Raw genomic sequence first — 72089 nt, 5'->3', positions numbered from 1 at the left:
AGACGGAGCTAGCTCCCGCCCTCTGTCTATTTATACCTGCATTTCCTGCTCCTCCTTTGCCTGTGATTCTTTTCTGTTTCCTGGCTCTGCTGCTCCTGCTATCATTCTTGACCTTGCTTCATTTTTGACCCTGGCTTTACTGACTACGCTCCTGCTCTGCGTTTGGTACCTCGTACACTCCTGGTTTGACTCGGCTCGTTCACTACTCTTGTTGCTCACTGTGTTGCCGTGGGCAACTGCCCCATTTCCCTTAGCTTCTGTGTACCCTTGTCTGTTTGTCTGTCGTGCACTTATTGAGCGTAGGGACCGTCGCCCAGTTGTACGCCGTCGCCTAGGACGGGCAGTTGCAAGTAGGCAGGGACTGAGTGGCGGGTAGATTAGGGCTCACCTGTCTGTCTCCCTATCCCATCATTACAATTAGTTAAGAGATAGGGAATTAATAAACTAGTGACACATCCTCCTTAACAATAAACGCTACTGTATTTGACACATTTACACATCTTTTTTTTTTTGAGTGTCCTGCAAGCATGCCCTAAGGGAATTATATTTCATTGACCTCTAGTTTCTATTGCGGCGCAGGGGTGAAGATACAAGTCTGCTGTAGGTGAGTATAATTTGTATGTTTGGGGCGGTCGCAGGCTGATATTATGAGGCTGGGAGTGGCCAAAAAACATGTCCCATCCCACCCAGGTAACGCTAGGCTGCGGCTGCTTTATTGTGTCTGGCTAGTTGTGAAAATGGGGGGGACCACAGGTCCTTTTCTTCAATTATTTATTGATTTAAAAAAATAAAAAATAAAAAACAACGTGGGGTCCCTGCCATTTTCATAACCATTTCACTTGAATGGGAGAAGGTTGTAATACTGAGAACCTGTGCTACAAACATAATGGCGATTCACAGTAGGAGCAGGGAATGAAGGGGAAGCAGCATCGTACGAGCGCCACTGTTCCTTCAAAACAGCTGATCTGCGGGGGTGCTGGGATTTGGGACCCCCACCGATCAGATATTGAAGGCCTATTCTGAGGATAGGCCATCAATTTCTTATGAATGGAGAGTTCAATGTGACCAAGGTTACTAGAAGTCACATTGAAAGTATGTTACTGACCTGCTTTCAATGTGACCACTAGTAACCCCGGTCACATTTAATTGTTAGGCAGCAGTGGGGCCATGCTCTTCTTCATTCACAGCAGGCGGGTCCCGGCAATTTATTTGAATTAGCGGCAGCTCCTGCAGTAACTGCAGGGGCTGCCGCTCTTCCATAAAATGGTGCTTCTTTCCTCTTGAATCAAGGCTCACTGTGTACTGCGCATGCCACAGAGCATGCGCAGCTCACAGTTAGAAGGGCACCAGCATCGGAGATAGGGTCGGCTCATGCCCCTAGTCTCCTGTGCTCTGGGTATACCGTATAGTACCTGTGTAGGTGTCATGCAAAGACAGATACACAGATGCTAATAAAGATGGCTGCCCCCACAAAAGAAACACACAAATAAATAAAGTTACATTAGGGAACACATTAAAATAATAATAAAAAAATAGGTCAATAACTTAATACATTAAATAAATTTTTTTTTAAAATGTGACACCTTTCCTTTAGAGAAGCAATCCAGATTTTTTTTTTGCTTCCACCCACAATTGCAAATGTAATGTGGTGCAATGTAGACGTGTATTGACGGAGTACTGTCCCATGAAATACAGAACCAGGTAAGTCAATACACATGACTACATTACATTTGCAATGGGGGGTGGGGCCTAAAAAAAATCCTGTGCTTCTTTAACAGAGAATGTGTCCATCATTTTTTTTCTCATAATCTGATTTTAGCAATATAAAATCTTGCTACACTGCAGGTAGATAAAACAAAAACCAAAAACACTTATTCTGGTTACATACAAGTCGATATTGAGCCAAGATTTTAATTTTACGGTTCTGCTGTTATTACGCAGCCATCACTTTATATATTACCAAAGACTGCCCTCTACTGGCGAAACATATGTTAAAGAAAGATTCCTGTCATGATAGCGTTGATCAAAACTTAATAGCTACTTGATAACTAACTTACTACGTGTAATACATGTCGTGAAATGACAATCACTATCTGCTATATTGTAGAAACCACAAAAATGTTAGAATGTACAGTTAGCGGGCATACCTGATTTTGGAATAGCTATTTTTGTTAAGTAGGGGTATTTCCAACTTGAACATTAACCCCTTAATGACCGGGCCTGAAAAGATCTTAATGACCAAGCCAGATTTGTTAAATCTGGTATGTCTGACTTTATCAGAGAATAACTCTGAGAAAGTTTTGAATATCCAAGTAATTCTGACATTGTTTTTTCGTCACATGTTGTACTTTATTTTAGTGGTAAAAGTAGACTGATACCATTTGCGGAAATTAATGAAAAAATAGAAAAATTGAAGAAATTTTGTAAAAATTATCATTTTTCCCTATTTTTAACTGCAATATGTCACATATGTACATACATACTGTACAATTTTTTTTATTAAATATATATTTACATCTCTTTACCCTATTTTGGCAGCACTTTTGAAAAAATAAAATAAATTTTCAGCAATTTAGAGGATTTACAAATTGAATAATAATTTTAGAAATTTTGAAGTACATTTTGTTTTCCTGCACCAAGCCAGGTTTTCAGAGGCTCATAGGTCTCAGAGTGATGGAAACCCCCACAAGTGACACCATTTTGAAAACTACACCCCTTAAGGTATTTATTAAGGGGTGTTGTAAGTATTTTGACCCCACAGTTTTTTTGTAAGAATTCATGAAAAGCAAGCGTAAAAAAATATAATTTCACTTTTTTCATAAAAGTATCACTTTGAAGACCGATTTCTTTGTAAAGCGACCATCAGAATGAAGAAACACACCCCAAAATCTATCACCCTGTTTCTCCTGTTTTCAAAAATGCCCACATTGTGACCCTAATGCGTTGCCTGGACACACGGCAGGGCCCGAAAGGAAGGGAGCAACCGGAGGCATTCAGGTCTCATTTTTGCTTGAAAATGTTTTAGGCCCCACTGTACATTTGGAGAGGTTTTGAACTACCAGAACGATAGAAACTCCCCATAAACGACCCCATTTAGAAAACTAGACACCTCAAGGTATTTATCTAGGGGTGTAGTGAGTATTTTGACCCCACAGTTTTTTGCTAAATTTAATGTATAGCAGGTGAAATAAATAAAAAAAACACTTTTTATATAAAAGTATCACTTTGAAGACCGATTTCTTTGTAAAGCGACCATAAGAATGAAGAAACACACCCCAAAATCTATCACCCTGTTTCTCCTGTTTTCAAAAATGCCCACATTGTGACCCTAATGCGTTGCCTGGACACACGGCAGGGCCCGAAAGGAAGGGAACAACCGGAGGCATTCAGGTCTCATATTTTGCTTGAAAATGTTTTAGGTCCCATTACACATTTATAGAGGCACTGAGCTGCCAAAAAGATAGAAACTCCCCATAAATGACCCCATTTTGAAAACTAGACCGCTTAAGGTATTCATCTAGGGGTGAACTAAGTATTTTGACCCCACAGTTTTCGCAGGAATTAATGCAAAGCAGGTGGAAAGAAAATTTTATTTCACTTTTTTTCACAAATGTGTCATTTTAAGGTCAGATTTCTTGTACAGAGGACATGAGAATAAGGAAATGCACCAGAAAATGTATCACCCTGTTTCTCCTGTGTTCAAAAATATCCCCATTGTGGCCCTAATGTGTTTCCTGGACACACGGCAGGACCCAAAAGGAAGGGAGCACCCGGAGGCTTTCAGGACACACATTTTGCTTTGAAAATGGGAGGATTCTACTTTTCTAGATTGAGAAATAGATGTCCCTAACAGTTTCTACACCCTATGACTATGTCGTGCTAAGAAAGCAGCTGTCCTGAAATCATGTGAGTCCATAGACATTATGTATATCAACCCGCTCTGATATATAGTAAGTTAGAGTGGGAAAATGTATTAAACTGTTGGCGGAAAAAGGCAATATATCCAAAAAAAAGGAGGAAGAATGTATCCAGCTATGTGGAAAACTAGAGCATGTTCACAGGATGAAAGAAAATTTGTAGGGCTGTAATGACTTTATTATTCAAAGTGACTGGTCATACAACGTCTCTTTAGCTCCATCAATCCCTATATAAGGGACGAATGTGCCATGTGACGCGGTACACCATAACAAGCCCCTGCCCGGCAAGGTAGGAACCGCCATGTGCACAAAACAACCAATCACCTGTAGAATATATAAAGGGGCAGTGTCCCACACCGTATGTATAGATACAGTAAAGGACCACTACTCCCCAAATTAATGTCGCTATTTCTAGAAGTATTGTCGGGTGTAAGAGGTCCACCAAAAACCCGAACAAAACTGTAATAAAGCCCATAGTGTATTGATAAGGACAAAACAGGGACTTATGCATAGACCGGGGTTGGAAGGACAAGCGGAACAATAATATCGTGACTCACTTCGCTGTCCTCGTTTGCTGCAGACCCGACACCGTTTTTTGGGTATTTTTGGTTAGATGTTGAAGGGATGGGGTGTTAAAAATGTTTTTCAACAAGTCGGTGTACATCCTCTGACTCATGGACTACTCTCTGGTCTGCAGATTGAAATAGGAGATCTTCAATCACTTTCTCCTGAAATTCAAAGAATGTCGCCCTGCCCGCTGATTTTTTGTACAGGACAAATGCGTTCTGCATCGCAACCTGAATTTGTTATAGCCGATGACACACACAGGCTTTTGTCTATCTGCAGAGGCCCCACGTTCTCTAATAGTTGCTGTTGCACTTGAATGGACAGTGCTGATCATGTAGACGTCCTTGCGGTCACGAAATTTTAAAGCCAGCATCTTCTCAATTTGAAAAGTGCATGACTCCCCCTTTCGTAGTTTTTTATCCACAAGTTGACGTGGGAAACCTTTGCGATTCCTGCGTATTGTGCCACAGGCTCCGGTGTTGGCACAATGAAGGGCGCTAAACAATGGCACACTGGTATAAAAACTGTCCGTGTATACATGATACCCCTTGTGTAGGAAAGGGCCAATTAAATCCCACACAATCTTACCAGTGGTACCAATATTTGGAGGGCACCCTGGTGGATTAAATTTACTGTCTTTACCCTCGTAGATCTTAAATGCACATGTGTAGCCAGTAGTGCTTTCACATAATTTGTAGATCTTTACCCCGTATTTTGCACTTTTTGAGGGTATGAATTGACGGAATGAGAGACGCCCTTTGAAATTTGTGGGATTCCACAACCTGGCATTAGGTGACGAAGGCTTATTGGCAATGTACTGCCTGGCATACAAATTTGTTTCCTGCACAAAATGTTCCAAAACTTGGTCCGTAATAAAAATATAAAAATAATTTAGTGGTGAAAAATTACTGACATTGGGACTTATGCCAGGAGTAGCAATAAAGTCATTTATGGTGGGAGAAAATAAACTCGTGGGTTCCCACACTAAATCGGTTTGGTGGGGTTGTGCAATTTCAGGGGCTGCACTTTGAACGAACGTTGTGGCAACTACGCCGTCTCCCATATCACTGGTGCTGGGTCTCATATCCATAGAATCCCTTGAAGCGACACTTTCGCTGTCGCTTTCAAGTAAGGCTGGGTTCACACGACCGATTTTCAGACGTAAACGAGGCGTATTATGCCTCGTCTTACGTCTGAAAATAAGGCTACAATACGTCGGCAAACATCTGCCCATTCATTTGAATGGGTTTGCCGACGTACTGTGCAACCTGTCATTTACGCGTCGTCGTTTGACAGCTGTCAAACGACGACGCGTAAAAATACAGCCTGGTCAAAAGAAGTGCAGGACACTTCTTTGGACGTTTTTGGAGCCGTTTTCTCATAGACTCCAATGAAAACAGCTCCAAAAACGGACGTAAAAAACGCAGCGAAAACGCAGCAAAAACCGTGAGTTGCTAAAAAAACGTCTGAAAATCAGGGTCTGTTTTCCCTTGAAAACAGCTCCGTATTTTCAGACGTTTTTGGTCACTACGTGTGCACATACCCTAAAAGCTCAACTTCAGATGCAGAATCCGTATCTGAGCATAGCATCTGATAGGCTTCCTCAACGCTGTATCTTCTGGCAGCCATAATGAATATACAGTCTAAACCGCAAATAATAAATGGATCTAGCGGTTTCAATTTTTTTTTTTATTAACTAAGGCCTCATGCACACGACCGTAAAAACACCCGTTATTGCGGGTCGTAATTACGACCCGCAATAACGGGTTCATAGACTTCTGTTACCCACGGGTACCTTCCCGTTTTCTCACGGGAAGGTGCCCGTGCCGTTAAAAAAATAGAACATGTTCTATTTTTCTATTTTACGGGCCGTGCTGCTATACTTTATAATGACAGCACGGCTCGCAAAAGCGGCCGGCTGCCCGCGGCCGGCCGTGCCCGGCCGTGCTCGTAATTACGAGTCGTAATTACGAGCACGGTCGTGTGCATGAAGCCTAATCAACTAAGAACACTAAAAGAATGAAACTTTTTTTTTTTTTTTTTTATTGTTTTTTTTTAAGTTTTTTTTTTTTTTTTCAAACCTAAACCTAAACCCTACGCCTAACACAAACCGTAAACCCAAGCCCAGAACAGCACCCTACGCCGTCTAAGGCCCCATGCACACTAACGTTTTTTGCGGCCGCAATTCCCCCGAAAATCCACGGGAGAATTGCGGCCCCATTCTTTTCTATGGGGCCATGCACACGACCGTAGTTTTTGCGGTCCTTGCACGGCCCGGGAGCCCGGACCGCAGAAAGAACGGGCATGTCTTATTACGGCCCTGTTCATTGAAAACAATGGTGGCGGCCATGTGCATGTCCCGCGATTTGCGGGCGGCCTGTGGCTGACAGTCCGCAGCCGGCCGACCCGAAAATCACGCCCGTGCACACGGCTACGGTCGTGTGCATGAGGCCTAACAGCGTACACGCCGTCTAACAGCGTACCCTAAAAAGAAAGTAGTTTATAGTACGATTCTTAGTATATACAGTAAATATATTTATATTTATATATATATGTATATACTATATACTATAAAATATTGAAAAAAATGTGTTTTTTTTTAATAAACTGTGTAAGGGACAAGTGATTTTGTGTGGGGACACTGACACACTTGTATCTGTTTCTCTCCACAGCTAGAACAGTGAGGAGAAACAGATACATGTTTTTACTTTTATTTTACAGTAGTGATCACTATGATTGGATCTCATAGTGATCACAAAAGATCAGGAACCAATACTATTGGCTCCTGATCACTGCTCTAAGAACAGAGCTGCTAGCAACAGCTCGTTCTTAGAGCAGGAGCTGTCATTTAGACACTCTCGACGGCTCTGTACGCAGTAACAGCATGTGACCGCTGTGATTGGCTGTCACAGCAGTCACGTGCTCTTACGACGAAATCGGCAGGTCCTGATGGCTGCACTAAGAACCGGACCTGTTACTTACAGCCGGTTTTTAGTGCAGACTTGACCAGGCTGCCGTTAAACCCACTCTACTACAGCGACGCCAAAAGGCGTCGCTGTAGACTGAGTACCTGCACCGCCTGACGTCAAAAGACGGTGGGCGGTCGTTAAGGGGTTAAAGAGGCTCTGTCACCAGATTATAAATGCCCTATCTCCTACATAATGTGATCGGCGCTGTAATGTAGATAACAACAGTGGTTTTTATTTTGAAAAACAATCATTTTTTAGCAAGTTATGAGCAATTTTAGATTTATGCTAATTAGTTTCTTAACCCCTTCCCTCTTTAGCCACTTTTGACCTTCCTGACAGAGTCTAATTTTTCAAATCCGACATGTGTCACTTTATGTGGTAATAACTCCGGAATGCTTTCACCTATCCAAGCGATTCTGAGATTGTTTTCTCGTGACACATTGCACTTTAAGTTACTGCAAAAATTTCGATATGTTCAGTATTTAATTGTGAAAAACACCAAAAATTAGCGAAAAATTGCACAGGCAGGCAGTTATATCACACAAAATTGTTGCTAATTAACATCACCCATATGTCTACTTTAGATTGGCATCATTTTTTGAACATCCTTTTATTTTTCTATGACCTCACAAGGCTTAGAACTTTAGCAGCAATTTCTCACATTTTCAAGAAAATTTCAAAATGCTATTTTTACAGGGGCAAGTTCAGTTGTGAAGTGGTTTTGAGGGCCTTATATATTAGAAACCCCCAAAAAGTCACCCCATTTTAAAAACTTCACCCCTCAAAGTATTCAAAACAGCATTTAGAAAATGTCTTAACCCTTTACACATTTCACAGGAATTAAAGCAAAGTAGAGGTGAAATTTACAAATGTCATATTTTTTTGCAGAAATACATTTTGATACAATTTTTTTTTATAACACAGAAGGTTTTACCAGAGAAATGCACTCAATATTTGTTGCCCAGTTTCTGCAGTTTTAGGAAATATCCCACATGTGGCCGTAGCGTGCTACTGGACTGAAGCACCGGCCTCAGAAGCAAAGGAACACCTAGGGGATTTTGGGGCCTTATTTTTGTTAGAATATATTTTAGGCACCATGTCAGGTTTGAAGGGCTCTTGCAGTGCCAAAACAGTAAAAATCCCCCAAAAGTGACCCCATCTGGGAAACTAGACACCTCAAGGAAATTATCTAGGGGTGTAGTGAGCATTTTGACCGCACAGGTTTTTTACAGAAATTATTGGAAGTAGGCCGTGAAAATTAAAATCTACATTTCTTCAAAGAAAATGTAGGTTTAGCGATTTTTTTTCTCATTTCCACAAGGACTAAAGGAGAAAAAGCAGCGCAAAATTTATAAAGCAATTTCTCCCGAGTAAAACAATACCCCACATGTGGTGATAAATGGATATTTGGACACACGGCAGGGCTTAGAAGGGAAAGAGCGCCATTTGGCTTTTGGAGCTCAAATTTAGCAGGAATGGTTTGAGAGGCCATGTCACATTTACAAAGCCCCTGAGGGGACAAAACAGTGGAAACCCCCCACAAGTGACCGCATTTTGGAAACTACACCCATTGAGGAAATGATCTAGGGGTATAGTGAGTGTTTTGACTCCACAGGTTTTTTGCAATAATTATTGGAAGTAGGCCATGAAAATGACAATCAAAATTTTTTCAAAGAAAATGTAGGTTTAGCTAATTTTTTCTCATTTCCACAAGGACTGAATCAGAAAAAGCACCGTAAAATTTGTAAAGCAATTTCTCCTGAGTAAAACAATGCCCCACATGTGGTAATAAACGGATGTTTGGACACACGGCAGGGCTTAGAAGGGATGGAGTGCCATTTGGCTTTTGGAGTCCACATTTAGCAGGAATGGTTTGCGGAGGCCATGTCACATTTACGAAGCCCCTGAGGGGACAAAACAGTGGAAACCCCCCCACAAGTGACCCCATTTTGGAGACTACACCCATTGAGGAAATTATCTAGGGGTATAGTGAGCGATTTGATCCCACAGTTTTTTTGCAGAAATTATTGGAAGTAGGCCCTGAAAATAAAAATCTACATTTTTTCAAAGAAAATGTAGGTTTAGCTAATTTTTTCTCATTTCCAGAAGGACTGAAGGAGAAAAAGCACCACAAAATTTGTAAAGCAATTTCTCCCGAGTAAAACAATACCCCATATATGGTAATAAACGGCTGTTTGGACACACGGCAGGGCTTAGAAGGGAAAGAGCACTATTTGGCTTTTTGAGATCACATTTAGCAGGAATGGTTTGCGGAGGCCAGGTCACATTTGGAAAGCCCCTGAGGGGACAAAACAATGAAAACGCCCAAAAAGGGACTCCATTTAGGAAACTACACCTCTTGAGGAATTCATCTAGGGGTGTAGTAAGCATTTTGACCCCACAGATGTTTCATAGAATTTATTAGAATTAGGCAGTGAAAATAAAAACAGTCCTTTTTCTTCAATAAGACGTAGCTTTAGCGCAAATTTTTTCATTTTCTCAACAAATAAAGGAAAAAACGAACCCAACATTTGTAAAGCAATTTCTCCCGAGTACGGCAATACCCCATATGTGGTCATAAACTGCTGTTTGGGCAAACGGCAGGGCTCAGAAGGGAAGGACCGCCATTTGGAGTGCAGATGTTGCTGGATTGGTTTCTCGGTGCCTGTGGGCCCAAAACAGTGGAAACCCCCCAGAAGTGACCCAATTTTGGAAACTACACCCTCTCAATGCATTTTCCTAGGGGTGTAGTAAGCATTTTAACCCTGCAGGTGTTTTGTAGAAATTAGTGTGAACTCGATGTTGCAGAGTGAAAATGGGATTTTTTTCCATAGATATGCCAATATGTGGTGCCTGGCTTGTGCCACCATAACAAGACAGCTCTCCAATTATTATGCTGGGTTTCCTGGTTTTAGAAACACCCTACATGTGACCCTAATCTTTTGCCTGGACATTCGACCAGGCTCAGGAGTGAAAGAGCACCATGTAAAATTGAGGCCTAATTTGGCGATTTACAAAGTATTGGTTCACAACTGCAGAGGCTCAGATGTGAAATAATAAAAAGAAACCCCTGAGAAGTGACCCCATTTCGAAGCTACACCCCTCAAGGCATTTGTTAAGGGGTGTAGTGAGTATTTCACTCCACAGTTTTTTTCCATAAATGAATGCACTGCGGATGGTGCAAATTAAAAATTTATATTTTTCCCTAGATATGCCATTTCAGTGGCAAATATGTCATGCCCAGCTTATGACGCTGAAGACACACATCACAAAAATTGGTAAAAGAGTTCTCCCGGGTATGGCGGTGCCATATATGTGGAAGGAAACTGCTGTTTGGGCACGCTGTAGGGTTCAGATGGGATGGAGCGCCATTTGGCTTTTGGAGAGTGGATTTTGCTTGGTAGTAGATTTGTTTGAGTATTGCTGGTGTTTCCGTTTATAATGTGGGGGTACATGTAAGCCGGGCAGAGTACCTGAGGGACATAGTCAGGTGGGATGATAATGGGGTAAAAAAACAATAAAATGATCCATATATGTGTGTTACGCTGTGAAGCAATCCTTTCTGCACAGGCAGGTGTTGCACTGATAAATGGCGTCCTTTCTTATCCCCCTTTTGGTCCACACTCCGCACCTTTGCAGTTTGGGGAATTTTGCTGGGAAAGTGTTGTCCTGGTATGATACGGGCACCCTCGCTTCCAGCGGATATGTTTGGGCCCTCCCTTTCCTGGTTCTCTAATTTTAGGTCCTTGATAAATCGCCTCTTGAAACAGAAGAAATGTTCCCCTCGGGCAGCACAACTGCATATTTTTTATTTTCTGACTTATTGGAGCCATAACTAATTTAATTTTTTCATAGACGTAGTGGTATGAGGGCTTTTTTTTGCGGGACGAGCTGTAGTTATTATTGATACCGTTTTGGGGTACATGCGACTTTATGATCACCTTTTATCCTATTTTTTGGGAGGCCAGGTAAACAAAAAACCGCAATTCTGGCATAGTTTTATTTAGGTTTTTTTATACAGCGTTCACCATGCATTATAAATTACATGTTACCTTTATTCTGCGGGTCAGTACGATTCCGGCGATACCTATTTTATATGACTTTTTTATGTTTTACAACTTTTTGCACAATAAAACTACTTTTGTAAAAATAATGTATTTTTTCTGTCGCCAAGTTGTGAGAACCATAACTTTTTCATTATTTTTGTCGACGGAGCTGTATGAGGGCTTGTTTTTTGCGAAAAACGGGGCCACTTTGGAAAATGTAAGTATATTACAAATGTATTTACATTTATAAATTACATGCATTAAAGGGGTTTTTGAAAATATGATGGTATCTCGGACAACCCCTTTAAGTATGCCCTAACAACAGGAAATATGGTCAGACAGCCCTGGGGTCCTTCAATGGACCCTGGGCTGTCTGCCCATATATGGTATGTCCCTCAATCGCGTCACAGGGATCCTTCTCAATTTCCTCTTGAATGCTGCAGTCAGCTTTGATTGCAAAATTCAGGGGAATAGCAGCGGAGATGAGAGGTTTCTCTGACCTCCGCCGTTATAAAGCGGGGCTGCGGCTGTGTAATACAGCCATTGCCCCGCTCCTGACATTAAGTGCGTGCGCGGTCAGCCTGAGGTGATGTGGCCGGCGCTGCACTAGTGAGCGCAGGTACTGAAGACAACATGGGGATGTTTTGTAGTGCGCCCGCCATGTTCTGTCTTCATTGCCGGCAATCATTAGTGCAGCGCTGGCCGCATTACATCATCCTGACACCGCGCACTTGTCAGGAGCGGGGCAATGACTGTATTACACAGCCGCAGCCCCGCTCTCATACATTCATGTATTGCTATACTTAGCTGAGCGGCCGCACAGCTAAGTTTCGAAATACATGAAATAACGGTATCGAACCGTTTGGGGATGCACGGTATCGAAACAGTATTGAAGTTTCGATGCGTCGTGCACCCCTACTATCCAGTGACGTCATCCGGCCATCATCCTGTCCCAGTGTTTTATAGGCTACAGGCCAGTAGCCTAGTGAATGGCAGAGCAGGGAGCAGCCTCTGCCATAGTATTCATTGTATCTGTGTCCTGAGGACGCAGATACAATTGAGTATGGCAGTCGCCAGCTCAAGTTGCTGGGACACGGTCCGGGACAGTATTTTACAGGAATTGTCTCAGAAAATTCGGGACTAGAGGATCCGCAGCATAAACCCAATCATCACACTTGTGGTTTCTGACGTGGATGTGCAGTGTAATGTGCCGCGGGCCTGCACTAGGATTAGGCACATACAATGAAGCTAATCCAAATAGCGCCAATCCGCTCAAATAAGTGGCATGCAATTTATTTTTTGAGCTGAAAATTTCCACAACGCGCCGGCGGCCTCGCGGATTTCCCATTGACTGAAAAATAGGAGGAAGATTGTTAGAAGATTTTGGCGCAGTAGTCACGTGAAATCCCGAACACGGGCCCAGCCACTATAGTTGTGGGCACTGTATGAGTTATCAGTACGTGGCACTGTAATGTGGGCAGTGTATGGTGGTACATTGTAGCCACTGAGTATTGGCATTGTAGCACATTACGTGGTCACAATATGGCGGTATGGCACACATATATAGAGAATATATAATCGCACAGAACTTTTCTTGGTTGTCGCCTTGATAACAAGTGAATATGAAAAGATTATGAGCGCTCCTTACATGCGGGTACATGCCGCCAGCAGCGCTGCACACAACCCAGGGATAGTTGTTTTTCGGCCTGCTCCTTTGTAGATTCCGCCTATTACTTCCAGGGGGAGGGGAAGAGGAGGCCGAGCTCACTGCGCATGACAACGGCTGCTTCCAGGCTGATAGAGGTGGAAGAAGAGGAGATTCTCAGGCAGTAGCAGAGGCCGCTGTGCCCGCTCTATGCTGTGGTGTGTAAGACATATCCGTGCCAGTCTGGCGTGTCCTTCGGTCGTGGTTATAAAGAAGTCGCACTCTGCCCTGTCACTGAGGCGATGACGTTATGACTAGAAGCATGGTAGGGTTGTACTGTGTGCCCGGTGCCAGCTCGTGGTGCCCTGTGATATACTAGAGCTCTGCTTGTGTTGCCCCTTTAGTTGTGCCACCTGTATGCCCCTGCCTAAATAAGCGCCCCCTCATCCACTGTGTTTGGTCTTTTCCAGATGAGTAGTGCTTAAATAACTGGACACCATTTTTATCTACAACTGTTTACATGAGGGTCCAGCAATCTCACATCCTAGAGATGATATACCATTAGTCACTTGAAAAGACCTCTGTTTAAAGGGGTATTCCAGCCTCCGGAAATATTCACCTATCCACTTGATAGGTAAAAAATACTACGGCCGACAGCTGGGACCCCCATCTTACGCTTCCTCTGCTGTAACTACCACAGAAACGGTAACGAAGTGCAGAGATTGTGAATAGACATCCCGTGGAATGTCTATTCACTGTCTAAACACTTCAGTATCGTTAATGTGTTAGTATAAGACAGCACATACTGATCTAAAAGGATCCCTGTGCGCTGACTAAATGAATGGAGAGGAGTGCAGGACGCTGATTGGTCAGCGTCATACACTCCCCTGTACAACGCCCACTTGGTCTAAAGTAAAAACACGCCCACTTGGGGTTTAAAGAGGATCTGTAACCAGATTTTGCAACCCCTATCTGCTATTGCAGCAGATAGGCGCTGCAATGTAGATTACAGTAACGTTTTTATTTTTTAAAAACGAGCATTTTTGGCCAAGTTATGACCATGTTCGTATTTATGCAAATGAGGCTTGCAAAAGTACAACTTTTACTTTTAAACACGCCCACTTGTACTTTTGCAAGCCTCATTTGCATAAATACGAAAATGGTCATAACTTGGCCAAAAATGCTCGTTTTAAAAAAATAAAAACGTTACTGTAATCTACATTGCAGCGCCTATCTGCTGCAATAGCAGATAGGGGTTGCAAAATCTGGTGACAGAGCCTCTTTAAGAAACTAATTAGCATAAATCTAAAATCACTAATAAAGTGGTAAGCGACTTGATAGGTAAGCGACTATCAAGTCGCTTACCTATCAAGTCGCTTATTACTACAATACCACCATTTTGTTGCAATAAAACTTAAATATAGTTTGCATCTTGATCTCTTTTGTACTTTTGTGTGTGCTGGGGTTATATTGCTGATCTTTTATTCTTTGCCGGGTATACGACACTTGTGACGTGGTGTATATCAACTTGTTCTGTTGTAACGCGCATGCGCGGCCCCTGCTGTTATCTCGAGAACAGCTGGGACCGCGAGAACAGCAGTGACAGCGCATGCGCGTTACGGGCTGTGAAGCAGAACAAGCCGATATACACCACGTGACAAGTGACGTGTCGTATAGCCGGCAAAGAATTCAAGATCAACAAAGCGGCAGAGCCGGTGCAGAGAGTGACGTCACCCGTCAAGTACCCCACGGCAGGATCTGGAAACGGGGCCACTTTGGAAAATGTAAGTATGTTACATATGTATTTACATTTATAAATTACATGCATTAAAGGGGTTTTTGAAAATATGATGGTATCTCGGACAACCCCTTTAAGTGTTGACCTTTTTTTTCAAGACTTCTGCAATTCGCCCTGGCATGCTGGATTTCAACTTCTGGGGCAAATCCTGACTGATGACCCATTCTTGCCTAACCAGTGCTTGGAGTTTATCACAAGTTCTGTGTTTTTGTTTGTCCACTTGCTTTTTGAGGATTCACCACAGGTTCTTAATGGGGTTGAGATCTGGAGAGTTTCCTGACCATGGCTCCAAAATGTCAATGTTTTCTTCACTGAGCCACTTAGTTATCACTTTTGCCTTGTGACGTGGTGCTCCGTCATGCTGGAAAAAGCGTTGTTCATCACCAAATCGCTCCTGGATCGTTGGGAGAAGTTGCTCTTGGAGGATGTTTAGATACCATTATTTATATATGGAAGTGTTCTTAGCCAAAATTGTGAGTGGGCCCACTGCCTTGGATAAAAAGAAACCCCACACATGAATGGTTTTAGGAGGCTTTATTGTTGGCATGACCCAGGACTCATGGTAGCACTCCTTTTTTCTTCTCCGGACAATCATTCTTCCAGATGTCCCAATCAGTATGATGGGGGCTTCATCAGAGAAAATAACTTTACCCCAGTCCTCTGCAGTCCAATCCCTGTACTTCCTGCAGAATGTCAGTCTGTCCTTGATGTTTTTCTTGGAGAGAAGTGGCTTCTTTGCTGCCTTTCTTGACACCAGGCCTGCCTCAAAAAACCTTCGCCTCACTGTGCGTGCAGATGCACTGACAGTTGCCTGCTGCCATTCCTGAGCAAACCCTGCACTGGTGTTGAACCGATCCTGTAGCTAAATCTTCTTTAGGAGACTGTCCTGGCACTTGGTGGACTTTCTTGGGCGCCCTGAAGCCTTTTTCACAGCAATTGAATGTCACTCCTTGAAGTTCTTGGTGATTCCAAAAAAGGTTGATTTAAGGGCAATCTTACAAGCAGCAATGTCCTTGCCTGTAAAGCCCTTTTAATGCAAAGCAATGATGACAGCACGTGTTTTCTTGGAGGTAACCATGGTTAACAGAAGAAAATGATTTCATTCACCATCCCCCTTTTAAAGCAACTTGTTAATGCAAATTGCCACTATAAAAATTGAAGCAGCAAACTTTGAAAACCAAAATTTTGTCACTCTCAAAGCTTTTTAGAAACTATCAGGCAGCACTCTTGAGAGATAGCGTCAGGGATGGGTGCCAGACCCCGAGTTAAACCCCCAGCAACCCCTCCACCTCGTCTCCCCCTCCCCGTAGTGTACGGCCACCTCGTCTCCTCCTCTGTTGTGTACGGCCACCTCGTCTCCTCTTTGGCGTGCTGTATCAGACATTTATGGTATACTAATAGCCGATAAATGTCTCAGATGGGAATACCAGTTTAAGGTTATGTCCACACGTAGTGTAATCACTTCGGATTTTCTGCAACCGATTTCATTGCGGAAAATCTGCAGTGTAGTACAGTAGCAGCAGAGTGGATCAGATTTGAGCAAATTTCATCCACACGCGTATGTGTAAAAAATCCGCAAAAAAACTTTCATAAATTGTCGTGCTTTTTTTATTTTTTTTAATCTGCAGAATGTCAATTTATGCTTTGGAATTGCTGCTTTTCTGTTGCAGTTCTTCCCCCATTAAACTTAATGGGGAGGTAAAACCCGCAGCAAATAGCAGAAGTTGCGTTTTTTGCGGCAGATTCCGCCACAAAAATCACAACTCACAACTTTTTTTCCTAACCTGCTGGTTTCTGCAGCGGACGTTCCAGCCGAATAACTGAACCTCAATTTGGTGTGTTTTTTTCGAACGGAGTTCCCTGTGGGGACCCGGGCGTATACGTTGTGTACTTTTATGTAGCGTAACCGCCCTGTGTGAACATGGCCTAAAGGAGCAATGTGGGTAAAAACTAATGGTCATGGTCTTCACAAGGCATAACACCGTAACCATTTTGCTAGCTTTCTCCTTTTATTATGCTTAATGGAACTCCTACAGCCCCAGAGTTTACCCCATAACCGTGCGAGCCACACAGTCAAAAGACAGCTGTGTCTTTCTGAACTCTCAGGACACAGACAAGGCAGGGGGCCGCACAGAACAGCATCGCGGGCTGCAGTTAATACACCCCTGCTTTAAACAGATAATATAAAGTTAATGGGGCTATTCGGTTTCTAAAAACTCTGGTTATGGCTGCGAATTACATAAGTTCTTGCCTATCCTGTCTCCCGGCGATCAAGCGCTGACCCTGGCGGCACTCCCAGTGTTTGTTTACATACACGTATCATGTGACCACTGCAGCCAATCCGAGTGCTCTGCAGGGCTCATCGCTGACTAATCGTATTTCTGGCATGATGGCAGTAATACACCACGTTACCGCTGAGCCCTCTAAACATTTACAGAACACTGATAACCTCCACCTATATGGGAGGGTGGAGGAAACTGTTCTAAGAAGTGCACCCCTCAAGTAGATGGGGAAATTTAGAAGTGAAAGGGCTGCTGTAAAGGAGACCAATCCAAATGTTGTTCTGATAAATTTAAATCTAACTCGTCATTCTAGTGAAGGGTCCATGCAAACCAATGAGTGTCCCTGAAATGTTGTCATATTTCCTATAACAGAAATCTGCAGTGCCAAAGGGATATAAATCGGTGATCAAGATCAGATGTCATTAATGAATCTATGACATATCAGGAGATTATTCTGACTGCATTTCCCATTTTTAAAAAGTGCAGTGGGTCCGGCTTCTCTTACCTCCGGGCACTAACTTTTATCACCGGAGGAAGCCACATCTAACTATACGTTTCCCCTGCAGCGGCCACTGCTAGGGAAGTGTAGCATTACACGCGGCCCATTCAAATGGTCATATGCTCGTCTCCTATGATGTCCATATGTCCTAATAGGGCATATGGATGGGGGTAGTCCTCATGACACAACCCCATTAGGGTCACACTCGACAATAATGGAAGGACAATGAATGTATGGAATAATATATTGCCATTGTTCCTGTGTCACTAGTGTATTGACTCTTTTCCTTCTTTTCTTCGTTTCTGCATTTTTAGCTGCGTCTTCCATATCTGAATGCATTACAAAAGTTGTCATCACTAGAAAACTGCAGAAGCTCTGACAGTGTAAAACAGGGATCAGCGAACAATATGAAGGATTTCCAGCTTATGTATCTCCCTTTTCTGCCTCACTGCAAATATACTGGGTAAGGATTTGCTGGTGGCTTGAATTTAGAGCACAGTAAGTCTACGTTCAGATGTGGCGGATTTGGTGCAGATTCCACACCAAAACAACTTTTTAAAACTCCATTGACATGTAGCAAATATCCACTGCTGATTTCAACCTTTGCAATGCAAACTCCTGCAGAACTCACCCTAATGTGGCATAAAACGAGAGAAAATAAAGAATAGACTTAAAGACAGGTAATCATGGTTTCTCCTTTTATATGGGTATTCCAACCAATGCATCTACTGGATAGGTGATAAATGCTAGAGCGGTGGGGGTCCGACCAGTGGGTTGGGAGTCCCTGTACCCTCTATCCGCAAGACGGCGGCTAGAAGAAATTTGAATGGATCGGCAGCTGCTGTGGTCGGCTATTTTCTTCAGCCCCATAAACTTTAAATGGAGCGGCACTGCGCATGCCCGGCCGCGCCTCTATTCATACTCCTAGCTGCTGTCTTGTGGCTGGGGGAGAACGGGCACCCCCGTTCCGGAAATCTGTGGCGGATCCCCACCAATTTGGCATTTATCACCTATCCTCAAGTAGATAGGTGAAAAATGCTATAGACTGGAATACCCCTTTAAGTCTGCAGAAGCAGTGAGCTGTGTTATAAGCTCATTGTTGCCTTACATTGTAGTGAGTGAGCGCTCTAGAAAAGTAATAGATTAGTTTGATATTTTCCACCACTTGCATTATTACGTACCAGGGGACCCTTGTTGCTTCATGGCATCATCAGTGCCTGCACTTAGTGTTCTGGACCTTCTGGTTATCTGTAATATCTAGAAGGGGTTATATCTTTATTGAAATATCTTACACTACTCCGTGCAGGAGGTCTTGGTGTCTGGAGTATTCAGAGGGAAGGTCCTAGGTATCCACATCACTTCATCTATTCACGCAATTCACTTTAGAAAATTGTGAGGAATTGAAATGCATCGGACGCATCCTTTGTAACTAGTATTCCCTGCTGCCTGTAGCGATCCGGGGACAGTGCAATATCATGAAGAATATACAATCACTATTCAGTATACATATACATGCCAGGGCCTACGTTACTACCTATAGGCACATGGAATGATGTGTTGGGCATTGGCATCACTGGTTTAGCAATGACAACCCCCACACGTTCATAAAAGTCCTGGAATAGTAATTTAGGCCCAGGCATGTAAATCGAATAGTGACTTTATACTCTTCAGATTGAAACAAAGAACCCTGAAGCCCGCAGAGAAAAATTACGATTATTCAGTAACAAATGACCCTGGCCACAGTGCCGGACTATCAGGTCTATCCTATTTGTGCGGAATGCTGGTTTATGAGGATTTCCAGGTCACCAGATGTAAGTTGTACTATTCATATATAGAGAATAAAGAATAGTCCTGTGTATGTATAACACAAACATGTTCTTGTATAGCGGGCAGACATGTAGTGCCATTTTAAAGAAGTAACGTTCCACAATTTTTCTCTAGGGCAAAGCAGAGACTGAATTAATCTAACTGAATATACTTCCATGTATCTATATTGCTCTTTTAGTTGGTGATGTACTGGAATTTTACAAATACTGACCCATGCCTGTCTTATTTCCAGATACTGAAGAGCAACCCTAGTCTTGTCTACACTGTCGTGTCCCCTTCACAGTTATCTGCTCTCTCCATCCAGTTGTGAGTGAACTCTGTGGATACCATTACGCAATGGCTCCTCTCCTAGAATTCGAAAATCAAATCTTTCTAGACCTGTTCCATGAGGATGGACTTGTCATCACTGCTCGTGGACTTGGCATTGATCGAATCCTGCAGAATTTCTTGAAGCTCTATTGTGATCCTGGGAACTTGGTGCTCGTGCTAAATACTGATACTGCAGAGGAGGTAATGCCAGCAGACTAGTGATGGGAAATCTAGTTCATTTTGGGGATTAGTTCATTAGGATCTAGTTCATTCAAAAGATTAGTTCATTGTGTCTCTAGCTCTGGGACACTGTTAAGTGATTGGAAACGTAGAAAATACACAGGGGCACCTTGGAACGTGTAACATTTCGTGTGTGTGTGTGTGTGTGTGTGTGTGTGTGTGTGTTCGTTCGTTCCAAATAGCAAAAAAATGCTCCAAAGCAGTATTCTAATTCCACTTTGGATGTGGTGTCTGTTTCTTCTCTCTAACAATTTTTGCTGCTTCTGAAAATATTCTCTCATGGGGAATGGAAGACGCCATAATACACAATCGCCGCTTTGGCAGTTAGTCTCAGATATATTGCTTTTCTCTCGTTCCACCAGTGTGTGTCCTGAGGAGGTTGATGGGAAATGTATCATGTGACTTGTGAAATAACTGAACTTAAAGAGGCTCTGTCACCACATTATAAGTGCCCTATCTCCTACATAAGGAGATCAGCGCTATAATGTAGGTGACAGCAGTGCTTTTTATTTTTAAAAAAAAGATCTATTTTCACCACTTTATTTTCGATGTTATGCTAATGAGATTCTCAATGGACAACTGGGCGTGTTTTACTATTGACCAAGTGGTTGTTGTACAGAGGAGTGTATGACACTGACCAATCGGCGTCATACATTTCTCTCCATTCATTTAATCAGCGCATAGGGATCCTTTTAGATGAGTATGTGCTGTCTTATACTAACACGTTAACGATACTGAAGTGTTTAGACAGTGAATAGACATTCCACAGGATGTCTATTCACAATCTCTGCACTTCGTTACTCTTTCTGTGGTAGTTACAGCAGAGCAAGCGTAATCTCGCGAGATTACGCTGTAGATGACAGGTTAGAACGAGATTACGCTTGCTCTGCTGTAACTACCACAGAAACGGTAACGAAGTGCAGGGATTGTGAATAGACATCCCGTGGAATGTCTATTCACTTTCTAAACACTTCGGTATCGTTAATGTGTTAGTAGAAGACAGCACATACTGATCTAAAAGGATCCCTATGTGCTGAGGAAATGAATGGAGAGAAGTGTATGACGCTGATTGGTCACTGATTGGTGAGCATCATACACTCCTCTGTACAATGCCCACTTGGTCAATAGTAAAACACGCCCAGTTGTCCATTGAGAATCTCATTAGCATAAATCTAGTGAACTAATATGCTAGGAGGACCAATCATGACAGTCTAGTTCAAATAGATGTGTATGACAATGAATGAAACAGCGCCAACTATCGTAGTTTTGAGGTACTGACTCATGGCGAATGGGTATCGGAGAGCTGAAAAGAAGGGCAGCATAGAGTAGGGGATACAGGAGCCAGTGTCAGCAGCAAGACTGGACACTTGGGCTCTGTCTGGCAGTGCAATTTCAGAGTTTAGTTTCTTTTATTAGATTTGTGTTTGTTGTCTTTTCTATTTTCCTTTTCCAGCATTAGGAACTAAAAAGCAAGTGCTACTAGTGAGGACAGAGAAGCTGCTGTGCTGATTCACTCACTGTCTGACCCCTCCCACAGTTGCTGTCTGACCCCTCCCACAGTTGCTGTCTGATCCCTCCCACAGTTGCTGTCTGATCCCTCCCACAGTTGCTGTCTGATCCCTCCCACAGTTGCTGTCTGACCCCTCCCACAGTTGCTGTCTGACCCCTCCCACAGTCGCTGTCTGACTCCTCCCACTTGCTTTAGTTCCTGATGAACTAATCTTTGCCAGAGATGTGAACTAAATGAGTTCACTTTGAACTGTTTATTCATAAACTCCCTATCACTACAGCAGACGCTGTTAGATAGGCAGTCATTCTCCCGCCATATCATTCATATATTCCTTTATTCTGTCAATTCCACATTACATGCACCTAGTGCTGACAAGGGGGATACATTGGAAGCTATTGCACCCACTGAACGTTGACCTGAACAGGAATTTGGGGGGTTATTTAAATTTGTGTGCTGTGATCTAATTGCGTTGCCCTCTGTCCTGATTGGTGAGAATAACCACATCCTTTGGGCATACAGATACAGCCATGTGGTGCTTCTTGGCCAATCAAACTGGGAGGCACTGCAGTTAGAATACATTACAGAGCATGACATACAGTCAAATTCTGGTTTTATTGGGGCCTGATATGTGCCGGATTATCAGATATTTGGATTATTGTATAATCCTAGAAAGAAAAAAAATCCTAACTGTAGAATTGAGGAAGACAGACGAAAATAAAATGTTAGTACTAAAAATGCTACAACTTCTGTTACTTGTTTTTAATTGGATGATATTTCTGAATGATTCCTGTTTCTCCGTCTCCTGGTTAAAGATTATTGTGCAGTTTTGTATTGAAAACAAGAGAATGATTCTCAGAATTTCTTGATTATCGTATGCCGGGTTAAAGTGATTGCACTGTATATAGACCACTGACACTATAATGCCTTTATATTAAATACTTAAATTACCACAATAGTGTAATGTGTTTCCCCCTCTATTGTGTCTTTTTCTACTATTTCAGGAGTATCTGATTGAACAGATGAGATCAGAAGGCGTTACCCATTTACCACGAATTATCACCAATGAAGTTGGCAGTAATGAACGCTATGATGTATACACACAAGGTGGAGTGCTGTTTGTCACTAGTCGCATCCTTGTGGTTGATTTCCTCACTGATCGGATTCCTGCGAACCTGATAACGGGTAAGTTCTGTTATGCTCCATTTAGACCAGCCTTTTCCAACCAGAGATCACAGCCTGCTTAAAGAGAACCTTTGACCTGCCCATACATGTGCAGCTTGTAAAAGGCAGGACTGCACAAACCTTGGGGCACTTTACCTTTTTTATCCTATCCCCCTCCGTTGTTTAGATATCGGTGCCGTTCTATTTGGCGCCCGATATTTAAATAACCCCCTGAAATGTTAATGGGGCATGTAATTGGCAAGGGGGCGTGTAACATCGCTGTGACACTGTCCAATCATCTACGGACAATGTCACATCAAGAGCTGGAGAGCGTGTGCGCCCGCACGAGCAGCTCGGAGCGGTCGCACGCTCTCACTCTTCAGCTCTCGGCAGACACGAGTGTAATCTCTCGGGAGAGATCACACCATCTTGTTGGCCTTGTCTGCCGAGAGCTGAAGAGTGAGAGCGTGCTGATTGGACAGTGTCACAGCGATGTTACACGCCCCATTGACAGTCTCCGGCTGGTCCTGATATGCTTTCTGTCAGCGTCACAATGACAGTTAGAATACATCGTAGTGTAATGTATTATAGCAGCGATCAGTGCTGCAGGTCTTTAGGTCCCCTAGTGGGACAAATAAAATATGTAATAAATTTTTTTTTATAAAAATGTGTTTATAAAAGTTCTAAGTTAAAAAATACAAGCCTTTTTATTATAGGAAAAAAATGAAACCGTTAAAAAAAGTACACATATTTGGTATCACCGCATCCCTAACGACCAAACTATAAAACTGTAATGTTATTTTTCCGCACGGTGAACACTGCATAAAATAATCAATAAAAAACAATGCCAGAATCGCTATTCTTTTTTTGGTCATCATCCCTCCCAAAATAAAGAATAAAATGGGATGAAAAAGTCGCAAGTACCCCAAAATAGTACCGATAAATTACAACCAGTCCCGCAAAAAACAAACCCTCATGCAGATTTTTTGACTGAAAAAAGCTGCAAAACATGAAAAAACCTAAATAGATATGGTATCGCCGTAATCGTATCGACTCGTAGAATAAAGTAAATAAGTCATTCATAGCCCAAGGTGAACACTGAAAAAAATAAAAAAAGTTAACATTGTCAGAATTGCTGGATTTTGGTCAACTTGCTTGCCAAGAAATGGGATAAAAAAGTGATAAAAAAATTGCATGTACCCCAAAATGGTAACGATGAAAACTACAGATTGTCCCGCAACAAAAAAAGCCCTCACACGGCTGCGGTGGAGAAGAAATAAAAAAGTTCTGGCGACACAAACTGTGCAGAGAGTTGCAAAAGCGGATAAGATCGGGCACCATTTATCAGTGCGACACTGGCCACATGTCTGTGGATGATTATTTATTTACCCCATTATTTTACCCTCTTATTATGCCCTGATGTTCTCCGCACAGCTTACATATGCCCCCACATTATAAACTGAAATATCAGCAAAACCTCAAACAGAACAACTACCAAGCAAAATCTGTGCTCCAAAAGCTAAATGGCGCTCCCTCCCTTCTGAGCCCTACAGCGTGCCCAAACAGCAGTTTACTTCCACATATTTGGAGTTGCCGTATCTGGGAGAAACCCCTTAACATTTTATGAGGTATTTATCTTCAGTGGCACAGACTGGGCACAACATACTGTGCACTAAAATGGCATATCAGTGGAAAATTGCAATTTTCACTGCAACGTCCGCCGCGCATTAACACCTTCACGGACCATGACGTAATAGCACGTCGTGGTGCGGGGGATGATGTATGGAGCGGGCTCATGCGCTGAGCCCACTCCATATGCTGGACTTACGGACAGGACAGCAACCACACTGTTAGAGAGGCCTGTAAAAATGACAATATACTGCAATACATTATCAGATCGAACGATCGCTGGTTCAAGTCCCCTAGGGGAACTAAAACTTTTTTTTTTTTTCTACACATTTCAAGTTAGTAGTGGGGGAAAAAATATTACGTTTAAAAAAAAACTAAAGTAATGTAAAAAATAAACAAAATTGGTAACCTTCGTACGTAAAAGTCCGAACTATTACAGTATACCATTATTTAACTCAAATGTTGAACGCCGTAAAAAATCTCGCAACATCACGCTGTGCTGTGAGTACAGATGGACATGAATGACAGCACAGCGTGATCTCGCGAGATCACGTTGTGCTGTCACATACTCCCACAGTAACTTTACCGAAGTGTCGGGAGTGTGAATAGACACCGCGTCCGGGCTGGAGGAAATGTCTATTCACTCTCAAGACACTTCGGTAAAGTTAATATGTGTGTATGTGACTGCACCGTGTGATCTCGCGAGATCACGCTGTGCTGTGGTGAGTACAGAGGAACATGAATTGAGAGAAGTGTATGACGCTGATTGGTCAGCGTCATACACTTCTCTTTACAACGCCCACTTGGTCAAAAGTTAAAAACTGCCCAGTTGTCTATTAAGAAACTAATTAGCATAAATTGAAAATTGTTAATAACTTGCTCAAAAATGGAAGTTTTTTTAAAAATAAAAACCACTGTTGTTATCTACATTACAGCGCCGATCAGATTAGGTAGGAGATGGGGCACTTATAATGTGGTGGCAATCTCTTTAATTGAAAACGTCAATCGCAGTTTTTTTGGTCAACTTCGCTCTAGAAAAAATTTTCTCCGTGATCTCGCGAGATTTGGTTTCACTTGCCGGAATCTCACAAAAAAAGATTCAGAAGTGTCAGGATTCTGAGTACACATGACGTCCAGGCTGGATTTCATGTGTATTCATTATCAGGACACTGCAGTAATGTTAGGGTTTGTGTATGAGGCTGCACATAGTGATATATCTATATCGCTAGTGCAGTGTAAATGAATGGAGAGGAGTGCATGATGCTGATTGGTCAGCGTCATTCACTCCTCTGTACAACGCCCACTTGGTCGAAAGTAAAAGTACGCCCACTTGGGCATTAAGAAAGCTCATTAGCATAAACCAAAATCGCTCCTAACGTTGTGAAAAAAGATCGTTTTTTTTCAATAAAAAGCATTACTGTCACCTACATTACAGCGCCCATCTCCTTATGTAGGAGACAGGGCACTTATAATGTGGTGGCAGAATCTCTTTAAGTTGACGTTTTTACCGTGAAGGCCGTAAAAACTAAACCTGAAAAACCATGTAGGAATTGCAGGTTTTTTTCCCAATTTTAGCCCGCAAAGAAGGTGTGTTTTTTTTTTTTTTGTTTTTTTTTTGTTTCCCAGTACATTATATGGTACTTTAAATGGTATCAATAGAAACTGCAACTCCTCCTGGAAAAAATAGGCCCTCACACCGCTCTATTGACAGAAAAATAAAAAAAGTTATGGTTCTTGGAAGGCGGGGAGTGAAAAATGAAAAAGCAAAAAATGGAACAGTCCTGATGGGGTTAATCAATTTCTAATGAAAAAAACATTTATGACCACATGTGGGGTGTAGCCGTACTTGGGAGAAATTGCTTTACAAATGTTGGGCGCCTTTTTCTCCTTTTATCCCTCGTGAAAATGTAAAAATACAACGTTTTAGTGGACAAAAATGTTGATACTCATTTTCACGAGACATGTGGTGTCGAAATGCTCACTATATCCCTGGATAATTTCCTTGAGGGGTCTAGTTTCTAAAATGGGGTCACTTTTGGGGGATTTCCACTGTTTTGGCACCAAAAGACCTCTTCAAACCCAAAATCCATTAGGTGCTCCTTTGCTTCGGAGGCCGGTGCTTCAGTCCATTACCGCACTAGAGACACGTGGGATATTTCTAAAAAAAAAAACTGCAGAATCTGGAAAATAAATATTGAGATACGTTTCTCTGGTAAAACTTTGTGTTACAGGAAAAAAAAGGATTAAAAATTTATTTTGGACCAAAAAAATGTTCACCTCTACTGTGCTTTAATTCCTGTGAAACGCCTAAAGGGTTAAAAACTTTCTGAATGCTGTTTTGACTACTTTGAGGGGTGCCGTTTTTAAAATGGGGTGATTTATTGGAGGTTTCTAATATATGGGCCCCTCAAAGCCACTTCAGAACTGAACTAGTTCCTAAAAAAATAGGCTTTTAAAGTTTTCTTGAAAATTGTGAGAAATTGCTGCTAAAGTCCTAAGCCTTGTAACGTCCTAGAAAAATAAAAGGACGTTCAAAAAATGATGCAAATATAAAGTAGACTTATGGGGATGTAAACTAGTAACTATTTTGTGTGGTTTTACAAGCAGATACATTAAATTTTCGAAAAATTCAAATTTTTGCAAATTCTCTAAATTTGGTGTTTTTCACACATATGGAATTTATCAACCACATTTTTTCACTAACAAAGTACAGTATGTCACGAGAAAACAAATTCTTAGAATTGCTTGGATAGGTAAAAGCATTCCAAAGTTATTACCACATAAAGTGACATGTCCGATTTGAAAAAATCCTGTGTCCGCAAAGCCAAAACAGGCTATTCCCTGAAGGGGTTAAAGATACCTGGTTATGGGGGCAAGCAAAGCAACCAACACATGGTACTGGCCAAGAATTATGGATTGTTTTGTTCAGCTCACGCCAAACGTATGTGTGGTAGATGATTATACTATAAAATGCGTGGTCAGATGCAATCTAGATAAAAACTCATCCAAAGTTGCAGCATTTGTTAAAGAGGCTGTGTCACTACATTATAAGTGGCCTATCTTTTACATAATGTGATCGGCGCTGTAATGTAGATTACAGCAGTGTTTTTTATTTAGAAAAACAATCAATTTCTGACCGAGTTATGGCCTATTTTAGCTTTATGCTAATGAGTTTCTTAATAGACAACTGGGCATGTTTTTTTACTTTTTGACCAAGTGGGCGTTGTACAGAGGAGTGTATGACGCTGACCAATCCGTGACCAATCAGCGTCATACACTTCTCTCCATTCATTTAGTCACATACACACACATTAACATTACTCAAGTATCCTGACAGTGAATATACATTAGCTCCAGCCAGGACGCGATGTCTATTCACAATCCTGACACTTCGCTAACGCGTGTTAGATTACAGCAAGACAAGCGTAATCTCATTTTAAATGACAGTTTACAGAGTAATCTCGCGAGATTACGCTTGCCTTGCTGTAAATCTTTTTGTAAATGTACATTTTTTTCGCTACATGTGAATGGGTTTTTGAAAACCTTATTATTTTGCATCGTATCATAATTTGTTGGCGAAAATCTGCCACCTCCTTAATGTGGCCTTCTAGTTCAGAGCTAGGGTATGTTCACACGCTTGGCAAAAAACTTCTGAAAATACGAAGCTGTTTTCAAGGGAAAATCGCTCCTGATTTTCAGTCACTTTTTAAACAAACTAGCATTTTTTACGGCTGGTTTATAGCGTTTTTTCTATAGTCCATGAAAACCGGCTCCAAAAACATCTCAAGAAGGGACATGCACTTCTTTTTACGTGCCGTTGGAACAGAACGCTGTATTTCTCATTGAAATAAATGGGCAGATGTTTGGAGACGTTCTGCTTCTGATTTTTCGGCCGTTTATGGCCCGAAAAACGGCTGAAAATAGGCCGTGTGAACATACCCCTACAGTCACAATTCAGCAGGCTTCTTGACCAAAATCTGCCCGCATTGCTTGCTGGTTCTGTCTCTGAAAAATATGCTTTGGTGATTTCCTGTTTAAAGAGCACCTGTCACATCTCCTGACATGTCTACATTCGCATATACTTGTATTCCCCATGAAATCTAAATTCTGGAGCATCTTTTCTTAGAACTCTGCGTAGTGCCATTCCTCTGTTATTCCTCCTAGAAATTTACGAAAAAATTGATAACTGGGTGTTACTATTCCCTTTGTCAAAGGGTCTCTAGGAGTCTCACTCTGTCAGCACTGATTGGGCATTGTCAATCTGTGTAGGGACACACCAGCAATTGGTAAAGCCCAGTCAATTTATTCCTACATTTCTAGGAAGAATAGTAGAGGAATGGCACAGCATAGTTCTAATAAAAGATGTTCTAACACTGTTATTTGATGGGGAATACAATGATTTACTAAAACACAAATGTTAGAAGAGGTGACAGGCCCTAATAAAGTCATTTTTACACTAGACACTGTATAGTAATATGATGTAGAAAGAACTGCAATTAGATTTATATATATATATATATATATATATAGACTTTTCTTATTCTGATTTCACCACTAGATGTCAGTAAAGTCCAGCTTTGCTCCTCTAATATTCGTATCTTATGTTGTGCGCATTATGCTTTGATTGACATAGATTAGAGTTTACCTCCACTTGTGATCTCCCGCTCGACCGGCATGGAAACCAAAATAAAATAGTATCAACAGCATCCATACTCCTAAAAGTTTCTTTATTGTGCCAAAAAATGCATCCAGAGAGGCAGCAGCAATGTTTCAACCCAAAATGGTAGCAGGGTCTTGTCGCTACTATATTCTTTTGGATTCCATGGTTGAAATTGAGGACTTCTGCATACGTGCATTTTTATGGATAATTTCGTCACATTGTATCGGGCGTGGAGAGACGCTCCTGCATGCTGGGCGAGTTGCTGTGGCAATCATACGACGGCAAGGCAGTATCTTACATGGGTCCAATTCTAATAAATGGGACCCGTGCACCATACTCTCCAGGTGTTGTATGGTTGCCATGGCAACTGTACCACCCAGCGTGCAGAAGCATCTCTCCATGCACGATATCAGATCGGCAGGAGACCACAAGGGGGGGGGGGTACACTTGAACTTTTCGTTTACAATATTTAATACAGAAAGTATACAGGAAAATTGTAGAACTTTTCGTTATACAAAAAACATGAATTTGCTGAAACCGGACACTTAAGTATGCGCTCTAACCTCTTACTTTCCGCATCAGCAAAACTATCATAGTCTACTGGAGCGCACTGAAGACCCGACGTGACGTGGTAATCAGATCGACTGATGAAGGTCATAAAAGACCGAAAACTTTTATGGTTTGTCTGATTGAAATAAAGTGCCATAGTTTGATATTCACCTTGGACCTTTTAGATTTGGCAAACCACGGACTGATGACAAAAAAACAAAGGCATTGCTGAAGTGAAAATCTGTTACACAATGCTTTTGCTTACATGGGACAAACGATGTAAATACTGTTCTGAACAGGCAGCATTAGATCTTTCAAAAATGTACTGTCTGATTGTGGTTGACTCTGTTTTCTTCAGGTATCCTTGTGTATAAGGCACATAAGATTATGGAGTCCTGCCAGGAAGCCTTTATACTGCGCTTATATCGGCAGAAGAACAAGCAGGGATTCATAAAAGCCTTCACCGACAATCCAGTGGCTTTTCACACCGGTTTCTGCCAGGTGGAACGAGTAATGAGGAATCTGTTTGTCAGAAAACTTTATTTATGGCCAAGGTATCCACAGATTTCTTTTACGCTCTTTTCTAAAACGTTTCTGTTTATTACAATTGGTGAAAAATGTGATGTTGATCCTGCAAAAAAATTGATGTTGTCTTTTCCACTTTGAAAATGTTTTTAGAAATTGGTAGTTGAATGGTTTCATGGATGAAGCCATGATGAAAAAAACAAACAAACCCTGAGCCTGCCTCTATATTCTGTTACTGCTAACCTAAGGAATTGCCCCCATATATGTTATGTACCCTGTGACGTTGTTGCATCGAGTGGAGTTAAATAACTGTAAGGCTGGATTCACACGAGCATGTTCGGTCCGTAAAGGACAGAACGTATTTCGGCTGCAAGTCCCGGATCGAACACACTGCAGGGAGCCGGGCTCCTAGCATCATAGTTGTGTACGACGCTAGGAGTCCCTGCCTCTCCATGGAACTACTGTCCCGTACTGTAATGATGTTTTCAGTACGGGACAGTAGTTCCACGGAGAGGCAGGGACTCCTAGCGTCGTACATAACTATGATGCTAGGAGCCCGGCTCCCTGCAGTGTGTTCGGTCCGGGACTTGCGGCCGAAATAAGTTTCGTCCCTTACGGACGTAATGACCTCGTGTGAATCCAGCCTCACCCATTAATCGCTACTTCTCTGAAGGTGGCAGCTCAGGGGCTGTACACTCTTTTAGTATGTGATTTAAGAGTTATATTACCCTATTGTAATAATCCCTAATGAATATTTGTTCTGCTAAATATGACCCAAAAATGTTTGGTAATTTTAACAGATGTCGCAGGGATCCGTATCTTGCACTACCAGAATTTATGCTCGCAGTGCTAGAAAAGATAGCTGCCGGTTTATCTCTAATGCAGAGCTGACTAAATGTTATTTTCTTTTTTTATATGTTCTCATTCTTATTGAAGGTTTAAAGAAAAATGAAGGGCGAAAACAAAATCATAATGTGGTGGTGCAAAGGTCACAGAATAAATACAGGTCAACCTGGCACAGCAGGCAATGTAAACATGCATGAGAACGCTAAGGCCTTGTCCACATGACGTGTATTCGATTAGTTTTGCCGCATTTTACGCATCAAAAATGCATCAATGGGAAAGACATTGACATCAATGGGAAAACGCATTGTAGTGCATACGTTTTTTTTACGGGTGCGTGTTTAAAAAACGCGTTGTGTAAAAAAACAACCCTAGAAAACTGTTTAATATCTTGTGCCGAAAACACACCTAATTCCCATTGTTAATGGGAGTCCTAATTACGCGCCCAAAAAATGTGTCAAACACCTGTACTATAAAAAGTGCTAGCGTTTTTGGAGCGTTTACCCTTTTGGGGGTTTTTTGAGCGCCGTGTGAACAAGGCCTAAATAACATGTTTGTAAATAAACAGGAATCTAAAAGACATAAATATTAAAGAGGCTCTGTCACCACATTAGAAGTGCCTTATCTTGTACGTAATGTGATCGGTGCTATAATGTAGATAACAACAGTTTTTTATTTAGATAAACAATCTATTTTCACCAAGTTATGACCTATTTTAGATTTATGCTAATGACTTTCTTAATAGACAACTGGGCGTGTTTTTACTTTTTGACGTAGTGGGCGTTGTGGAGAAAAGTTTATGACGCTGACCTATCAGTGACCAATCAGCGTCATACACTTCTCCCCATTCATTTACTCTGCACATAGTGATCCTGCGTTGTTCACTATGTGCAGTCACATACACACACATTAACATTACTGAAGTGTCTTGACAGTGAATAGACATCACCTCCAGCCAGGGCGCGATGTCTATTCACAATCTCGACACTTGCCCACATGCCGGCACGGCCGTTCGCTCCAGCCGCTCACAACTCCAGCCGCCACGGAACGAGAATAGACGAGGAGAAGCAGAGACGCGGAGGAGATCTACTTACATCCGTCTGTGCGCGCGAACGGCCATGCACGTGCGAGCCCACTCTATCTGCAGCACAACCACCAAGTCTGTGTGTGTTCTCGTGGGAGAGAACACAGCGCTCGCCGCCCTGACACTGTCCTTAGCTGATTGGACAGTGTCAGAGCGAAGACATCACGCCCCCTTGCCTTTTAGTTAGTTAGAAACGCCCCATTGACTGTTCAGGGGCTTATTTACAAATCGGGCGCCAAATATAACGGCACCGATATGTAAATAACGGAGGGAGTTAGAAAAATTATTTTACGTGAGACAGGGTTTGTGAACCCTTTTCTATAACACGCTTCACTCAGCTGCACATGTTTGGGGAGGTGTGAAATGGGCAAAAAACAGCAATTTACACAATTATTTTTTTTGGGGGGGGGGATTTGTTTGGTAAAAACGACATATTTACCTTATTCTACAGGTTGATACGATTACAGCGATACCAGATTTATGTTTTCGTTTTGTTTTACCACTTTAAAAAAAAAAAATGTGAACTATTTGCTAAAGAAAAAAAATGTTTTGTGTTGCCATGTTCTGAAAGCCATAACTTTTTTCCATCAATTTAGAGGTGTGAGGGCTTAAATTTTGTGGGGTGAGATGTAGTTTTCACCGATAACATTTTAGGGGTACATGCGACTTTTTGATCACTTTTTATTCCTTTTTTTTTTTTTTTTTTCTTGGGGAGCTAAGGTGACCAAAAAACAGCAATTTGCATGTTTTATATACCTTATTTTTCGTACTATAAGACGCACCTGACTATAAGATGCACCCAGGCTTTAGACAACAGAAAATAGGCAAAAATTAAATATTTTACTTCTTTTACAAAAATTATTGGTTAAAAAAAAAATTTGTTTCGTTTTGCCACATTCTGAGAGCCATAGCTTATATTTTTCCATCGTTTGAGCTGTGTGAGGGCTTATTTTTTTTGCGGGACGAGCTGTTGTTTTTATTAACACCATTTTCTTTGGTTCATACGTTTTTTTTTCTCCCTTTTTTATTTAATTCTTTTTAGCGCTATGGTAACCAAAAAACAACGATTCTGGGGTTTAAAAAAAAAAATACAAATAATTTTACGCCATTCACTGTGTGAGTCAAATAATGCTATATTATAATAGTTTCTGAGTTTCGGACGCAGCGATACCAATTTTGTTATTTTGACATTGTGCTTGGGGAAAAATGTGAAAAGGGGCTTTTACATTTTTATTTTTTTTTACACATGAAAATTGATGTAACTTTTTTTTTTTTTTTGTTTTAATTTTTACACATTTTATTAGTTCCCCCTAGGGAACTTGAACCAGCAATCATTAGATCGCTTATACAATACACTGCAATACATGGATGAGTTACGGAAACAGCGCAACTCGCTGAGCTACGTGGTTTCCGAAATCCCCATAGTAGTGAATGGCCATTATGGAAACTGCGTAGCTCAGCGAGTAACGCTGTTTCAGTAACTCGACCATGTAACCAGGATGTGGCTGGAAGACAGCGGAGTCGGGTAAGATAGAACGGGGTTTAGGGGGCCCCGTTCTAGAGATGGGTGCGGATCCCAGATGTGGGACCCGCATCTATCTGACATTTATGACGCAGGGACTTTTTAGAAAGATTTATTTTTGCTGAAAACTGCGTCTTATAGTCCGAAAACGAAAGCCTGTTGCAGTGAGGTGTCGGCTGTGTAACACAGCCGTCACCCGCTGTGTATGGGGCGAGGTGAGGCTGCTCCATATTTCCCCTTAACGTCTGCCGCGTACCAGTACCTGACATGTCGTTAAGGGGTTAATAGGGTTTTCCAGGATATATTTTTTATTAAGGGCCTGTTTACATCTGCGTTGGGTTACTGTTCGTGGGTTCTGTTCGACCTTTCCGTCGGAGGAACCCATGAACGGAAAGCCAAACGGAAGCCATATTCGTCTACGCTATTGTTTCCGCTAATGAAACAGAGACCTTGTGGAACGTAATCAATGGAAACCAATTGCAACGGAAGCATTACCAATGAAAACAATGGTAATGCAAACGGAAGCTATGGTTTCTGTTCTTCTGACGGAAAGATTGAACGAAACCCATGAATGGAGCCAGACGCTGATGTGACCAAAGCCTTAAAGAGGCTCTGTCACCACATTATAAGTGCCTCCTACATAATGGGATCGGCGCTGTAATGTAGATAACAGCAGTGTTTTTTATTTAGAAAAACGATCAATTTTGAGCAAGTTATGAGCAATTTTAGATTTATGCTAATGACTTTCTTAATAGACAACTGGGCGTGTTTTTACCTTTTGACCAACTGGGCGTTGGAAAGAGAAGTGTATGACGCTGACCAATTCGCGTCATACACTTCTCTCCATTCATGTACTCCACACCGCCTGATCTTGCGAGATCATGCTGTGCTGTCATACACCCACATTAACTTTACTGAAGTGTCTTGAGAGTGAATAGACATTGCCTCCAGCCAGGACGCGATGTCTATTCACAATCCCGACACTTCAGTAACGTTTGTGTGGGACTTGATGACAGCACAGCGTGATCTTGCGAGATCACGCTGTGGATGACAGAACAGCGTGATCTCGATGTGCTGTGTGAGTAAGTCACACACAACCGTTACCGTAGTGTCGGGATTATGAATAGACATCGCATCCTGGCTGGAGGCAATGTCTATTCACTCAAGACACTTCAGTACAGTTAATGTGGGTGTATGTGACAGCACATAATGATCTTGCATTAGCATAAATCTAAAATCGCTCATAACTTGCTCAAAATTGATATTTCTTCTAAATAAAAAACCACTGCTGTTATCTACATTACAGCGCCGATCACATTATGTAGGAGATAGGGCACTTATAATCTGGTGACAGAGCTTCTTTAACCTTCATTTATGAAGAACAGGGCTTTTCAAGTTTGCCTTTTCAAAATAAGACCAAGGACAACATCTGCATGGAGTTTTTATATTCTCCCTGTGTTTGGGTGGGTTTCCTCCGGGGTACTCCGTTTTCGCCCCACACTCCAAAAACATACAGATAGGGTAACTGTCCTCCTTTGAAATTGGACCTAGTGTGAGTTAGGGAATTTTATATTGTGAGTTTCTTGAGGGACAGGAACTGATGTGAGAGATGCCAGATCTGCGACTGATTAAGTCGAAAAAACGGAAACCTGCCGGAATGGTAACAAACTGAAAATATTAGCAATGTTTCCGTCACCACTGATATCAATGGTGATGCTTATGGAAGCTAAGGTTTCCGTTTTACTTTCCGTTGAGTTCACACGACGGAACCCCTCAACAGAAAGCCAACGCTGATGTGAACAGGCCCTTAATTGTATAGGATTCTGTACAGCACATAAAACCATTTGGCACGGTTTAGAGATTCCTGACACAACAAGCTGAAGAAATTGTCATTGCTGTGGATGAGTCTTCCTTTGTTTCTTATTTTCAGTAACCACAATCTCTGAGCAGTTCCAAAAGGGTTTGATCACTCCATTAAGACCTTTTATTCTGGAATACATTGATGGTCCAAGACTTCACCAATTTTTATCTTTGATGTATCGGAAGATTATTTTGACAGAATTTGCTTTTCTTAAAATAGCACAGGTCATTTGAAGATTCAGAGTTGTCACCCAGCATTCCCAGAATTATGGAAGATTAAAGGGAAAATTTCAAGCTGATTTGTCTAGTAATCAACATTACGACTGACTTAAGGCCCTTTTACACCGGCTGATAATGGATCCGCGCTCGTTTGCTCCTGTCATACGGAGCTATGGATGGGTACGGCAGTCGTTACTCCAATCGCTCGTCCCCATACGGTATCATGTCGGCAGCGTGTCTCCCTGCTTACACAGGGAGATGTGCTGCCGACAACGATAATATTATTTTGCCCTGAATGAACCATTAAAATAAGATTTCTTTAAATAACAGGAAGTTTTCTTCACCTATACTTATCACAGAAAAAGCTTTTTTGCTGAAATCCTTTAGTGCTGTCATGGATCCAGCTGGATTGAAAGGATCAGGGAAGCATGGATTCAGTTACATGGTTTTCTAAATGGCACAATGACTCTTCATTAACTGTAAAACAACGTCAAGGTTAATGAAGAGTCTTTTGATCACTGGATGATGTTGTGTTCGCAGTGCTCTGTCATGTGTTTGCTCGCAGCACATTGCATATGAAAGTGCTGACTCCATGCCAGTTCTCCCAGGTTTATCTGGCTTATTTGGGGCACTTTGGCTGCTGGTTGCGTTTTCTTCCAGATGGTGGAATTTTCTTTCCTCTAGTGCACCGAGCATTATTGACCAAGAATAAAAGGTTGCAGACTAGCACGAAACTGGCTGCTGCTCACAAAAGGATTAATGTTCTACTTTGAAGTAGGAAGAAAGAGTAATAATCTCTTGGAAATGTAGAATTTGTGTGCGTTCCGCATGGAGAGATAATGCCACACAGTTCTGTGGACTTACAAAGAAACACGAGACGATTGCAGAAAATCCAGTAATGTAAAGAGCATGGGCAGAATATCCAACAAGAAGTGAAATAGTGTAGCTTTAAGGGGCCAGTAAATGAGGAGGGTATGTACAGTGATTTACCCCCAGCAGAATGTGCCAACTTGTAGGTTATGTGAATACCATATACAGGTGCAACAAATCACAATGCGTTATCAGTGTTCTTGACGGTTCTCTTAGGGTATGTTCACACGCTTAACAAAAAAACGTCTGAAAATACGGAGCTGTTTTCAAGGGAAAAAAGCTCCTGATTTTCAGACGTTTTTTGAGAAACTCGCGTTTTTGCGACATTTTTTACGGCCGTTTTTGGAGCTGTTTTCTATAGTCTATGAAAAACGGCTCCAAAAACGTCCCAAGAAGTGTCCTGCACTTCTTCTGACGAGCCGTAATTTTAGGCGCCTTCTTTTGGCAGTGACGCGTAAAATTACACTTCGTGGGAACAAAACATCGTAAAACCCATTGAAAACAATGGCCAGATGTTTGTAGGCGTGTTAGGGGTGTTTTTTCAGGCGTAATTCGAGGCGTAAAACGCCCGAATTACGTCTGAAAACAATGCATGTGAACATACTTTTACACGTCCCGACGTGGGCCGTGCAAACGAGCGCCGATCAACGAGACCGCTCATTTGCTCCTTTCACAAGGAGCTGGTATAGGGACGAGCGCTCGTTCCGACGATGGCTCGTCCCTATATATTTCTATCATGTCGGCAGCACGTCTCACTGTTTCTGTGAATACTCGTTTTGCCCGATAATTGTCCCGTGTAAAAGGGAGATCAGACTGTAGGTAACCTGCTGCATTATCTTAAAGAGGCTCTGTCACCACATTATAAGTGGCCTATATTGTACATGATGTGATTGGCGCTGTAATGTAGATTACAGCCGTGTTTTTTCTTTAGAAAAACAATCATTTTTGACGGAGTTATGACGTATATTAGCTTTATGCTAATGATTTTCTCAATGGACAACTGGGCGTGTTTTAATTTTTTGCCAAGTGGGCGTTGTACAGAGGAGTGTATGACGCTGACCAATCCGTGACCAATCAGCGTCATACACTTCTCTCCATTCATTTACACTGCACATAGCGATATCGCTATATCGCTATGTGCAACCACATAAACACACTATAACGCTACTCATGTGTCATGACAATGAATATACATCACCTCCAGCCAGGACGTGATGTGTATTCAGAATCCTGACAATTCTGTAGCGTCTCTGTGATATTTACAGCAAGGCAAGCATAATCTCGTTTGAAATGACAGTTTACAGCGTAATCTCGCGAGATTACGCTTGCTGTGCTGTAGTGTTGGGATTGTATTAGCGAAGTGTCAGGATTCTGAATAGACACCACGTCCTGGCTGGAGGTAATGTATGTTCATGATCAGGACACTGCAGTAACGTTATAGTGTGTTTATGTGGCTGCACATAGCGATATAACTATATTGCTCTGTGCTGTGTAAATGAATGGAGAGAAGTGTATGACACTGATTGGTCAGCGTCAAACACTCCTCTGTACAACGCCCACTTGGCCAAAAATTAAAACACGCCCAGTTGTTCATTAAGAAACTCATTATCATAAAGCTAATATAGGTCATAATGATTGTTTTTCTAAATAAAAAAACGCTGCTGTAATCTACATCACATCATGTACAAGATAGGCCATTTATAATGTGGTGACAGAGCCTCATTAACCTCTTAATGACCAGGCTTGAGGCTTAATGACCAGCTAATTTTTTGCCTCTCTGCCTTGCAACAGCCATAACTGGCTGTATGAGGCCTTGTTTTATGCAGGAGAAATTGTATTTTTTTTCATGCGCATCTTGTGGGAACAAATACATATACATTACTATGTCATTTATTTATTAGCTATTTTCGCCATATATTTTTATTTTTATACTGTACACGATTCTTTCTAAATAATCTGTTTAATTATTCAGGTTATTAGTCGTGTAAATACCTAAAATGTGTTGTGTTTTTTGTAATGTATGGGCAATAAAATGTATCTTATACTTTAAAAGTGGAATTTGTTTTGTGGACACTTCTTAATTTATTTTTTTCTATTTGAATCCCATGGAGTGATAACCTTTTAACAATTTGATTTTAAACTTATAATAGATTCGCATACTTCTGTAAGGGTATGTGCATACGATAAGTGTCTTTTACGTCTGAAAAGACACTGTTTTCAGGAGAAAACAGCTGCGTCGTTTCAGACGTAAAAGCTCCTCCTCGCATTATGCGAGAGGCGTCTTTGACGCCCGTAATCTTGAGCTGGTCTTCATTGACTTCAATGAAGAACGGCTCAAATTACGTTGCAAAGAAGTGTCCTGCACTTCTTTGCCGAGGCAGTCAATTTACTGGTCGTCGTTTGACAGCTGTCAAACGACGACGCGTAAACGACAGGTCGTCGGCACAGTACGTCGGCAAACCCATTCAAATGAATTGCCGATGTATTGTAGCCGTATTTTCAGACTTAAAACGAGGCATAATACGCCTCGTTTACGTCTGAAAATAGGTTGTGTGAACCCAGCCTAATACGTTATACAGTGTCTCTATGACAGAGGCTGCTGTTAGGGTGACCCACAGTGTGCCCTAACAGCACGCTTACAGCCCTTTCTAAGTTCTCATGGCTGACTGCAGAGGGTACCCTGATCTCCAATCCACATCACTGGGTTTCTAATGACGCGATCGAAGAAGGGAATCCCCTTTGATCATGCCACGATCAAAGGGTTAAACGGCCGGGATCGGAGGTTCCTCAGATCCTAGCTATATTCAAAAGGCCGCTTCTGCTTAGAGAATGAGGTCTCACTGGATCATCCACCTCCTCTACAGCGACGTCAAAATACGTTACCGTAGACTCGGGACCTGCACCGTCTGCTGTCGAAGGACAGTGCGCGGTCAGGGAGGAGTTAAACATGTTTTCTGCTTTTAGATAACCCCTATCCATGTGCTCTATTATGACAGATGTGTTCGATATTAGCCAATACCCATTTTTTTTTCCAAGGTCTCATTGACAACTGCAGGTTCCCATCAAACCCATAAGTTTTTTGGGCAGGTGACCTGTCACACAGAGACTTATGATGCACTAGCTGTGCAGACCCACAGTTAAAGTGGAACTCTGGCAATATATTTTTGCTTAATATAATAATTTAATGGAGAGTCATTTATACTCCCTAATGAATATTTTTTAGAGGACTGTTTGTCAAACAGCAGGCTGAGTATATCTGGATCTGTTCTAGCTATGGATGTGAAAGGCAGTGAGTGGCGTGTTCTCTACAGTACTAATGAAGGCGTGGTGGCGCATACTGACATCCCCCATTAGAACTACTGGAGAGAAAATATTAAACTTTGGCCCTCTCCTACTATTTGAAAATACATTCACACCCATTGCGAACTGCAGCACCAACTACATACACGGCCCTTTAGTGAAGTGTCCTGCATACATTGAGGAGGCAGGCAGGGGTGTTGTCAGATTTGATAGTTGTCATGTTTTCAGAGCTGTTTTAGTTTTTATGTGTGCAAATAAGAATAACCAATCCTTGTTTCTGAAGGTTTCATGTGTCTGTGAATTCATTTATGGAGAAGCAAAAGCCAGAAGTGGTGGAGCTGCACCTTACAATGACCCCAGCCATGCTGGCCATACAAGCAGCCATACTGGATATAATGAATGCCTGCTTGAGGGAGCTCAAACGCTACAATCCCGCTCTAGAAGTGGAAGATCTGTCCTTAGAGAATGCCATTGGCAAGGCCTTTGACAAGGTATTTTTTCATGTGACTTTTTTTTTTTTCGATTTTGGGTTTTTCAATTCACATATCATTTTTGCTAAATTGTGGCGATAGTCCATACTCCTATCCTATGAATTCATAGGGAGTCAGTGATTTTACAGGAAAACAGTGATATAGTCAAACATTTAATATTCTTTTAAACAAACTAACAAATTGCAGCCTAAAGAAATGTACCCACTTTTTGCATGATGCTTATGGGATCAGGGCTGCTTCACTTCTAAAGGTGCCCATACACATTTAGATAGAAGTAGGGTGGTCATTCCATGAATATTCATTAATCTAACTTGTCTATAGGCATTTCAGATAATGTTGGCTGTAACAGTCGTGCAATGTCCCCATACATGTCCGACGACCGAAAAAGAATAACGGCCAAATTATGGAAATCATTGCTCACTCGAATTTAACGCTGTCTACTCTCCTCCTCTGTGGGTTGGCATTGCTGGACGATTGTGTACGGTTCGCCAGGATAACCCATATACATTCAACTTCTTCCAGTACTTGGATGAAAATTTCCAACACAGACCTGGTTTTTGTTTGATTTGAAGTTTATCACCAGGTTAATACTGCCCTATCTGAGGCACCATAAAGTAGTGACAGAGGCCCTGATTCCGGTGTCGGGCAATAATCTGAAGTTTTAATAAAATCGGTTATTTTCCTGCAGCCCGTATTCATGAGCAGCGGCTACACCGCCCTCCCGCAACTGATTGACAACTTTCTATCCATGCATCCAGACTGGGTTAGCTGCAGCTCATGAATATTGCGTACTACTGCGTGCGCTATGTGGTAAATGTTGGTCAAGAGTTATCTGTCCATGAGCGATCTGATTACAAAACTAAGTTTAACAAAAGTTAAAAAAAAAAAAAATTACATGAATTAGCCCTTTAAAAGCAAAGGAGGAAAAGACAAGTAGCCAATAATAATGCAAAACCCAGATGACCATATCTAAAATAAATGACAGAGGGTAATATTTTTTATTACTCTTATTAAATAGTCCCATACGGGAAAGAGAAAAAATGATTTTATAATTCCATAGCTTGTGATTATTCATTAGGTTCCCTATTTTTAGCACTTTTATTTGACAAGCAACTTCCAAATCTGTACAGGCCAGTAGCAGGTAAGAACTAGATGTTCTTAGTTCCTTGCAGATGACCACACGAGCATGTTACGTCCGTAAAGGACAGAACGTATTTCGGCTGCAAGTCCCGGACTGGACACTCTGCAGGGATCCGGACTAGCATCATAAGTATGTACGACGCTAGGAGTCCCTGCCTGTCCCGTACTGAAAACATGATTACAGTACGGGACAGTTGTCCCGCAGCGAGGCAGGGACTTCTAGCGTCGTACATAACTATGATGCTAGGAGCCCGGATCCCTGCAGTGTGTTCAGTCCGGGACTCGTGGCCGAAATACGTTCCGTCCTTTACGGACCGAACATGCTCGTGTGAATCCAGCCTTACAGTCTACTGAAGTTCTGGAGGGTGTGTAATATAAGGGGTAAATATTAATGTGTGCTTTTATTTTCTAGACTATACGACATTACTTGGATCCCCTGTGGCATCAGCTTGGAGCCAAGACTAAATCTTTGGTACAAGATTTAAAAATCCTCCGCACCCTTTTACAGTACCTGTCCCAGTACGACTGTGTGACTTTCCTGAACCTGCTAGAGTCAATGAGAGCAAGCGAAAAGGCATTTGGACAAAATTCAGGTGCATTCTCATATTAGGAAATTGTTATGAAGCTCAGTGTTATTACAGTTTCAGCATATAAAACGTATTAACTGTATGAAGAAAAGTTCTACAATGTTTTAATATATTATATTTTAATATTAGTTTAAATCTGTTTGTTGTAATTGGGTTCTTCCAGTGTAAAGAAAATCTGTCCTTGTCATGTGATGATCACACGGGTGCTTGCCTAATTACAAGAAAATCGAATAACTGAACTGTAACGAACCCTGCAACTGTGTCTCCATCACATGACCGGGATAGATTCTCATCATCTAGAAGTAAACCATAAAGAATCCCATACAATGATGGCAAATGGAGATCTTAAAAACCATGAGTTGGTTTAAGTTGATACAAAAAGTGTGTTAGGAGGATGTTCATTATACAATAAATAAGCTTGAAACCAAAATACCCCTTTTAACACATTATTTGTATGTGCATGCAATATTCTAGAATAGTCCCTTCATATATTTTCTTCAGATGGGAATATTCGTCACAATTGGCGTTGCTGTGTGCATCTAAAAAAAAAATTGCTTAGTGCCTGTTCACATTATGCTACAGCCCTATATATGCCGAACGTATCTATAGGCCCCTATTCACTCCGTGTATGTCAAAGAAATATACTATTGGCGTAAGCCTGGCCGATCTAATTCATAATACCTTTATTTTTGCTGAATAGAATAGGAAAGCCGACTACAGTAAAGAAAAGTATACTGCGCTATATACATATATTTTTTTTCCATTGTGAGCCTATTAGCGACATATCTTACTGTATGACCATACAGTGGGATAAGTCTCAGCCTTCAGTCGGAGGTGTACACCACTGTGAAGATTACCGCCAACGTATAGCCCTAGCGTGGTGTGAACACAGCCTTACTCTCAAAACAAATTAAATTACAGTCATTTTTAATGCAGAATTAAGTGGTGATTTCTGGAAGCAAATTTCTGTATCCACGTAAATTTTTATAGAAATTAAAACAGAAACCGTAAAGTTTTTCTTTCCCTAACAGGTTTCTTTATTTTGCAAATGGTTTTTTTTAGTATTATAATTACATTTCAGAAAATTTGGAAAATGTGTAATAATGCAAAGCGGTAATTCTTGGTATAAAATGCTTGCAAAGAGGAATTAGAGATTATTTTAGCATATAAAGAAAAGACTTCTGGGAAGAGGCAGAAGAATGGCTTGGTCCGGCAGAGCGTGGGCACATTTTTGTGAGCCGCTCTGACTAATCGAGGGGCTAAAGCCGTGTACTACCCTCTCTCACATCCATATGCACTAACCGCATATGAAAAAGGGTTGTCTTAATGAGACCACTTCTTTAAAGAGGACCTGTCAACTCTCCTGACATGTCTGTATTAGTAATTATTTCCCCATGAAAATAACAATTCAAGAGCACCTTTTCAGAACTCTACAATGTGCCCTTCTTCTTATTCCTCCTGGAAATGTATGCATAAATTGATAACCGGGCACTACCATACCCCTTGTCAATTGGGTGGACACTGTCAGCGATGATTGGACAGTGCCAGACTGTAGGAACACGCCCCATTGACCAGATGAATAGTAACAATCATTGGTCCATTTATTTGTACATTTCCAGGAGGAATAACAGAGTGCAAAGTTCTAAGAAAAGATGCTCCAGAATTTTTATTTTATGGGAAAACAGTAATGTCAGGAGAGATGACAGATCCTCTTAAACAAAACATACGAAAGATGTAATGGATGAAAACTTTCTTCACCTTGCCGACTGTTTCCAAAAACCTAGAAAATTGTGCACAATACAAAAAAGACTTACATTACAAAGTGACTGTTCTATTTAGTCACTGGATATCTGTATTTGTTAACATGTGTAGAACCCTCATGCACGGCGCAGTCTGTAGATGTCCAGAAGTTAGTTTGAATTTTTTTCCCTTTCTATTCAGGCTGGCTGTTTCTTGACTCAAGTACATCCATGTTTGTTCATGCTCGAGGCCGTGTCTATAGTGTTCCCGACTCAAAATCTACTAAAAAATGTAAAACTGCAGAACCAACCGACAAGCATGGTAAGTAGAACAAATATATTTACAATTCACTCTTCACAAAAAAATAATAAGAATTCCATAACCTCCTGTTCAAACCAAGGTCATTTTCTGACCAGAAGCTTTACCCCCCCCCCCCCCCCCGGCTCATTTTCACGTTTTAGCCATGTGCCGACTTAAATTGTTGTTCTATTACTCTTCCAACCTCCATTTATTTGTTTGGTTTTTTTTGTTTTTTTTTTCTCAGAACATGTTGGGCTTCCATATTGTGTAAAAAAAAATAAAATAGATAGATTTTACTTTTTTTATTTTTATTATTTTTTTGAAATATGGATAAAAAATGTGAATGTGTTTTTAGGTGTTTTTTTGACACCTGAATACCCATTTGGCAGCTTCTGCCGACTTCAACTATACCAAATATGTGTGCATTTCTCGCACGCTGGGCGCAAAGCGGAGCTTACTAACTGGCTTTTGGAGAGCAGTTTTCCAACACTGGTTTTCTCACAACGTGACAGGCGGTCATACACGCTGGTCATACACGCTGGTCATACACGCTGGTCATACACGCAGGTCACTCCACTAACTTTGTGCTCGCTGTGTCCTGTAAGTAAAGCTGCTCTGTTGTCTGTGTGTGAAATGCTGTTATAACCTCTTTATTATCTCTGCTGAATTATGCAATATTATTCCGTATTTATGTGAATGTATCTTGTCTAGTACTAATAGTTTAACTTTACCATGGGTCTATTCCTTAGTGGTACACAAATTAATATGATATATAACAAAAGTCTCTGGAAACAACAGGCAGTAGATATTGGATACATAGAAGCATTGTATGCATTCTGTTGATAGCATCTTTTTTAGGGTCCGTTCACACAGATTTTTTTTTTACGCGGAAAACGCGTCAAAAAACGCCCTAAAATGCCTCCTATTGATTTTTATCTTCGGACGTTTACGCCTCTGACCTCCCATTCACATCAATGGGAGGCAGAGAAAGCGTATTTCGCTGCATTTTTTTCCCCATGGCGCTCAATGGCCGCAGGTAAAAATTGGCGTTCAGGCAGATCAAAATATGCCTGCAAAAAACTCAGTGTGAACCCAGCCTTACTCAATGTATGTGTCCCCTTGCTTTTTTAAATTATTTCCCAATAAAATAGATTATGTTTTAACTCCAATTGAAGTTCTTCATGGTCTATAGGCTCCTACTTTTTTTTTCGAGTCAGTTGAAATTTGAATAGTTATGCATTCAATGTTGTAAGATTTTATTTTTTTTTTCCATATAGGAGACCAATGAGTTCCCACTTTTTTTCTCCCCCATGGACTTTGCAGAAAATGTGCATCAAAATTTTCTTGTGGTACAGGCAGGTTTTGGTGCAGATTTTATCCTATGAATTACAAAGGGTGAATCCACTGTAAAAATCCGCAACAGAATTCACATTCTGCGTATACGAAAATGTGCAGTATTCCTTCCATTCCACGTTGATTTTATTAAAAACTCCATCCATATGTATTTGAACTTGTGCTTGAAATTGCTGCCGATTTTCAGTGCAGAATACACACTGAAAATCTGCAGGAATTCCAGTGTATGATTTCACCCCTTGTCTGACTAGCAAACTTACTTATGTTTTCACCCTTCTTTTTTTTTTTCTAAATCTGTATTATCAGATGGAAAGAGGGAGCTGGTTCTAGAGAGCAACCCTAAGTGGGAAGCATTGAATGAAGTGCTGAAAGAGATTGAAATGGAGAACAAGAACAGTGAAGCTCTAGATGGGCCAGGTAAGATTATTTTATATGGAGAAGGCTGCAGTCATGCCGTAGACCATGTGCACACAAAGCAGATATTTTCTGCTACAGAGATGGTCTGAAAGGTGATGCAAGTTCTGCATGTTAATTTGTGTGCACATTGCAATGGGTAAAATACATAAGTCCAGAAGTATGCTACAGATCGGGCATACTGCTTAAAGAGGCTCTGTCACCAGATTTTGCAACCCCTATCTGCTATTGCAGCAGATCGGCGCTGCAATGTAGATTACAGTAACGTTTTTATTTTAAAAAAACGAGCATTTTTGGCCAAGTTATGACCATTTTTGTATTTATGCAAATGAGGCTTGCAAAAGTCCAAGTGGGTGTGTTTAAAAGTAAAAGTCCAAGTATTAAAAACGCCCCGATGTACGCACCTAATACACGCCCACTTGGACTTTTACTTTTAAACACACCCACTTGGACTTTTGCAAGCCTCATTTGCATAACTACAAAAATGGTCATAACTTGGCCAAAAATGCTCGTTTTTTAAAAATAAAAACGTTACTCTTATCTACATTGCATCGCCTATCTGCTGCAATAGCAGATAGGGGTTGCAAAATCTGGTGACAGAGCCTCTTTAAAAAGGCTCTGTCACCAGATTATAAATGCCCTATCTCCTACATAATCTGATCGGCGCTGTAATGTAGATTACAGCAGTGGTTTTTATTTTGAAAAACTATCATTTCTGTGCAAGTTATGAGCTAGTTTAGATTTATGCTAATGAGTTTCTCAATGGACAACTGGGCGTGTTTTTACTTTTTACCAACTGGGTGTTGTACAGAGGAGTGTATGAGGCTGACCAATCAGTGACCAGTCAGTGTCCTGCACTTCTCATTGTTCCAGCCCAGCATGATCCACAGCACAGAGTGATTGTGGCAGTGAAAGAAGCTGGGCCGGAACAATGAGAAGTGTATGAGGCTGATTAGTCACTGATTGGTCAGCGTCATACATTTCTTTACAACACCCACTTGGTCAAACGTAAAAACACGCCCAGTTGGTCTTTAAGAAACCAAATCTAAAATTGCTCATAACTTGCTCGTTTTTCAAAATAAAAACCACTGTTGTTATCTACATTACAGCGCTGATCAGATTATGTAGGAGATAGGGCACTTATAATCTGGTGACAGAGCCTCTTTAATTCAAAGTTCACAGCTTTCCCTCAAATCTGCATGATTTATAAAACCCCAATCACATGCGTTGTACTGTACTTGAGTTTTGGATTATCAGTGTGCGGCACCTGTAAATATCGCCTTATATTCAATGCGCTCATTCATTGTAATTATGTCAGTGAACCGTGCAGATTCCTTAATGAATAACTATGCAAGGGCGAAGCTTGCTGGACCGGAAACCAGCGTAGTCATTTACGAAGTACTGGTGGCCCATACTGCTTACATCATTTTTTTTACTTCCTCCTGCCGGTTCTCCGTGCTTGAGCAGAGATTGCCAGTCCAGTTTTTTTGATTTCTATAAATTGACCTGATGGAGGTTTCTTTAAACCTGTTCCCGACCACCCTTACTTCAACAATGTCTTTTGGAGTTGCTGTTGAAAATGCTTATGAGCTCTCCAGTGGCTGTTATTAAAGGGGGTTTTCCCAACTTGGACATTTATGGCATGTCCACAGGATATGCCATAAAAGTCCGATAGATGTGGGTCCCACCTCTGGAACCCGCACCTATCTCTAGAATGGGGCCCCCTAAACCCCGTTATAGCTTACTTGGCTCCGCTGCCTCCCGGACACTTCCTGGTTAGGTAGTCGGGAATTACATAAACAGCCGGTGCTCGCTAAGCTACGCTGTTTCCGTTACTGTCATAGCAGTAAATGGGAGTTACTGAAACAGCGTAGTATGGCGAGCTACGCTGTTTCCGGAACTTGGTAGCTACAGAAACCGCGTAGCTTGCTGTGCTACGCTGTTTCCGGAACTTACGTTCACTTCTATGGGAGTTACGGAAACCTCGTAGCTCAGTGAGCTCGGCTGTTTCCGGAACTTCTGACCACCTAACCAGGATGTGGCCGGGAGGCAGCGAGAGCCGAGTAAGCTAGAACGGGGTTTAGGGTGCCTCGTTCTAGAGGTAGGTGTGGGACCCGCATCTATCGGACTTTTATGGCATATCCTGTGGATATGCCATAATTGTCCAAGATGGGAAAACCCCTTTAACAGCTCCTGTACTTGGGGAGGCCTCGTGAAACTCCGATTCCAGCTGTTTATCCCTTTTATGTCCGTGACCGCCGTATGATCAAAGGGGACTCGCCTATTGAATCTTGTCACCGGAAACCCAGTGATGTGATCGGAGACTGGGGGAACCCACTGCAGTCAGCCCTGGGGACCTAAAAATGAGTGACACAGTGTTATAATATATTAGCATACAGGGGTATGCTAATACATTCTAAGCACAAAATAATGTTACTTAGACGTCATCCATGGGATAAAAAAAAATATTACAGAAATGTCCACATAAAGCCATTATTTAGTATAAAACCTTTCATTGCACATACATTACATAAAAATAAAAAAATCTACACGTACTAGGTATCGACACAACCGTAATAACCTGAAGAATTAATGGTTATTTAGTGTAATTGTGAAAGGTATAAAAAATAAACAAATAAAACTGTCGAAAATCACTTTTTTTTATATATATGTTGACTCCGCAAAAATAAATGCCATAAATTACAGTTACTTATTTGTACCCGTAAACTGTGCAGGAGAAAAATACAAATTCTTATGTATAAAACAAGCCACGTCTATGAAAAATGTAAAAATATATTACTGCTGAGGGGCAAAATGTAAAAAAAAAAATGTAGCTGGTCATTTAGGCCTTTTCAGGCTTGGTCATTAAGGGGTGTAGGGAAGGTCCATCTTCGGTGAATTTCTGCTTGTATTTGAGGGAATTTTCATATACCTATACCTGAAGCATGAGATATGATTAGGCTACTAGGAGAACAGTTTATATATAAATGTATTTGATTGTATAGATATTTTATACTTTTAGTCCCTATTTTTTAGATTGTTCCTAATGAGAACAGTCTCAATAATTTTATTCAAATCTTTTTTAGTAAGTATACAGTATATAGAAGATGGAGCGTGTAAGATGTACACATGCTGAAATTCCTGTAACCACTCTGTTTGGCTCAATTTCGCCCAGTGTAACGGTGTGGTGTGTTTGTTTTTTTGTGTTGAACCGGTCGTTAAAGAGGACCAGTCTGCTCTCCTAGTACGTACTTACATTCCTTATAAAATAACAATGTTTGGGACCCTTTCCATAGAGCTCTGCATTGTTCCCTTCCTCCGTTATTCCTCCTGGAAATGTATGAAAAAATTGGCAGCTGGGTGTTGCCATTACCCTTGTCAACAGGGTGCGTATCTAGACTGTCATCACTGATTGGACAGTGTCAGTGTGTCGGGACGTGTTGTTTTATGGGAAATGTGTTTCGTAAAACAGACATGAGGGCATGTTGGCATGATAGAAATTGTATTGTAAGATGTATTACAGCAGGCATAAGGCAGTCTTGTGCGTAGTATAGAATATTACTTCGAATCTCTACTCCAATATGTTTGCAAAAATTTTAGAGGGCAGAAAAACCTCAGAAGCCCAAAAAAAACTGTATTGCTTTCCATATCATGCGATTCTAAACTTTAGCCTTTAGTTCTCACTGATTCTAGGTTGCTTTGGTTGAAATAGCCAAGACTTTGTCACCGGGTGTCTTACCGCTAGCTGGCGGGGCACTTACTACCTAATGGTCACTTCTAGCTTTCTCAGAACTGCAGCGTTCTTGCAAAATGTGTCCCAAGAAATGCCGTTCAACTGCAACTTCTCAACACTGGTGCAAAATTAGACTACCCATTTAGGAGGGGGGGGGGCTGCTTATTACAATTGCACACAGGCGTCTAACGGGAGATTGACTACACGGTTACGTGTAGCGCACCATGCTGGCTAGCAGCCAATTGGCCATGTCTGTACTATTAGAAACTGGGCAGTCCGCCGGATTTAAGTACACCACACAAAGTACTGCCACCCTATTCTCACCCAAAATCACGAGGCCAGCACACATCCTGCAAAAATAATAAACATAATGTATTCGTTGATATCTTGGACAAATTACGCAGGCTCGCATCTCGTGTCAAGGGTATTCATTGTATTGCAAATTCCTTCACGAATATTAACAGCGAGTCCCTGACGGTGGAATTAAAATGATTTCATATCACCGAAAGAAAGAGCCCATAATTACTTCTAGAAATAATAGTTCAAAGACTCCCTTAAAACCCTATTCACACTGAGTTTTTTTTTTGGGTTTTTTTTACAGGCAGAAAAAAAATCTGCCTCTGAATTCCTTCGGGAATATTAAGGCAGCTTTTGAACTGCCTGCACATATTTTTCTGCGTTTTTTTGGTGGCGTTTTTTGCCCGCGGCCATTGAAGCAAATGCAAGGATCGGGAGCAGAAAACGCTGCGAAAAATACTCAAATGAGCGCCGGATTCTCTTCTTTTTATTTTATTTATTTCCCCTCTACCTTTCATTGATTCAATGGGTGGTCAGACGCAGAAACTGTGGCAAGAAAGCCGCTTTATTTTTTCCTGCGAGCAGGCAATACCTTTTGGCTGCCCGGGAAAAAACGCCTCTGCCTCCCAGTGAAATCAATGGGTGGTTTTTCAGACGTTTTTCAGCGCGGAGCGAAAGCAGTTTTCGTGTCAAAATCGGCGCCAAAAAACTATTGTGTGAACTTGACCCCAAGTCCCCATGCACATGACCGTAGATTTTATCTGTAATTACGGACCCATTCATTTCTATGGCCGGCTGACACCTTCCTGTATACTTAAGGGAAGGTGTCCGGGCTGTAGAAAGTTTCTGTAAAGAATAGGACATGTCCTATTTTTTATTTTACAGACCGTGCTCCCATACTTTTTATAAATGGTAGCACGGTCTGCAAATGCGGGTGACTGTCTGCGGTCGGCCATGCCCATAATCACTGACCGTGATTACGGGCACTATCGTTTGTGTGTGCCTAAGGGTCGAAATGTTGCACATGTTTGAAGTAAAACCTTATGGTTTTTCATATGATGATGTGGTTCATTCCTTCCTTTGAATTTGTAGAAAAAGTGCACATGGCGTATCATTACTATGATCAGCGAGAGTAATCCAAAGTAAGGCTGGGAGAAGTAGGGGATCTATTCCCACTTCCCTATTAGTGTCCTCTCTTTTTTTTTTTTTTTCCCAGACAATCCTTCTATTTTTATTTTAAACTTTTACCGTCAGGAGAGGCTCTGCTGTTCTTCTTTCCTTTTTTGTGTAAACCGGACTCCTCGATCACTTAAAATCCGCAACATTTTCTGTTTTATATGAACTCTTGTAAACTGAATCCATAAAGAATAACATATTCCCTGTATATCATTTTCTATAAGATTCTGTAACCCGTAGCTTTGTTTCCTACTGGCACTGCAGTTTTCAGAGTGTCTCTTTTGTTATAGTAACCCCGCTCTGACATCTGCCACCAAGAATGGTACATGAGAGGTTATATTTTTAGCATTAACCTGACGGCGTATTATGAAGTGTAATATCACGTATCCGACAACTTCTGACATGTTTTCATGAGGATCATTGCATTGTTTGTTTACATATCTGTCAGCGAGATCAATCGTGTTAAACCAGATCGAGAATAAAACTGATTTTCTGTAATTCTGGTGAAGGTCCCGTCTGTTTTGTGCTGGACCTCTGAGCTGTCTACATTCCCGGCTGGTATAGGATTACACGTGTGTGGCCTTTTTAGATCTAATTTCTTCTCACTCAAGTTTTTGAGGTTTCTGAAGGTCAGTTGCAACACTGGTAAATGTAAATGCATTGTTGCTTTTTGTGGAGTCACACACAAATATTTTGGCTGGTTTAACATCACAGTGATACATTTTTGTGATATTTCTCTAAGCTGCCCATTTACATACACAGATATTTTGCTGTTATTGGAACAAATTTAACTTTAACACTACCAACACGCTACGATTGTACTGAGAACTATAGCCGGAGAGATATTTCAAGTCGGGTCATGTCAACTGACACACACTGGACACACTCGCTCCAAAACGACTACTGTACATACATATTCCATTGCATAAATTCTCTGTTTCATTTTTTTCATTACAGTATTGGGTGTTTTTTTTTTTGCCATAAGTCAACAGTACATGTTAATACATAAAACTGTGTAATATATCTGATCAGCGAAAAGTGTGATTTTTCTCGCTTCCTGTTGTCTGTCGTGCCCCTTTCCGTGTCTGCAGGCGCTCTATAAGGCCGGGTTCCTACGTATCGTAAGCGCTGTGGAATTTCTGTGCGTAAATTCCGCAGCATTTATAGTAGCAGCAAAGTAAAGGAGATTTTTCCAAATCTCTTGCACACGCTGCGGAAAAGATCCACTGAGTAAACGCTTATAAATTTAACAGATTCTTAATCCGCAGCATGTCTATTTATACTGCAGATTTGTTGCTATTCTGCTGCAGGTTTTCCCCATTTTATTCAATGGGATGTAATACCTGCAACAAATAGCAAGTGTTGTGACTTTTGCGGCGGAAAGGCTGCAATTCCGCAGCAAAAATCGCAAATGAGGGAAAAAATTTGGAGGGGCAGTTTAAAGTTTAATTTAAAAAAAAGCTAATACCCCCAGCCGTTGTCGCTGTGACGCATTCCTCTGTTCCCCATCGAAGCCGGCCTCCTGGGATGATGTTTCATCCCATGCGGCCGCTGCAGCCAATTACAGGCTGCATTGTCCCAGGAGGCCGAACTACGCGGAGAACTGAGGGCTGTGTCGCCACAACCGCAACAGCCGGGCTAATAGCTTTTATTTTTTCTTCTCTCGTCAAGCACTGGTTTCTGAAGTGGAGATTCCGCCCAAGAAACTAAAAGCAGCTGCAGTTTCTGACTCCCCCCTCCCTCCCCCCTCTTTCTCTGCATGCTGTGAGAGGGGAGAGGGAGCAGAAGTGGCTCAGAGTGCTGTACATAGCCCTAGCATCACACCAGGAATAGACCACCCACTCAGCAAGCATGGAGAGGGAAAATATGCATTTTGTAAAAATGGAATATATTATATGAAGTCCATACACACTATATTATAATACAATCATTTCATCGGTCATTCTATGTTTGGGGAAAAAGGGTAAAACCTTTTTAGTATATTTTGAAAAAATAAAACTTCTAGAGGAAAGCTATTCAGATTTTTCTAGTTTGATTTCCAAATTTGATCCGTCATTTTTGCTTTGATCAGTCCTATTGGTATTTTTTTTTTCTATCAGGCCGTGTGCTGATTTGTGCGAGTGATGATCGTACCTGTGCTCAATTGAGAGAATATATTGCAGTGGGGTCTGAAGCCCTGTTGATGAGACTGTACAACAAAACCTTTGGGAAGGATGAAAAAGCTGCTGAAGTGTGGCTGAAAAATCGAAAAGCTGTCAAGAAGAAGGATCTGGGTGCGAGTGTGAAAAACTCTCGGGCAAAGAATAATACAGAGGGCACAAGCAAACAGAAAAAAAATCTCAAGAAGACTGAACTGACTTTAACCCAGATGATGGGAAAAGCAGAAGACGATGATGTTGGGAAAGATCAAGACAAGTATACAGAGGAGAGTATTAGCATTGAGAGCAGTATAGAAGAACCGAAATACGAGGACCTTCAATTGAATTTGCCTTCAGACTGTTATTACGGCATCTTGAAGGAGCCGCTCACTGTCATCCATCCTTTGCAAGGTTGCACTGACCCCTATGCACTTACCAGGGTACTGCATGAAGTGGAACCAAGATATGTTGTTTTATATGATACAGAACTCAGCTTTGTGCGACAGCTTGAGATATACAGAGCCAGCAAGCAGAAGACTTTAAGGTATTTATAGGAAAAAGCCTGAGGGTTGTGATTGTGTTATAGCGGCCTAACTGGCCTTTTAAATATTGTGCAACTATAAATGCAATGCATTCTGGGCTTGTGCAGGGCATGAGAAAGCAGCAGTCAGCCAACTGCTTTCCTTCTTGCTGAGGCACTCCATAGGTCATGCTGATGGCATCCACTGGGATGTAAAAGAGGATTACAGCTTCACTTTAATGCATATTTTTATTTGCCTGAAAGTGCTATATATTTTTTTTCACGTTTCTGTTATCTCAAAATTTTTAGAGTTTATTTCCTGATCTATGGTGGATCGACAGAGGAGCAGAGATACCTCACTTCACTCAGGAAGGAGAAAGAAGCATTTGAGCAGCTGATAAGGTAACAATGTGACAACTGAGCGAGAAAAACCTGCCCGAGTCCAAAGTAAACTGAGAGAAAGGAAGTTGTTAATCTTTGACGGAGACAACTGATATATCTCATTTATCTACATGTAGTATATTGTTGCTGTGTGCTTCGTTTCACATTTTCTTGGCTTTTGTTGAACTGCCAGCAGGTGTCACTGTTTCAAATGATATCCATAGGAAGGCTATTACTGTGACTTAAAGAGGCTCTGTCACCAGATTTTGCAACCCCTATCTGCTATTGCAGCAGATAGGCGCTGCAATGTAGATTACAGTAACGTTTTTATTTTAAAAAAACGAGCATTTTTGGCCAAGTTATGACCATTTTTGTAATTATGCAAATGAGGCTTGCAAAAGTCCAAGTGGGTGTGTTTAAAAGTACAAGTCCAAGTGGGTGTGTATTATGTGCGTACATCGGGGCGTTTTTAATACTTTCACTAGCTGGGCGCTCTGATGAGAAGTAACATCCTCTTCTCTTCAGAACGCCCAGCTTGTGACAGTGCAGATCTGTGACGTCACTCACAGGTCCTGCATCGTGACGGCCACATCGGCAGCAGAGGCTACAGTTGATTCTGCAGCAGCATCAGCGTTTGCAGGTAAGTCGATCTTACCTGCAAACGCTGATGCTGCTGCAGAATCAACTGTAGCCTCTGCTGCCGATGTGGCCGTCACGATGCAGGACCTGTGAGTGACGTCACAGATCTGCACTGTCACAAGCTGGGCGTTCTGAAGAGAAGAGGATGTTACTTCTCATCAGAGCGCCCAGCTAGTGAAAGTATTAAAAACGCCCCGATGTACGCACATGATACACACCCACTTGGACTTTTACTTTTAAACACACCCACTTGGACTTTTGCAAGCCTCATTTGCATAATTACAAAAATGGTCATAACTTGGCCAAAAATGCTCGTTTTTTAAAAATAAAAACGTTACTGTAATCTACATTGCAGCGCCTATCTGCTACAATAGCAGATAGGGGTTGCAAAATCTGGTGACAGAGCCTCTTTAAAGAGGCTCTGTCACCAGATTCTCAAACCCCTATCTCCTATTTCAAGTGATCGGCGCTGCAATGTAGATAACAGGAACGTGTTTTGTTTTTTTTAAAAACGTTCATTTTTGGCCAAGTTATGAGCTTATTTATATACATGCAAATGAGCTTTGAAATGGACAACTGGGCGTGTTTTTATTCGTATGTCCAACTGGGCGTGTATTGTGTTTTTAACTGGGCGTGTTTACTTGTTTCACTAACTGGGCGTTGTGGAGAGAAGTGTATGATGCTGACGAATCAGTGACCAATCAGCATCATGCACTCCTCTCTATTCATTTACACAGCGCATAGTGTTCTTACTAGAACGATGTGCAGCCACATACACAAGTGTCCTGATAATGAATACACATGGCCTCCAGCCTGGATGTCACGTGTATTCAGAATCCTGACACTTCTGAATCCTTTCTGTGAGATTTCCAGCAAGGGAAACGAAATCTCGTTTACCTCGTAATCTCACGAGATTACGCGCGGCTTGCTGGAATCTCACAGAAAAGATTCAGAAGTGTCAGGATTCTGAATACACATGACGTCCAGGCTGGAGGTCATGTGTATTCATTATCAGGACACTTGTGTATGTGGCTGCACATCGTTCTAGTAAGAACATGATGCTGCTGTGTCAATGAATAGAGAGGAGTGCATGATGCTGATTGGTCACTGATTCGTCCGCATCATACACTTCTCTCCACAACGCCCAGTTAGTGAAACAAGTAAACACGCCCAGTTAAAAACACAATACACGCCCAGTTGGGCGTACGAAAAAAAACACGCCCAGTTGGACATACGACTAAAAACACGCCCAGTTGTCCATTTCAAACCTCATTTGCATATATATAAAATAGCTCATAACTTGGCCAAAAATGAAAGTTTTTCAAAAAAAAAAATGTTACTGTTATCTACATTGCAGCGCCGATCACATGCAATAGGAGATAGGGATTTGAGAATCTGGTGACCGAGCCTCTTTAAAGAGGCTCTGTCACCAGATTATAAGTGCCCTATCTCCTAAATAATCTGATCGGCGCTGTAATGTAGATAACCGTGGTTTTTATTTTGAAAAACAATCATTGTTGACCAAATTATAAACAATTTTAGATTTATGCTCAATAAATAGCAAGTGCCGCATCTGAGTGGTTTGGGAGGGAGGGGGCCGCATCGGAGCGGTTTTCCCGGTCATCGGGTAATCTGCCTCCTGAAGCCAAGGCTGTTGCTAACAGCCTTTGCTTCAGAGTGATGATCGGAGACCAATAACAGTGGTCTCTGTGAATGGTTTTCACAGTGATCACATGAACGGAGATCACAAAATGAAAAGTTTCTCCTACCTGTCTCTGTCTCTCCTCACACTTGTTACTCTGTATGAGAAGAGATAGAGAGAAAATTTTACAGTGACACTAAAGACACAAAATTACAAAAAATCTAATATATAAACTTTATATAAACTTCAATTGTATACCTAGGCTAGGGTTATCCTTGGGGCACGTTCACACGTGGCAGAGTTTTTCCGCTGCAAATGTTGGTGCAGATTTGCGGCAATTACGCAACGAATCTGCAGCAACATTTGCATATTTGACAGGTAATTCAGACATTGCAGAAAACACAGCGGACTTGCCACATATTTCAGTTTTTGCATTGCAAAGGCTGAAATCCGCAGTGAAATTCCGCTTCTTCTCCGCAACAGACCGTGCATGCTGCAGAGGGAAATTCCGCACCGCAGCCTATGGTCCGCAGCAGAGTTTTCCGCAACATCTGAACTAACTTGCCTAAAAATGGATACAAACAAATGTAAAAAACGGCCGCAGGAGAATTCCACTGCGGACTGTCCGCAGCGTAATTCCACAGCAATTCCGCCACGTGTAAACATGCCCTTAGGGTTATTCTAGGTTCTATTCTAGAGTTAGTCTAGGTTTAGCCTAGGGTTTTTGTGTAGCGTACGTGTGTGACGTCTGTGTATTTTTTTTTGTGCAAAAAAAACAAAACGTTTTATAGTCTACGTGTTTGTTCGACATCAGTTTTTTGTGGCGCGTGCTTTTGTGACGTCCGTGTATTTTTGTCTGTGGAAAAAAAAAAAAGTAAAGAAAAAATAATAAAATTTGTCTGCGTGTGCGTCTGTGGTTACAGTCTTTGTTGTACGTGCGTGTAATTACAATGGCCCATGAAAGGTTCACGCTGGAAGAGGCATACGCCATGTTAATTTCTGACTCTGATAAAAGCGATACAGAAACCGCGTCCGAGGTAGAAACGCTGCAGAGTCCACAAGCACAGGGCATGTCGCAGAAGTACCACAAAACACAGCCCACTCTATTCCCCCAGAATATATTGAGTGGGTACCCACAGAGTCATTTTCCCCTAATATCCCAGAATTTATTGCCACACCAGGGATAAATATTAATGTGGAAAATTTTACAGCCCTCGATTTTTTTTTTTGATTTTTTTTTAAATATTCATTACAGATGAACTATTTGAGCTGGTTGTTAGCCAAACCAATCTGTATGCTCGCAATTCTTTGCTGAAAAGCCAACGTCGTCCTATGCAAAGCAGTGGCACCCCACAAATACTGGCGAACTTAAACATTTTTTGGGGCTCATCCTCAACGTGGGGTTAGTGAAAAAGCCCTCAATCCGGTCATATTGGGCAACAAGCCCTACACATGCCACACCTGTTTTTCCAGCCGTTATGACCAGAAGCCGATATGAAGTGCTAATGCGCTTCCTTCATTTTAACGACAATCACCAAGCCCCCCCCCCCCCATAGTGATCCAGGCAGTGACCGCCTGTATAAAATAAGGCCCCTGATAAAAACTTTGGAGGAGTCATTTATGCCAATGTACAACACCGAAAAAAACCTGGCGGTGGATGAATTGCTGATGAGTTACAAAGGCAGGCTCTCAGTCCGCCAGTACATCCCCCTCAAAGAGCGCAAAATATGGGGTTAAAATCTACAAGCTGTGTGAGCGCGGTACAGGCTACACATCCGCCTTTAGAATTTATGAAGGCAAAGACCGTGATATTACCCAATTATTAGCTCATTTACTTTCACACTGTTTTTGTAGGGAGAACCGAAAGGGAGGGTTGCTTATTGGATAATGTTTCACTGTAAAAATGCAGCAATACTGTATTTTCTGGAAAAATCTATTTTTTATTTCTTTCCACCTATTAAAAATACTCACTATACCCCTAGATGAATATTAGCAGGACATTTATACTTGTCAAAATGACCTGCAGTACCACGGCAAATATAGCGGGGTTCCCTAAAATCAGCTCTGGCGTAAAAAGGCCTCCAAAAGCCAAAATGGACTCCTTCTATGATATGCCCTATAACGGGTCCATATAATAGATTAGACACACATATTTGGTATCGCCGTACACGGGAGAAATAGCAGAATGTGGAAAGGTGTCACTTTTACCAGTATGTCATATGGTGTTTCGAAATGGCTTAAGAAAAGTGACACTTTTGTAAAAAAAAAAATGCAATTTACATTTTTTGGGCCCAAGTTTGGACAAATTCTGTAAAAAGTGTGAAGGGTTAAAACCGAAATTGAACCGCTAGAAATAGACTTTAGTGTGTCTAGTTTGTAGAACACAATGTTTTTTTTTTACCATTATTTATTGGACTTCAAGTCCATTACCCATACATTACTACCATGGTGAAAAAACGAAATTAAGACCTTTTAGTGCGCAATTGAAAAAAGGGGCACTTGTGTTTTATACTATATTTCTGGTCAAAAAAAATAAACTACACCTCCAAGTCAGGTGTCCATATGATCAGGATAAATGAAAAAATATATTTCTATACATTTGTATGATACAATTACTTTTATTTTCAAACTGTTACATTTTAAATGATGAAAAATAAAAAATAAACTTTTTTTTCTGTCTTTCCACGGCTATAAAAAAAAAGTAACAAAAATGTTACCTATACATATATACCACAAAAAGGAAGCACTACATGTCCCAAGAAAACAGTGCAAAATTCACATCGATACATAAAACACATACAGAGTTATACTGCGTTACATCTGTGAATAGCAAAACTGCGAAAATTGCTCTGGTCACTAAGGTTTAAAACACCTTCGGTATTAAGGGGTTAATAGGGTTGTACAGAGGAGTGTATGACGCTGACCAATCAGTGACCAATCAGTGTCATACACTTCTCATTGTTACAGTGTGATTGTGCTGTGGATCATGCTCGGCTGGAACAATGAGAAGTGTATGACGCTGATTGGTCACTGATTGGTCAGCCTCATACACTCCTCTTCACAACACCCACTTGGTAAAAAGTAAAAACACGCCCAGTTATCTATTAAGAAACTAATTGGCATAAATCTAAAATTGTTCATAACTTGCTCAAAAATTATTGTTTTTCAAAATATAAAAAAACACCTGTTTTATACATTACAGCGCCGATCAGATTATGTAGGAGATACGGCACTTATAATCTGGTGACAGAGCCTCTTAAAGTACTCTGTATACAGACTGGTATTACGACTAAGTAACGCTAGCAAAATGAATTCTCATTGATAAAATATGTTATCTGTTTAATTTATATTGTAGTTGAAAAGGTAGATTTCTGCTGGTAATTTAACACCTGAACTATACAACTGTAATGCGAGAACTTTCCCTATGGTTTATCATATAACAGAATTGTTTTTCAGGCATGTCTAGTGCTTGGTCATGTGTTAAGATCAGCCTCTATAGTCCATTATAAAAGGTGGCTCTAATTTATGGTATTTATGTTTAATTCACCATAGGGGGCAGTATTCTAGTAGTGCTTAGATGTCCGCTTACAGGCAAACAGACTTGGATATAGACCGTTTTATTCTCTGAGCAGTTGTCCCTTCTCTCCCCTCACTTCTCTTGGCAGGGCAGACAAAGTATATTACCCTCAGCTGGGGGAAGATGTTTGGGCGGTGACATTACAAAACGACCTGTAAAGTAGAACGTACACATTAGATAAATGTTGGTTGATCTGGCCATCTCCCCGTAAAGGAGGCAAGGATCAGGCATTTATAGATTTTAAAATGCAAAATCCTTCACAAAGGTGTTGAGCACTGGCAGGGGGTCTGACCGTTTCTTATTGCCCTCTTCTTACTGAAATAAACATGCATGCACTCTTAGGGCTTATTCACACGAACGTGAATCTCGTCCGTGTAAAAATAGGACGTGTCCTATTTTCCTACGTGTCACGCATCTTTCCATAGACTAGGCTAAGGGGGATCTGTGACAACGGGTCCACTTCGGACGTGGAAAACTGCAGTTTTTCATGTCCGAGGTGGGCTACGTTCTTGTGAATGTAGCCTAAGGTTGAGTTCACACGTTGCAGATTTGTCACAGAATTTGTTGCGGATTTGATGCAGAGCTCACGTTTTTGCATAGGGTAAAATATGCAATGAAAATCTGCGACCTGTGAACTTAGCCTAAGGAGAACCAAGTGTTCATGTTTATGGGGTTGTCTGAGAACATACATAGCTGTTTGCAAAAATTTGATGTTTATGCCGTTGATAAGGGTGGGGCTAAATGTGCTGTTTTTGTTTTGTACCATTATTTATTTTTATTTTATTTGCGCAATATGGGGCGACTAATTCTTAACAAGTATTTAATGTTAATGTTTTTCAGGGAGAAGGCCAGCATGGTAATCCCTGAGGAAAGAGAAGGAAGAGATGATACAAACTTGGATCTTCAGAGAGATGTTACTCCTACTTCAGCTGCTACTGATACCCGCAAAGCTGGTAGGTAGTGTGAGATTTCATCGCTGCTTTCCAAGGAGTTTTCATGGAATTGGAAATGGTTTTCAGGCCAATTATTTTTATCAAGTAAACGTGATTAATATCTTTTGTTGTGAGATGTTTATCTCACATGACAAGCAAAGAAATCTTAAGTGCAAAGGGAACAAATTATGTAAAAGAATGTTAGTCGTCATTTTGTTTGATTTTAAATATTTTTTGCAGATGTAGTATTAACCATTGCTTTGTTGGTTAAATTATCTGTGCATTAAAGTGGACAATGCCCACTTGTTAGAAGGGTCCTTTGAAAATAAGCAGATCACAAAGTATCTCCCCGCTGGGAACCACAGCAATCAGTTGTAATCTGTGTGGAAACATGGCAGTAAGGCTTAGTTTATGTCTGCGTCAGGGCTCCTTTCAGTCCCGTCAGTGATCCGAGGAAAGATATAACCTGTCCTATCTTTCCTCGGATCGGAGACTCTGATCATTTTTCCCAGACCTGATTCACCCGCTACAGTGAATGGGTCCGTGAAGACTATCAGGTGCCACTCGGATGCCGTCAAAAAGGGCCCGAATGGCACAACGGTCGTGTGCACGAGGCGTAAGTTTTCAATTTCCCTGCAGTGCCACCACAGGGGAAATTATGTATTACACAGTGCCCATTCATATCAATTGGTTATCTGTGTAATGCAGGATAGGTCCTTTTTAGAGTGAAAGACACTCTTTGTAACCAAGAGATAAGGACCCTGAACATGGGAACCTCCTCTATTAACTCTCAGATACCCTTATAGGGGAATTTAAAGTGCGCTTTCTAAACTGGACAACTCCTTGAAGTCTCTAATTTGACCACAATGCCTACAAGTTGGTTTCTATTTCTTAAAGTGTACTTATCATTTCAGTTTTGTTTTTCCAACTCGAAGTCTTAAAAATGTGAGTTCAATGGAAAAAGCCGCCCTCCTAGTGACTGATTCAGACAGCCAACATTTTATCATTTAAAGGGTTTTTCTGGGACTACACATCAATGGCACATACTGAGGTGATGGGGGTCTAAACCCTGGCAGTCAGCCATATAAATGGACCATAGTGCCTGTTGGACATAGCAATGCCCTATATAGGGAGATACTATCCAAGTTTGACTGAATTGCTCATTAATGAACAGATTCTCCAACAAGAGGTAGGATCTCTGAGATAAGGATAGGACCTTATTGCTCTGCAGGTACTGATGGTTTATGCAGCTGGATGTTCAGGAATACATCAAGATGATCCCTAATGATAGGTGATAATGAGGCATCTCTCCATGTCTTTTTTCCCCTTTCCCTCAGACAGGCCCTCTCTCCTTGGGTGTCAATCTGTTACTCTGTGAGCTCATATAGTCTACTGTGTTAGTATTGCTACCATATTCAATATACATTTATTTCATATATCCGTTGTCCCTGTCCGTTTCCCTCTGGCGTGTTACAGAAAAACCGGAGGTAAACTGATGCTGGAACTGATCCCATGGCTTTCTGTGAGATCTGTTCTGGCACATGGGACATAAGTTGTGCTACCGTACGGTGCCGGACCAGTGCAGGAGCCGGATCCAAAAAGCTACCTGCAGCGTTTTTGTGTCTGGCTCCCTGGGAGGTTTGGTGCCGTATCCTATCGTTCAGTACGGTTTGCCGGATGAACGCGGGGTGCTGCCACATCCACCTTCAGGCAGCACATGGCATGGGAGAATAAACCACACAATTGTGGGGTGGGTAGGACAAGCGGGTTGGGATTGGGTAGCTGTAAAGGCACCAAAAACTAGCTCCTCCCTGAAGTTAGGGCTAGTGTTTGGTGCCTTTGAAGTTTGTATACACAGCTCTGCTCAGTCTCCCACGATGACCAAACAAAGCTGATTAGAGAGGTTTTTGCCCATTTGTTTTAGTGATTGGTGAGAGTACAGTAAAAAAAACTTCTGATATGCCAGGATCACGTCAGAAGTTTTGTGAAATGACAAGTACACAACATGTATGTAATCTATCATGTATCCAATCTATCACAATCTATGCACCACTCTGATATAAATGGACACATTTTCAGACCCTAGACTACCGTTTTGGTGGACCACATTGGTAAAAACTGAACCCACCCTAAATGGCTCTTTAAAATTATCCACCTGCCTTTTACATTTAGCACATTAGTCATTCTAGTTTTATTTCATTTCTAGGAGGCCAGCAGCAGAAGAACGTGCAGCACAACATCATTGTCGACATGAGAGAATTCCGGAGCGAGTTACCATCTCTGATCCACAGACGCGGCATTGACATAGAACCCGTCACTCTAGAAGTGGGAGATTACATTCTAACTCCAGACATATGTGTAGAAAGAAAAAGCGTGAGTGACCTGATTGGTTCATTGAACAATGGACGTCTCTACACGCAGAGTGTTTCAATGTGCCGATATTACAAGCGGCCTATACTACTGATAGAATTTGACCCCAACAAGCCATTCTCCCTCACTTCTCGAAGTTCAATCCACCAGGAAATTTCTGTGAACGACCTGACCTCAAAAATCACTCTTCTTACACTCCACTTTCCTAGACTTCGTATTTTGTGGTGTCCATCACCTTATGCCACTGCAGAGCTCTTTGAGGAGCTGAAGCAGAACAGGCCACAACCTGATGCTGCGACAGCCATGGCTATTACTGCTGACTCAGAAACCATCCCAGAATCTGAGAAATATAATCCGGGCCCTCAGGACTTCCTTCTAAAAATGCCAGGGGTCAATGCCAAAAATTGTCGAGCCATAATGAATCATGTAAAGAACATAGCAGAACTGACAACGCTATCTCTAGAGAGATTGTCTGAGATTCTCGGAAACTCTAATACAGCAAAACAACTCTATGATTTCATTCACACGTCTTACACTGAGGCTGTCTCCCAGGGGAAAGCAAAACGTTGATGTGTTTATATATGTTTATGCATTTAAAGAAATTATTATTATTTTTTTTAATCTTTGTAATTTCCAATTTTTTCCGCCAACAGCTACTTAACATAGCAAAAAGATCTTTGTAAGAATTAGATTTTCTCCTACCTTAGGGCCCTTTTACACGGGCCAATGATCGTTCAAGCAAGTATTCATATGAATGATAGTTCCCGATCATTGCCCCGTGCAAACCGGATAACTATAAGCCGATAAATATGCAAACGCTCGTTCATCGGTTGATCGTATCGTTTATGCAGCAGAATATATTATCGTTGTTGGCAGCACATCTCCCTGTGTGATCTGTGTAACAAGTGCTCGTCCCCATTCATTCATGATAATAGCTCTTTGTGAAAGAAGCAAGAGAGACGATCAATGAGCTCTGTCTCGTTAATCGGCGTTTTGTTGTTGCGGCCCATATTGGCCGGTGTAAAAGGACACTAATAAATAATGGTCTTATACCATATCTCATTATAGATGGCAGATAACAAGGAACAATAAATTATATGCAGCTGCTCAGCAAATATAGATCAAATAGACTTTAGGTGTAGTGTCCCTTAACGCATCATCACGTAACTGTACGTGATAAGCTTTAAGAGGAATTATAGTGCGCGCTCACAAGCTGAGCGCGCTCCATACTCAGCGTGTGACAGCCGACACCTCACTGCAACTGGCGGAATCATAGATCGCTTGGATTCCACCCGTTTAACGCCTTAAATGCTGCAGTCAATCGCGACTGCGGCATTTAAATGGTTAGAACTTGTCATCTCCCCCCACACCCCCGCCGGAGGCAATAGGGGGGTGGGGGTGCGGACGGTTGTCATGACAGCCTGGGGGATTCAAAGGAGACTGTCAGTATCACTATAAACTACAATACATTACAATTGCAGTATATCATGCAACTGATCCAATGATCGCTTGCTCAGGTCCCCTAGGAGGACTAATAAAAAAAAACGGTTTTTAGTTTGTTTCTCTTTAATGTTCCCAAAAAAAAAATATTAAAAGTTAAAAAAAAAATACCTTTTCTCATTTTTGTCCCTAAAGCAATGTTAAAAAAATAAATAAAAGTTAACATAACTGGTATGGCCGCATCCGTAAAAGTCCGAACTATCATAATATAGCGTCATTTAACCCACTCCGTGAACGCCGTAAAAAAATATTATATATAAAACACGCAAATTGCAGTCTTTTGGTCACCTTAGCTCTCAAATTTTTTTTTATAAAAAGCGATCAAAAAGTCGCATGTAACCCAAAATGGTAACCGTGAAAACTACAACTCGCTCTGCAAAATTTAAGCCATCACTAAATTAATGGAAAAATAAAGTTATGGCTCTCAGAATATGCGGCAACTTTTTTTTTTTTTTTTTTCTTTTTTTTAGCAAATAGTTTTATTTTTCTAAAAGTGGTAAAATATATAAATTTGGTATCGCCGTAGTCTTATCAACCTGTAGAATGAGGTGAATATGTAGTTTTTACCGCCTGATAGATGCCGTAAAAACAAAACCCACACTAAAAATGATGCCCATTTTTGCCCAATTCACCCCACAAATCTAAAAAATTACCGCTTCTTAGTACATCATGCAGTACAATAAATGGTGCCATGAAAAACTACAACTTGTCCCTCAAAAAACAAGCCCTCATACGGCTATGTTGACCAAGAAATAAGTGTTATGGCTTTTGGAAGACTGGGAGAAAAAAACTAAAATGAAAAAACTCAAATTGACCACGTCCTTAAGGGGTTAAAATCATGTGTACTATTTACTCGGAGCAACAATCTGATCAACGGTGAATTATCAATTTTAATTTTATTAAAGACCCATTTACACGCAGCAATGAACCATCGGTGATTAAAAAAATCAATATGAGGATCTAATGGACAATGTATCGAGTCTGTAATGTAGTCAATTACTGTTTTGTATCCTGTTTAGTAATTTCCCCTTTTACAGCTGATCTCTTTGGTAAAGCCGCAACAGAGGGGTAAAAGTTAGGTTTCGTTCACATCTGCGTTGTGGCTTCCGTTCTAGCCTATCCATCAGAGGACCGCAAGAACGGAAGGTAACGTTTCCATCAAAAAACCCATTGATTTCAATAGGTTTTAACTTTGCATCAGTTGTGCTCATTTAGGCTGCGGTCCGTCAGGTTTCAGTTTTTTTGAAAGTAAAAATACCGTAGTCTGCTGTGCCATTTTTTTCCGTCAAAAATGACAAAAAAAAACGGAAAACTCCTTTCCGTCAGGTTTCCAACATTGAAGTCCATGGATGACTGATACAAAGTAATATGCCATCCTTTTGTATCAGTTATGCATTAAGTTTAGCAGATCCGTATTTTTTCTGCACGTGGTTTGTTTTCCGTTCGTTCATGGGTTCCCTTGACGGGAAGCTCCGACGTAACCCATGAACGGAGTCCTGACACAGATGTGAACGAAGCCTAAAAATGAGAGATGTAAAAATAGAAATGGGTCTGTTATAACTGATGACAAACTGAAAGAAAAGAGTCTGGTTTTTTTTTTTACGGATTCGGTAAACTGATCCGTAAAAAACATATATTTTACCTTCTGTTGCAGTCAGTCTGGCATCCATAGGTCTATCCGTTTTTTTTAGTGTTTTTTTTCATTTCAATGTATCCGCTAAAACTGATGCCACAACGCAGATGTGAACGAAGCCTTATAGAGGCTCTGTCACCAGATTCTGAAATCCCTATCTCCTATTGCATGTGATCGGCGCTGCAATGTAGATAACAGTAACGTTTTGTTTTTTTTTAAAACGTTCATTTTTGGCCAAGTTATGAGCTATTTTATATATATATATATATATATATATATATATATATATATATATATATGCAAATGAGGTTTGAAATGGACAACTGGGCGTGTTTTTTTCGTTATGTCCAACTGGGCGTGTATTGTGTTTTTAACTGGGCGTGTTTACGTGTATGACGCTGACCAATCAGTGACCAGTCAGCGTCATACACTCCTCTCCATTCATTTACACAGCAGCGATGTGCAGCCACATAAACAGAGATTAACGTTAATCAAGTGTCCTGATAATGAATACACATGAAATCCAGCCTGGACGTCATGTGTACTCAGAATCCTGACACTTCTGACTCTTTTCTTTGAGATTTCCAGCAAGGGAAACAAAATCTCGTTTACCTCTGTAATCTCGCGAGATTACGCGTGGCTTGCTGGAATCTCACAGAAAAGAGTCAGAAGTGTCAGGATTCTGAATACACATGACGTCCAGGCTAGATTTCATGTGTATTCATTATCAGGACACTTGATTAATGTTAATCTCTGTTTATGCGGCTGCACATCGCTGCTGTGTACATGAATGGAGAGGAGTGTATGATGTGGACTGGTCACTGATTGGTCAGCGTCATACACGTAAACACGCCCAGTTAAAAACACAATACGCGCCCAGTTGGACATAACGAAAAAAAAAAACGCCCAGTTGTCCATTTCAAACCTCATTTGCATATATATAAAATAGCTCATAACTTGGCCAAAAATTGAACGTTTTAAAAAAAAAAAAAAAAGTTACTGTTCTCTACATTGCAGCGCCGATCACATGCAATAGGAGATAGGGATTTGAGAATCTGGTGACAGAGCCTCTTTAAAGGGAGCCTGTCACCAGCATTTCACCTATTAAACCAGCAATACCAGGTGGTAGTGGGTGAAAAATCATTTCTATATAACATATAATTATCCTCTTAGTCGGCTCTGTAGCTTTAGTATTCAGTTTTTTAGTGTTCCCGCACCGTATGCTAATGAGCAGAAAAGAGTCAAATCTTCATTTGAAAAGAGTCATATCTTCGTTCCTCGAGCCTTTCTGAGTTTACCCCGCCTCCTTACTTTTGATTGACCGCTCCTCGCCTCCCCCCAGCACACAAAATACCACGCTTGTGCATGGCCGTCCCCTGCAAAGGGACACCGAATTATTACGATAAAAGGAGCAAAATGTTTGCAGACCATTATTTACAGTCAGAGGAGGTGTTTAGTAGAGGGGATCGCATCGGCCAGTGAGGGCTAAGTAAAGTTCAATAGGTGAAATGCTGGTGACAGGTTCCCCTTAATGGCATTAGTAGCTTCTGGTTGTAATATACAGGCTTCTAGATGTTTTTTCCTATACTTAAAGGTTTTCTCAGCATCCCTCTAAATATAAAGACCATTTTCCAGTATGAATACTAAAACTAGGAGCTACTAAACCACACTACACTTTACCGTATGATATGGGGGAGGGGGGCATTTAAATATAGCTCAAATAAATGAGGAAACCAAGGCTGCCATAGGGGGCTTGTTAGTGTGTGGTCTATGTGCATGTCCTATACAGTATTTCTGCCGTGGCATTTATTATCGTACCTACGCCACCAATTTTTAACTCAAATTCTATTGCAGCGGCAATTTACTCTTTATGGGAAAAGTTGTATGATGAACATTTACATACAAAACAATGACTGTTTTTATTTTATGAAGCCAATTTAGATCGATAGATTTACTACTGATGCCTGTAAATCATGATCAAAAGGAAACTTATAAAATATACAAATTCTAGTTCAATAGTTTGTAGTCCTGTGCTGAAAGCAGGTGCCTTTTTTTTTTTTCTATCTAGGCCTTTTAATAGGAATTTGAGGTGATTCGCAAAACATGTTCTTAAAAAATACACCCTCCTTCAGTATGTGACACGGCTGCACCCTTTCTGTGCAATGGACAGACGGGGGCACATGTACGGACCTGAAAGCTTCTGTAATGTTTACATGCAGCGGCGGACAGGTCAGTGGGCACTGAAGGTAGGGAATATTTTTTTTAGAACGTGTTTTTGTAAAGCCCTCTCTAAAGCCTGGAAAATCCCTTTAAAAGAATTTTACTGTACATATGTTTCTGCCTGAACACCGTAAAATCTTTTTCTTCCTGCTATATAGCCCTGTGCACACGGTGTATATCGGCAAAATAATAAATTCATGCCTATTTAACATATATGAGCTTTGTGAAAAATCTGTAAATCTGATGATATTAAAGAATAAGGTACTTTTCAGGAATTGTGTGCTTTTTCTTTTGGGGATATATTAGAATTTAATGTAACAAATGAGCTTGAATTCACATATACTGTAGATTCCCTTTGTTAGGTCCAATGCACACGACCGTAAAAAATCCTCCGTAATTGCGAACCGTAATATGGTTCGCAATTATGGACCCATTCAGTTCTGTTGGCCGTGGACACCTTTCCGTATCGCAACAGATAGGTGTCCGTACTTTAGAACTTTACTGCAAAAGATAGAACATGTTCTATCTTTTGCGTTTTACGGGCCGTGCTCCCATACTTTGTATGGGAGAACGGGCCGAAGATGCAAGCTGCGGCCGTCGGCCTGGCCGTTCCCGCAACCGTGGGCCGTGATTACGGGCATGGCCGTGTGCATGAGACCTTAGTGTTTGCTAATACTTACCTTACAGAAAGACATTTGATCGTTCATTCCATCTGATGAAATGTTCCATTCTAATATATATTTTTGTAAATTATTTTTAAGACCAGGCAGGTTTGTATATGGTGCGGTATCTATTGTATGTTAATAAATGTAACGTAAATTTTTCACATACACCTTTGCTTTTGGGTCACGCATTAGTTGGGGCTCCCTTTTCCCTTATTAAATGTTTATGGTTTGATTATATTGACTATGTTGAACACATTTACTAATACTGTCTGAGTTTTAGACTGTGTAAACTTTGACAAGGCAGGCAGAAAATGCGCCAATTTGATCAAGTTGGATTTTGCTGTATGATAAATTTGGCGCATCTATTAAGACAAGCTAGATACTTTTCTCCTGTGCAACCTATCCGTTTTTGGCACATTTTTGGTGCACGTTGTCACATTTTAAGACAATCCCCTTTTGCTAGACCACACCCTTTTCCCATTTAAACACGCCGATTTCTCAAAAACCTAAGTTGACCAATCCAAGTAACTGACGATTTTCATTGTGGGGTTCAATTTATTATATGTATTGCTGGACCTGGACTTGTCCAGTGAGATGCCTATCCTTAGGATAGGCCATCGATCTCTGTTTGATGGGGCCCCAACTCTCAGCACCCCTGCTAATTTAGCGGTACGAATGTGGTGGCATTTTACAGTATGGAGTGCCGTGGCCCCTTCAAACAGCTGATCAGCCGGAGTTCTGAGAGTAGAACCCCCGAACCATTTGGACAGATATGTCACTGTTTTTGGGGGAAAAAAGTAGCCATGTTTTTCTAATCCTGTACAACCCCTTATTAAAGGGGTTTTCCAGTCCCTAAAAATTGATAGCCTATTCTCAGGATAGGCTCTCAATAGCTGATCGGTCGCGGTCAGACTCTCAGGCCCCTGCCGATCAGCTGTTTCTGAAGAGGGTGCAGCGCTCTTAAGAGCGCTGTTTCCCCTTTTCTACTTGCTCACTGTGAATCATGGACACGCGTAGCAGCGATTCACAGGTATTGCAGCCACCTTCTTCCATTCGCATCTACCTGTGAATCCCTGCTTCATGTGTGTCGACTATTCACAGTGAGCAAATAGAAATGATGGGGAAGCAGGGCTCAAGGGGGGTGCACTCCCTTCAAAACAGCTGATTGGCGGGGGTCATGGGAATCCTGAGGATAGGCCATCAATTTTTAAGGACCTGGAAAACCCCTTTAAAAATCGTTCTACAGGCTAAGGGTATGTCTGTTGCAGCATCTTGGTTTTTCAGGGTGGCCATACTGGTATTAGTGGTATTGTGCATAGCATTCTTTACTCCCTACACCGTGCATTAGCTGCTGGTAATGCAACATAAGTTAGGTAGCTTTTACAAGGCCTGCTTGGCAGTGCTTTATTAGCCCATTACAGCCTGTCAGTTGTAAGACTAGGCCTCTTTTTCTGGTTACACTATGGGAAAGTTCTTGCTGGTAACCCGTTAGTTTAAAATTCAGTACTTTGTGATTGTAATGACCGGCACTTCCTGCTGCCTTCATCTACTTACCAGGTCCCACCGGCTTTTGGCCGGCACTGCTCCTCTCTCCTGATCTCTGCTTCTGGCGGCATCCCACGTTGCCAACGCTCACCTTCTGCTCCGGCTCCTAGTGCGCCCGCGATAACTCCCCCTTAAAGGGCCGGTATGTGCCAAAATATCCACCCAACTTTCCCAGGCTCCCCTTTTTCCTATACTCCTTGCTGAGCAATTAGGTCCTTCCCAGCTTGCTTAGGGATTCCTTGCCATTTACTTTGTTGGATTTACCGTGATTGACCCCTGCCTGTACTTTTTGATTATCCTTGCCTGCCCTGACCACTTGCTAGAGAGCCGCCTGCCGTGATGTCTTGCTAGTGACCTGTGATGCTCTGCCACCTGCCCGGACTTGTGCTCGACCAATGGTGATTGCCAGTTTGCCACCTGACTGATCTTTGCGATACCTGACCCCGGATATCTTGATTTTGTACCACGCTTGTTTACTTTGGCCATCACCAAGTTAGACTACTCTGGTGGTAGCGACCTGGGATTCCACTGCAGCGAAATGCAGATCCCTGTACAGGGGTTAAAGGGTGAACACCTGTGGTCCCCGTAGACTCCGTTCCCTGCTTTAGCTCACGTCAAATCCGTTGGTGACAAAGTGAGTTCACACCACACTCTGCAGGCCCCGTGTTTCATTATCCAGCAAAATACTGCCGTGTGAAAGTGGCTTTATCCCCTTCCCGACATTTGTCGTAAGTATACGTCATGGAAAGCTAGTAATTCCCACAAAATGTTGTATACTTATGACAAATCGATCGCACGGGCTCAGAAGCTGAGCCCATGCCATCAGCCGCGGTTGTTAGCTGTATGTAACAGCAGGGACTGGTCAAAAGCGACAGCAGCATCTCTGAGGTTTGTAGCCGATCGACATCCCCGCGACGCGATCGTGGGGGTGCCGATCACTGCTATGGCAACCGGAGGCCTAATAATGGCCTCCTGGTCTGCCAAGTAAAGAAGCCTATTGAGCCCCGCCCAATAGGCTTGCTGTCAGTGTAAGACTGACCTTTCTAATGCATTGCACTACATAGGTAGAATTGGTTTTTTTTGGTCACCTTGTCTTCCATAAATTGGAATAAAAAGTGATTCAAAAGTCACATGCATCCAATAAAACCTACAGCTCGTCTTGCAAAAACAACTATATAAACATGGTATTTCTGGAATCGTACTGACCCGCTGAATAACGTTAACATGTCATTTATAACGTAAGGTGAATGCTCTAGTAAAAAAAT

The 72089-nt window shown here is 41.4% G+C and overlaps 1 protein-coding gene across 3 annotated transcripts; it reads left to right on the top strand.

Moving 5' to 3' along the window:
- The first annotated feature begins 13250 nt into the window (after positions 1-13250).
- ERCC4 (ERCC excision repair 4, endonuclease catalytic subunit) lies at positions 13251-66579 on the top strand. Of its 3 annotated transcripts, none has more exons than XM_075830131.1 (13): positions 13251-13362; positions 18038-18186; positions 19783-20060; positions 22611-22791; positions 29967-30162; positions 40115-40322; positions 41875-42055; positions 43991-44110; positions 45749-45859; positions 53162-53744; positions 54030-54122; positions 60800-60912; positions 63098-66579. In XM_075830131.1, exons 3-13 carry the CDS (start codon positions 19887-19889, stop codon positions 63829-63831), a joined length of 2694 nt encoding a protein of 897 aa, XP_075686246.1. In that variant the 5' UTR covers positions 13251-13362; positions 18038-18186; positions 19783-19886; the 3' UTR covers positions 63832-66579. The 3 variants fall into 3 exon arrangements, with proteins under 3 accessions (XP_075686246.1, XP_075686247.1, XP_075686248.1); XM_075830132.1 differs by having other exon boundaries at positions 13251-13469; XM_075830133.1 differs by lacking the exon at positions 18038-18186.
- The last annotated feature ends 5510 nt before the right edge of the window (positions 66580-72089 follow it).

The sequence above is a fragment of the Rhinoderma darwinii genome, chromosome 6 (assembly GCF_050947455.1).
Source record: "Rhinoderma darwinii isolate aRhiDar2 chromosome 6, aRhiDar2.hap1, whole genome shotgun sequence".
Classification (NCBI taxonomy): Eukaryota; Metazoa; Chordata; class Amphibia; order Anura; family Rhinodermatidae; genus Rhinoderma; species Rhinoderma darwinii.
This window is presented reverse-complemented; position numbering and strand designations above follow the sequence as displayed.

Bases quoted from the DNA above. Each gene is read 5' to 3' on its own strand.
- ERCC4 (XM_075830133.1), top strand. From the start codon at position 19,887: ATGGCTCCTCTCCTAGAATTCGAAAATCAAATCTTTCTAGACCTGTTC. The intron at 20,061-22,610 runs GTAATGCCAGCA...CTACTATTTCAG, and splicing joins ATACTGATACTGCAGAGGAG to GAGTATCTGATTGAACAGAT. The intron at 40,323-41,874 runs GTATTTTTTCAT...TTTATTTTCTAG, and splicing joins TTGGCAAGGCCTTTGACAAG to ACTATACGACATTACTTGGA.